The sequence below is a fragment of the Pseudochaenichthys georgianus genome, unplaced genomic scaffold (assembly GCF_902827115.2).
Source record: "Pseudochaenichthys georgianus unplaced genomic scaffold, fPseGeo1.2 scaffold_180_arrow_ctg1, whole genome shotgun sequence".
In the NCBI taxonomy this organism is placed as follows: Eukaryota; Metazoa; Chordata; class Actinopteri; order Perciformes; family Channichthyidae; genus Pseudochaenichthys; species Pseudochaenichthys georgianus.
Window position 1 is genome coordinate 98,882 of NW_027262575.1, and position 72,089 is coordinate 170,970.

Genomic DNA, 72,089 nt, shown 5'->3' on the forward strand with positions numbered 1-72,089 from the left:
CCTCTGCTTAAAAAACTAAAATCACAGCCCATTCATTTCGCCTTTCTTTCATGCTGTGCAAAGAAAAAGCAACCTCTTAATCCATATATTTGACCATGACCCGCGCATGCATGCACCGTGGCATAAGAACCAAAACAGAAGTATATGGACACAAGATGTGTGCAAATGTATTTAGTTTCATATCCATGTGGACATGATTTAAGTGGGGGAGATCTAACCTCATCGAGGGGGGTCCGGGAGGGGCATGCTCCGGGAAGTTAAAAGCATCAATCTGGTGCATTTTGAGAGTAAAATTAATAGATCTATGGAGTATGGACACATCTCTCAACACCCACATGAAACAGAACTGGAAGCAGATTTTTTTCTTTATGGATATTTTACAAATCACTCCCTTTTTAAACTGTATTCTTGTTTATTAATAATAACTTTTTTTTACTATCATATAGTATTTTATTCCTGTTTACTTTATTCTCTTATTTTTGTATAACTATAATGATCATATAAAGATGTGCCTTTACCTCACTGGTTGGAGAAAAGGCTTCTTATACTCGTTAGCATAGCTAGCTAACCAGATGCTAATAACAACAAAGTTATCTGTATGATCAGTGTGACAGATTAACAGATCGCCACTGGGCTTTCAGCTAAAGACACAGCCACGCAGAAACTGCGGCATGTGTACGGCTCCTTGTCGGTATTGCAATTTGTGAAGTCCCGGCCCGGAGCTGTGTTCTGGTGCTCTCCGTCAGAACTGCACCCCTGTCAGACGAGACATATACCACATGATGACACGTTAGGCTCGTGTTGTGTTCAAGGACCCTGACCTTGGCCAGGAAAAACAGACACTCGCTTGTTTAATTATTTTGCGGTCTAGATCATTTGAATTTTTTTCTTTTTTGCATGTGTTTATAAATTACCTCGAGGGCCGTACCAAATGGTCTCGCGGGCCGTATATGGCCCGAGGGCCGGAGATTCCCCACCCCTGGACTACAAGATAGATGCAAGCCTGTACAGGTAGAGTTATTTAAAGCATAAATGAGGCGTGTGGCGCAGTGGATAGAGCGTTGGTGTGCGGATCAAGGGAGCACAGGTTCAAACCCCACTGCAGTCAGCATGTCCTGTGTCCCTGAGACTCTTCACCCCAAAGTGCTCCTGTGGGATTGTCCACAGTATTGAGTATGTGAGTCGCTTTGGATAAAGGCGTCTAACAAGTACCATGTAATATAAAAAATGAGTGGGTTCTGGAGGTGTGGTTAAGGGCTATTGTTTATTGTTATTTACTTTAAGATGTTTATTCTTAACCAATCATTGAATTGAAAAACTCTTATTTAAATGATGTGTGTGTCTGTGTTCCTGATGACACACTGAGGGAATGAGCTCATAGGGCTGCTGGTCAGAAGCTAAACCGTCTGTATATTGCATTACATTTGTATAATGTAGCTTCGTTGATACTCAGTGGCAGTTCTAGACCAATTTGACTGGGGGGGCCAGGCTGGTGCCAGGCTGGGGGCTGGGGCCAGGCTGGTGCCAGGCTGGGGGCTGGGGCCAGTTATTTTCCAATAAATGCAGGACGAAAAAGACAAAGACAGTATGTAAGTAATTGCGTATGTAAGTAAACAATGCAAAACAGTTTTTGGTATTTGTTTCATTTCACATTATTATACGCTTACCTCTGTGCGCTGTGTGGGTCTGTGGGACCATTTTCAGTGTTTACTAAAAGAAAAGGTATGCAATTTAATTATTTGAACCTGCTTTATTCGAGGGGGGTCCTCGCCTCCTCTAGGGGGGTCCTCACCTCCTCTCGGGGGTCCTCACCTCCTCTAGGGGGGTCCTCGCCTCCTCTAGGGGGGTCCTCACCTCCTCTAGGGGGGGTCCTCACCTCCTCTAGGGGGGTCCTCACCTCCTCTAGGGGGCATGCAGCCGGAAGTTAAAAGCATCAATCTGGAGCACTTTGAGCACAACATGAATTTATGGACACAGCTCTCAACACTCAGACGAAAGGGAGCCGTTTACTTTTCAATAATAAAAAAATCTTTAGAATATGATCACAACCAATAGCAAATCATCTAAACTTGTTTATTCTTATCTTATGTTACAGAGTTAGCATTCTTTCTTTTTATTTATGCATATTTTACTAATCAATCCCCTTTCAAACAGTTTGTTGTGTTCCTATAGTACACATTGGAATGATTTCTTTCTTAATGAACAGATTAAATAGATAAAGGTGTGCTCTCTCTCTCTCTGTCTCGCTCACAGAGGCTGTGTGCTCCTCCGTGGCGATGACGGCTTGCGTTAAAAAAAAAACATATTTGTAAAGTGGGGGCTATTGATACCGGTAGCTCGTGATCGACGTGTTGGAGACCCCTGCTCTAATGGGTCCGACTAGAATGACAAATATTGATACTTCCGCCTATTCCGTCAGCCAAGAAATTGTTTAATCATAAACTTGTTTTCATTTTTAGGGGGGCCACAGGGGGGCACTAGTGTGGAACCCCACTGCACCCCCCGGTGGATCAATGATCCATTGCAGCTGGCTTCATAATAATTACATTTATTTATCACGGGGGCGGTCTCAAGTCAAGCTGGAGGTTTTCCCTTGAGCGAGGGCAGACCACGTACCAATCACAGCCCTCGCGTTTCAAACTGTCTGAAATGAAGCGCTACATCTGTACGAGATTCAAAAATTACTAGGGGATAAAGAAATATTCAGGACACAGGAAAACGTATTACAAATCACAAAATTCACTTTAAACACTTGGAACACGGTAATAAAGAGATACAAAATAGGAAAACAGACAAAGATTTTGAGATGGATAACAAATGATAATAAATTCCAGCCGGGAAAAGAAGACGCCGGTTTTAAGCGATGGGCCCGAGGGGGCGTCACAGCAATATGGTGGAAAAAGGGGAAATGCAGAGTTTTCAATATCTAAGAGATAAGTTCGATCTGGAAAGGGGTGACCATTTTAGATACTTGCAGGCAGTGTTCGAATTACCCATTTGCTTTCGGGGGAGCCCTATTTATTTATTTTTTTGGCAATCATACAGGCAGACCTGAAAGATGTGTTTCCTGCATTAGATCAACATTGATTGCCAATAGGCCTACCTTGTTTGGTAGGACATCTTTTTGCTCAACTCCGAAATCTCGATCTCTTTTCCGTGTGCCTGGCTCTCAGAGCTGATAAATCTTTCTCCGCAGGTTATTCTGTTGAACACTGCTGACTTTTCCCTGAATCCGTTCTTGTGAAAGGTGCACAAGGTGGATCTTTCTGCGAGCGGCAGGAAGATCAATATACTTTTTGTCTCTTTGCAAATCTCACATCCACATTTTAGGTGGCGCCGGCGGCTGTGGCCGTTGTTGAAGCCTCTTCAGGCTCCGCATCGGCAGGCCTCTCCCTCGTGTGGAGCTGTCGAACTCGACCCTAACGCCGCTTACAGTCGGCCAACTAAAAGTTATTCCGTTCACGTTGACATTTTTAGACTCCGTCGCTTCTTTGCTTGTGAATCCAAAAGCTGCGAGGCTTGGCTGTTTTCGTTTCGCCATATTTTTTATTACAAAATATCAGCATGAAAATATCAAATACCGCGCCAGCATCGCCTGCCGTAACCAGCAACGTAAGTAGCGTAAAGAATGCAGCGCCGGCAACGCCCAGAAATATTCATAAATATAAAACAAATATTCAGAAACTGTAATGAACTATGACTTATTTATTTCAAGAACTTTTATTTACAGAAACTCAACATTTCTAATCTGTGTGACACAAATATGCACGATTGTTTTGGGCTCCCCCTATTTATCTCTTCCCCCTGGTTCCCCCCCATTTCGAACGGTGAGTACAACACATAGAGAGACCAGTACACCTATTGTGTAAGAACAAGCAGGTCCCACAGTATGATCACAAACACATAAACTCTGTGAAAGGAAATCAGTTGTTATTAAACGTACAGGCTGCATTATGTGTTCTCAGCCTTGGAGAAACTTGTTTTGGAAATCTAGGACCCAACACAGCTGGAGAGTACAAGTCAAAGTGATCAAAACAAATAAATGGTGAATCGAGCAGAGCTGTCTTTTGGGTTATTTATTTGAAGCTTCAAATACATAGGATACAATAATAAAATAGTCACAGGTCTGACAGAGTATAGGATAGTCTGCCCGAGTGTGCGCAGTACAATGAAAAAGCAGAGGTTATATAGGAAATGAGTGGGAACGTGAGAAATCTGTCTTCACACACAGTCACATTGTTATTAGACATCTGGCCTTGAGCGGGAGATAGCATAACGGTTCTCAGAGTAGGGAAGTTCGTGTGTGACTGTGTGAGTCTCCCAGTAGCCAAAGCAGCTCTTTGGCCTTGAAGAAGAAGAAGAAGAAAAAGAAAACAGCACATGACATTTATGAGAAGCATTTGGTTTAAGCATACATAGGATATCAATGAAAATGTCCACTACAACATGTGTTGGGATGTGTCTGAACCTCTCTTCAGTGGTTCATTAATAAAACAGATATTTCAACGTGAGCCTACTTTGTTCATGGACTGTTGAGTTAATGTCAGTAGTTGTGTGCTATCATGTATTTACAAAGTGTGAAGAGGAGGCGACTTTAGAATAGGGAACATGTCCAGGTCAATTAGAGTCAAACTACTAGCTTATTGGTCATGAACAAGACTTCACTTTAACACTTATAGTTTCATGTGTTGTTACATAAGAAGAGATCATATTTGTTAAGTGTTATTAAGGGAGAATTCCTGTTCGTGTGGTACTACTGCCTTAGTAGGCCCGTATTGAGCAGCGCATATTGAGACCAAAACTCATGTACAACAACTTCCTTACAACAAATCAGCACTAATTAGAGGGTTATTGAGGAAAACCTCTCAACTAATGGCTTATTACTTGTAGAATACGGTCATCTAGAATAAGGCATTAATAAGTGTTTTATAATGACTAACAAAGAGCCACCATACTGCTAATATGCATGTTAATAAACTAGTTGATGGTTAATTTGTGTACCTCAATATAAAGTGTTACCAAAGAACAAAATAACTTGTTCTCACACAACAAATGTCAACTGTACACATGTCATTTCCTATACCAAAGTTTGAATGTAGTCCTCCTGCAACCGCCCACATCGTAGCAGAAAACGTTGGGAATTCAGTTCCACAATAATAACGAAGCCTCCAGGAGCAGATGAGCCTGAGGGCTGATCGCTCATCTTCAGTCTGCTGATGTTTCTATTGCCATTTCTGTGGTGGCAAAGTAAAAAAGATAACAATTAAGGACAAGTGTGTGCTTTCTCAGCTGGTGTCCTCGGTCACAGCCTTCTCTCCATCCTTTGAGCGAAGGCCTTCTTCCTGAGTCACTTCTCTCCTCCATCACAGCGGCTGTGCATATCACTTGTGCGTTGCTGGCGGAGCCTGCACTTGTGCTCGGTTGATGACTGGCCTCCTCCTCGTTCACTTGTTCACTTTCTCTGGTAATATTCTCCTCTGTACCTCTCTCAACATCATTCGGCTTTCTTCTTTCTTTAGCTTGAAACGTTCGCTAATCGTTCGCGGGTAGGATGTTCGTCATTAGTAATGCCAGAAATACATCAAAAAATGTTCGTTTCTAAATTGTTTAGAGTATCGGTGAGGTCCTGATAATTTATTCCGGTAAATTACTCTGACCTCACTAATTGACCTGACCGAAGTTACTGAGTCTATGTAAGTTTACTGCTTGGCTCAGATCCACCAACGTCAGCCAGATCTCACCTCTATTAGCTCCCCGAAGAACCAGGTTCAATTAACTGCTGCTTCTATTCAGACAACTCTTTTTAATCTGTTTAAGCGATCCCGAAGGACTTTGGTATCAGTAAATGGGGTGTGTTCCTACCTAAACATGTGTGTGGCAGAGTGCAGTCTTACCTTTGAAGCAGGAGAGGAGAGCACAGGTGTCCTTTAAGTTGTCCCAGTCCAAAAGGTGGGATCAGTTTATTTGAAGAAAAATAGGTCCAAACTAATACAGGGTTTTTACCTTCTCTCTTTACAACATTATAATCATACTAAACAAAAATGATGCTGTGATCATGTTCAAATATGAAACTTTAATTCACAGTCTTACATTTATTATCAAAATGTTTCACTTCAACTGCCCAATTCAGTTGTGACATTTAAAATCTCCCGATAGAATTTAGAGGCATTTCCTCATAAAAAGACCGGTGATGATAAAAAGCACATTCAACTTTTCATTCACGAAATCAATTCACATCGATTCCATACCTTTTTATTTTCCGTCACAGTCGGCGGGTACTAACATTCAAAAACCCAGTCCCACAGTTTTCGGAGGAAGTTCCTCACGGAGGCGGGTACTAATACTCAAACGATACTCACAAACGCTTCTTCCATCAAATCATTCCATTCAGCATTCAAAGAAATTCCCTCATTCAAAGAAATTCACTCAGCATTCCAACCAAGAAATTCAAGAGATATTTACCAAGTTTGAGAGAACCTTACCGAGAGCTATTTACCCAGCTCTGAAGGACAGAGCTTTACCGGGAGAGAGTATACCAGGGGTTTCCCCCTCTCTCCCCCACGAAATCCAAAAAAGCCAGTCTTTTTATGCTCAAAAAACCGGATAGAAAACCCACAAACACCTCCTCTATACCCAACCAACATATTCTATTGGCTCTGGCATAAGACACACCTTCCCAAGTTTGTGTAAAACAAAACATGACGAGACATATTCTATGACTATGACATAACCACCTTTTGAGGCCTCAATGTGTTTCTGCTTAAGTCCGGAGCCCCCTCCCTGCAGTGAGAGGAGAGGGAAGAACCTGCCTACTCTCTTATCCGAGAGCAGGGCATAAATCAGAGGCCTTACACTCAACTAAACAAACCACTTTGTTTTGTTTATGCTGTAAATATAGAAAAACCTAAAATATGAAGCATTTTCATTGTGGGTTATACAAGAATATAATTGATTATAACTAACTTTCGTTTTAAGTATTCAACATACTTATGAAGATCTCAACTAAATCTAAAAACAACAATAGCCTATTAGAACTTATTTAAACCACAGTTTCAATTATCTCAAGCTTATTTTCATTCGTTGCAGTATTTTGATAGAATGATTGACTTTGTAATGAATGTTATTCAGTCAAGCCTCAAACTGAGGGCACTTGTCCCGACAGCCTGTTTTAAATGGAAGTTGTCTGAGGTCCTTACCACCAGCTGCTCTTGCAGTAACAAGTAGTGTACCTTAATGTCCCTAATGTGCTCAATGTAGAGACTGCTTTTCGTCTTGGAGAAGGCGTATGACGAGTTCCCAGGGAGTCACTGTGGGAGTATGGGGTGAGGGGGTCTCTACTCAGGGCCATCCAATCTCTGTACTCCCAAAGCGAGAGCTGTGTCCGGGTCCTCGGCAGGAAGTCGGACCCATTGTCGGTGAGGGTTGGCCTCCGCCAGGGCTGCATTGTGTCTCAATGTTTTCATCTGGTTAAATAAAGGTTAAACAAAATTAAAGAAAAAAAGGATATTGTTTATTTGTCAGATTGCTCCACGTACCACTAGCGGGAGCTGGCGCACCACAGGTTGAGAACCACTGCTCCAACTTATTCTCTATATCTTATTGTGTCTACCATACCCTTTTTAACACCACTGTCACCCCCTCTATCTCCCCCTTTTAACACTGTCACCCCCCCCATCTCCCCCTTTTAACACTGTCACCCCCCCCATCTCCCCCTTTTAACACTGTCACCCCCCCCATCTCCCCCTTTTAACACTGTCACCCCCCCTATCTCCCCCTTTTAACACTGTCATTATCCTTTAAAGTCTAATCTGACCCAAAACAAAAATATTTAAGAAGAAATCACGAAGTCTTTTGATCAGTAAAGCCATCAAAAACTACATTAACATCTATTTAGACAAAGCATTTCATTTTTCTAGTTCTAACTTTTTGCATACATAAACGTGTATCTTACATTTCCTTTGTGAGAGAATTACGCACAAATCTGTCATCTCAAAACATTCTATTGCACTATTTTATTTGTTCTATGATATATATATATTAGGGCTGTCAGTCGATTAAAATATTTAATCGCATGATTGTCCATAGTTAATGGCGATTAATCTCACATTTTGATCCGTTCTAAATGTTCCTTAGAGGAATCTTTTTCAAGTTTTTACTCTTATCAACATATGAGTGGACAAATATGCTTTATGCAAATGTTATTAACATTTGAAAAATGACAAATATTCTCATGAATATTAAACACAACAACCTGGAACCTCTCTCATACAATAGAAAGTGAGTGTGTGTGCAACGACTGGCCATCGGGAGGACCGGGAGGGTGTGTGTGTGTGTGGCCCGAGCGAGCGAGAGAGAGACCTTACGTGCGTTGTTGTTGTTAGCATCTGGTGCTAGCTAGCTGCGCTAACGGATATAAGGAGCTGTTTAAATGAAAACAGAGGAGCGACATTTCGCCACAACTGCGCTGAGCACTTGACTTGATGCAGGAAGCAGACAGCGGGACATTGGAGGAGAAGTGAGCACACTCAGCACGGATAGCGTGCAACATGATTGCAGCGTCCAGGCAGCTCCCATTCGAGCATATGCCTTGAGTTGCACATAGCTCCAACGATCTCACACACACACACACACACACACACACACACACACACACACACACACACACACACACACACACACACACACACACACACACACACACACACACACACACACACACACACACACACACACACACACACACACACACACACACACACACACACACACTATGAGAGAGGTTCCAGGTTGTTGTGTTTAATATTCATGAGAATATTTGTCATTGTTCAAATGATAATAAACATTAGCATAAAGCATATTTGTCCACTCATATGTTGATAAGAGTATTAAAAACTTGAAAAATATTCCTCTAAGGTACATTTAGAACAGATACAAAATGTGCGATTAACTATTTTAATCGACTGACAGCCCCATATATATATATATATATATACACACACACACACACACACACATGTATATAGATATATATATATATATATCTTAGTAACACAAACAAAAGAAAAAAGCATTAATGTTAACACAACTGGATTGTTTTACTCAAATTGCCTTTAAGAGTCACAGTCTCAAAGAAAATCTGTTCAGACAATGTACTTCATTTCTCTAGTTTAAGGTTTTGAATACATCAAAGTGTATCTCACAGTACCTTGGTGAGAGAGAAAAGCAACATCTGTAAAGTTATCAAAAACTGCCTCGTTTCAGTCGAAAAGTGTTCAAATCACAAAACCTCCCATCAGGCGGCACAATCTAGTGTGGGGGGAGGTGTGTGTGTGAGTGTGATTACTTTGAATGTTAAGACTGTTACATGCTCTTTTGGATCTAAAGTTCCCTTAATACCTTAGTGAGAGACAGAAGGGGATGTCCCCAAATCTCTTCTTTTTGATGTTACTTAGATTTTGAAAACACATCTCTTCAACTCCAGGAAGGGGGCACGAGGGATGAGGGGGACTAGGATGTGAGGGGTGAGGAGGGGAATAGGATGTGAGGGAGGGGGACTAGGATGAGGGGTGTGATGTCAATTAATGATACACTTTAAATCAGTCATTTTCTATATTCATAATTTCAATACAACATTCAAACAAAGTGGTCACCTTGAGGATGATCAGTCCCGTTGAGAACAGCAGAGTGCCACTGCCGAACATGTAAAGGCGAAATACTGAAGAAAACCCCCTGAAGATGTCAGTTTGAAGCATACACAAAGAACTTAGTTTGAACTCTAACTTTGGATTTGTAAGTTTTGCCAACTGAATTTATTAAATGACACACTTTAAACAAGCAACATAATAAAGATAGTCTGGAGAACTACTTTAATGTAGTAAGCAACTCAATTCAATATTTTTTGTTCACCTTACAGACAAATTATTTTCAGGCCAACAATTTTAAGTTTGCGTTTTTACAGTGTAGGGATGCTTATCCCCGTGAACACACAACATGTCTGTTTGTCTGCTGTAGTCCATAGCTCCAATTGGCACAAGTCTTTGCTTCACTAGAGACATGAAGCTACCAGTATCCAACAGAGCAGTGACCTGCTGGCCATTAACAGTGACAGCTTAATGACGTTGAACACGTTCCTCTTGATCCCCAATGAGCCCCAACTCTGCCCGGGGTGCATAGCAAGCGCCTGAGACCTTAGCTTTGTGTAGGGGACACACAGAAGCTATGTGGCCTGGCTGCTGGCAGGAATAGAAAATGAAATCCATACCAGCTCCTTGTTGGTTTGGGGCAGTGCGAGGATATCCTGAGAACTCTGGTCGATTCTCTCTCTTTGCAGGCCTGGGCTGGTGTGCTGGTTGGGATGTGAAAGTGGTTGAGCGTGCAGGTGGTCCTCCTCTGCGGGCGTTGATGTACTGGAGCGCCAGCTTGGCAGCCGCAAGACAGTCTGTAGGCTCATGCTCCTTCACCCAGGTCCTCACCTCCGGTGGGAGTATCTGAAGCATCTGCTCCAAGATGATGGCCTCTGCAATGTCCTCCTTGGTGTGCTGCTCTGACCGAATCCACCACCGGTAGAGACCTTTAAGGCGATGGTAGGTCTCGATGGGGCTCTCTTCAGACGGTACCACCATGGACCGGTACTGCTGTCGATACGTCTCTGGGGAGATGTCGAACTTTGTCAGCAATGCTTCTCTCAGGTCTCTATAGCAGTGGGCTCTCTCCTCATCCATTGCAGTATAGGCCTCCAATGCCTTCCCTGACAGCAGTGGAACGAGCCGGCATGCCCATTCCCTTTCTGGCCACCTCCACGTTTTGGCAATGCGCTCAAACTGCAATAAATAGTTCTCAATGTCCTCACCGCACTGGTACTGTGGCATTTGTGGCTCCGCATAGTGCCTCGACTCAGGCGTTGGCTGATCAGGCTGGCTATCGGAGTCTGATTGAGGAAAAGGATTACCAACTGGAACAGAATCCGTAGGTCTCGAAGCTCTGCCAACAGGAACTCCTCTCGCCTTTGCTGCCCTGATAGAAAGTATTTCATCAGTGACAGTAGTTCTCCCCCTGGTTCACTGGTTGACCCTGAGGCCGTAGGAGCTGCTGGGGGAATCCAGGACCTGTCTTAATCATCGTCCTCCGTCTCCCATGCCCGCTCTGATTTGCCAGTTGCGTTCTCCTCCTGCTGCTGACGCTGGGAACGTAGTCCTGTGCGGTGCTTCGTAACGCGGGTTAGCTTTTTCCGACTAGCCATCCCACTTCTGACACCATATGTGACAGGGTTCCATTTGTCCTTTGAAACATAGGCTTAGTCGGTTGATTTAAGCTCCAAAACATTATTTATAACAGCAACAAAAAAAAGATATACTGTTGAAAGTAAACAGATAAAAGTGAACAGGTATAACTTAAATAAACAAAATCAAAGTTACCAAATAGGGTTGTCTATCACGCATGGAGTAAACACGAACACCCAACTCTGCTCATTGCCCAAAGAGTTTAAACCTAACAATAATCACTGTCTTCAGTGTCAGGTTCAGAAGAGTCTCCAAGGTTGTCCTCAGTCTCTGGTTGTAAATGTCTCTCTGAATCTGAGTTCCTCTCACTGTAAAATATTTCTCACAGATGAGAAGATTGATTTCTCTCGTGGGTGGATACTCATGTGGTGTTTTACATTTCCTCTCCGTCTAACTATTTTCTCACACAAAGAGCAGCCAAATGGGTTCTCTCCTACTCTACATCTTGAATCACTGACAGAGTCTTGTTTATTTTTCTGAGAGTTTGAACCTGGTTCTCCGGTCTTCTTCCAATCAGCCCTGTCTCCAGTGTCAGGTTCTGAAGAGCCTGACAGACGACCAACACACGTATGGCTTTTGACCTGATGACCCTGTGTGAATCTTTTTTCACAGACACTGCAGCTGAATGGTTTCTCTCCTGTGTGGATTCTAATGTGGCCCTTCAATGCTGAACTCTGGGCAAAGGTTCTCTTACAGACTGAGCAGCCGAATGGTTTCTCTCCTGTGTGGATTCTCATGTGGGCCATTAAATGTCCTCTCTGTTTAAAATATTTCTTACAGACTGCACAGCCAAATGTTTTCGCTCCTGCACTACGTCCTGAATCACTGAGAGGGTCTTGTTTATTTCTCTGAGAGTTTGAACCTGGTCCTCTGGTCTCCTTCCAATCTCCGCTGTCTTCAGTGTCAGGTTCTGAAGAGTCTCCAGTGTCAGGTTCAGAAGAGCCTCCAGGGTTGTCCTCAGTCTCTGGTTGTAAATGTCTCTCTGGATCTGAGCTCCTGGCTGGTTCTGGTCCTCCACAGTCCTCTCCATCAGCTTCTGTTTCCAGGTGTTCAGTTTGTCTTTGATGAAGCTGAGAGGACTGAGGTTTCTCTTCGTCATCTTCACTCTTCACAGGGACAGGAGTGAATGTGGACTTGATGATATCAGCCTCCTCCAGCTCCGGAAGCTCTCCCTCCTGACTGATCCAGAGTTCCTCCTGTTCCTCTTTAATGTGTGGGGGGGGCTCTGGGTCCTCCTGGTTTGGCATATGCTGGTTTTGATTTCCACCTTCCGTAAACAATTCCTCTCCCTGGTGATTGCTGTTGAATGTTTCACCACTGTGGACAAATGTATGTTTCAAAAAGCTTAAATCATCGTCTTCTCTGTCTTCAGTGTCAGGTTCAGAAGAGTCTCCAGGGTTGTCCTCAGTCTCTGGTTGTAAATGTCTCTCTGGATCTGAGTTCCTGGCTGGTTCTGGTCCTCCACAGTCCCCTCCATCAGCTTCTGTTTCCATGTGTTCAGCTGAGCTGCTGGCCGGAGGCTCTGCCTCCCTGTTCTCCTTAGTTTGAGTTTCATGAAGCTGTGAGGACTTACGACCAACACACTTATGTATTTTGACCCGATTGCTGTGTCTGAATCTTTTGTCACAAACACTGCAGCTGAATGGTTTCTCTCCTGTGTGGATTCTAATGTGGGACATTAAATGTCCTCTCTGTTTAAAAGATTTCTTACAGACTGAGCAGCTGAATGGTCTCTCTCCTGCACTACGTCCTGAATCACTGACAGGGTCTTGTTTATTTCTCTGAGAGTTTGAAACTGGTTCTCTGGTCTCCTTCCAATCTCCAATGTCTTCAGTGTTAGGTTCTGAAGAGTCTCCAGTGTCAGGTTCAGAAGAGCCTCCAGGGTTGTCCTCAGTCTCTGGTTGTAAATGTCTCTCTGGATCTGAGTTCCTGGCTGGTTCTGGTCCTCCACAGTCCTCTCCATCAGCTTCTGTTTCCATGTGTTCAGCTGAGCTGCTGGCCGGAGGGTCTGCCTCCCTGTTCTCCTCACTTTGAGTTTGATGAAGCTGTGAGGACTTACGACCAACACACCTATGTCTTTTGACCTTATGGCTGTGTGTGAATCTTTTGCCACAAACACTGCAGCTAATGGTTTCTCTCCTGTGTGGATTCTAATGTGGCCTTTTAAATCTCCTCTCTGTGCAAAAGATTTCTCACAGACTGAGCAGCTGAATTGTTTCTCTCCTGTGTGGATTCTCATATGGGCCATTAAATGTCCTGTCTGTTTAAAAGATTTCATACAGACTGAGCAGCTGAATGGTTTCTCTCCTGTGTGGATTCTCATATGGGCCATTAAAAGTCCTCTCCGATTAAAAGATTTCTTACAGACTGAGCAGCCAAATGTTTTCTCTCCTGCACTACGTCTTGAATAACTGACAGGGTCTTGTTTATTTCTCTGAGAGTTTGAACCTGGTTCTCTGGTCTCCTTCCAATCAGCACTGTCTCCAGTGTCAGGTTCAGAAGAGTCTCCAGGGTTGTCCACAGTCTCTGGTTGTAAATGTCCCTCTGGATCTGAGTTCCTGGCTGATTCTGGTCCTCCACAGTCCTCTCCATCAGCTTCTGTTTCCAGGTGTTCAGTTTGTCTTTGATGAAGCTGAGAGGACTGAGGTTTCTCGTCATCATCTTCACTCTTCACAGAGACAGGAGTGAATGTGGACTTTATGATATCAGCTTCCTCCAGCTCCTGAAGCTCTCCCTCCTGACTGATCCAGAGTTCCTCCTCTTCCTCTTTCATGTGTGGGGGGGGCTCTGGGTCCTCCTGGTTCGGCATATGCTGGTTTTGATTTCCACCTTCCGTAAACAATTCCTCTCCCTGGTGATTGCTGTTGAATATTTCACCACTGTGGACAAATGTATGTTTCAAAAGCTTAAATCATCGTCTTCTCTGTCTTCAGTGTCAGGTTCAGAAGAGTCTCCAGGGTTAGGTTCAGAAGAGTCTCCAGGGTCGTCCTCAGTCTCTGGTTGTAAATGTCTCTCTGGATCTGAGTTCCTGGCTGGTTCTGGTCCTCCACAGTCCTCTCCATCAGCTTCTGTTTCCATGTGTTCAGCTGAGTTGCTGGCCAGAGGCTCTGCCTCTCTGTTCTCCTCAGTTTGAGTTTGATGAAGCTGTGAGGACTGATGACCAACACACTTATGTATTTTGACCTGATGACTGTGTGTGAATCTTTTGTCACAAACACTGCAGCTGAATGGTTCTCTCCTGTGTGGATTCTCATGTGGCCCCTTTAATGCTGAACTCTGTGCAAAAGATTTCTTACAGACTGAGCAGCTGAATTGTTTCTCTCCTGCACTACGTCTTGAGCCAACACACTTATGGCTTTTGACATGACCACTCCTGGTGAATCTTTTGTCACAAACACTGCAGCTGAATGGTTTCTCTCCTGTGTGGATTCTTATGTGCTCCTTTAAATGACTACTCCGATTAAAAGATTTCTTACAGACTGAGCAGCTGAATGGTTTCTCTCTGCACTTCGTCTTGAATCACTGACAGGGTCTTGTTTATTTCTCTGAGAGTTTGAACCTGGTTCTCTGGTCTCCTTCCAATCAGCACTGTCTTCAGTGTCAGGTTCAGAAGAGTCTCCAGGGTTGTCCTCAGTCTCTGGTTGTAAATGTCTCTCTGGATCTGAGCTCCTGGCTGGTTCTGGTCCTCCACAGTCCTCTCCATCAGCTTCTGTTTCCAGGTGTTCAGTTGGTCTTTGATGAAGCTGTGAGGACTGAGGTTTCTCTTCATCATCTTCACTCTTCACAGGGACAGGAGTGAATGTGGAAGTGGTGATATCAACCTCCTCCAGCCCTTGAAGCTGCTCTCCCTCCTCTTTAATGTGTGGGGGGGGCTCTGGGTGCTCCTGGTCCAGACTGGAGCTCCACTCCTGCTGCTCAGGGGGAACCTCTTCTTTAACCACCACCAGCTGCTGGACGTCTGCAGGAAACACATATTCATCAGAATCGGTTATATTTACCCAGTAGGTTTACACATACGAGACATTGGCTTTAGTATATGTGGTGCATAACAAGACAAAGAAAGAAGCATCTTAGACAAACTAAAAAAATACAAATAGGATTGTTAGGACAGCTATTTAAAAAAAACTATTTTAAAACTACTATAACCAATTAACAATATTTACATGTGACAAATACTATACACTTTATTTAAAGTGGAGAACTGTGCTGATTTAAAAGAGGAAGTGTGCAGAACAGATGTGCAGCATGTGCAGGATTTTACAATTGTCAAAAGAACAAGGTGTTGTTGACATGATGACTAAAGGTCCCATGTCATGGCCATTTCTACTGATCATAGTTCCATTGTTGAGGTCTACTAGGATAGATTTACATTGTTCAATGTTCCAAACTCACATCGGTTCCTCAAACAGCATCTCTGTATAGTCTGTGTATTCACTCTGTCCTAAAGGCCTTGTTGGAGCTCCTGCGGAGTATTGCGGCTGAGAAAAGATAAGGCTGGATGAGTGTGTGTGTGAGGATCAATCCGCGGAGCTGTTACGTCACTATACCCAATGCGTCCGTTACCCAAGAAGAAGAAAAATGGAAAAAAGATAAATCTCAACGAGGCGTTCTGGGGCAGCACAGACAGGTCTTTTCTGTGTTAGAGTTTACTCCCTACAGGGTGTACTTTGAGGGTTTGTGACTCTGCAGACCGTTTACATGCCAGAAAAACCTTCATAACACACAAGGGGACGGGTGAGAACAAGAAGAGCATGACATGGGACCTTTAAAGTAATGTTATTAGGGGCTGGATAAAAGCCACTGGAAGAGGAAAGACTCCACAGCAGTGGCTGGGGAGTCACAGAGTGATGGGGGCGGGTTGGGCTGCGTTCTTCCTGAAGCCCAAAACCAGCTCACTGTCTTGAGAGCGTTGAGCTCCAGGTTACAAGATCATCACGTGCTCAGCAGCTGCAGTGTAGATATGGTCATGAAAAACTGAAGTCCTCCTCCAACAGGGCAACATGAATATATATAGGACATAAACAAATAGAACGGATGAAATAGTGCAAGAGAATGTTTTGAGATGTGCAAGTTAATACAAATGAAATAGAAAATAGTGCAATAATAGCTTGGATTTATATAGCGCCTTTCATGAGACCCAAGGTCGCTTTACAAAGAAGAACAGGGGAAAACAAACAAAAAAAGGCAGTCACAGACAAACAAAAAACAAATAGATTAGGGCCAAGGGCCTTAGCAAACAGACGGGTCTTGAGGGCCCTTTGAAGGCGTCAAGCATGGGGATGTTGCGGATCTCCGCAGGGAGAGCGTTCCAGAGGGGGGGGGGCTGCCACACTGAAGGCTCTGTCTCCGAAGGTTGGCAGTTTGGTGCGGGGGGTGGTAAGCAGGCCGGAGTCTGAAGACCGCAGGTTCCGGGGTGGGGCATGTGGGCGAGGATGTCCGATAGGTACTGGGGGGCATGGGCATGGAGGGACTTGTAGGTGAGGAGGACTTTGTATGTTATGCGGGACTTGACCGGCAGCCAGTGGAAGTGGATGAGGGTGGGAGTGATGTGCTGCTACGGCTTTGTATGTGAGAGTACCCACAGAACAGTTTGGAACATACTGGAACCTGTACTGCAAACAGGACACCATTGTCAAGAAGAGTCTATATAAGTAAATAGAATATGATGTATAGATAAATAAAGGCCGGGCTTGCCACGGAGCCCGGCCGGGCACAGCCCGAAAAGGCAACATGGGCAACACCTCCGCTTCTCCGTCCCACCACCTACGGGAAACAGCGATGGGGTCGGGTGCGCTGCCAGAAGGGTGGCAGTGAAAGCAGAGGGTCTCGACGGACCAGACCCGGGCGACAGAAGCTGGCTTTGGGGACGTGGAGCGCCACCTCTCTGGGGGGGAAGGAGCCGGAGCTTGTGCGGGAGGTGGAGCGTTACCAGTTGGATCTGGTTGGGCTCACCTCTACGCACAGCGTCGGCTCTGGAACCTTACTTCTGGATAGGGGTTGGTCTCTATTCTTCTCCGGAGTTGCTCAAGGTGTGAGGCGCCGGGCGGGTGTGGGGATACTCACAAGTCCCTGGTTGGGTGCTTCGTTGTTGGAGTTTACCAATCATCTCCCCTCCATCAGCTGATGATTTCTATTCGCCTCACTTTATGAGCTTCACTTGCACCGCAGAGTTTGCCACGCCACAAATAAATGGTGCCAATCTTCAGTCAGATGTGACTGTGTACATTTGTAGTAAGAATAACGGACAAAAGATGTGGAAATATCATATGAGGAAATATGAACCAGAAGTTATCAAAGTTGAACCATCAGAAATGTTTTTAATAACATTTGGTAAAAAAGAGAGAGTTCAAAGAGAGAGTTAGTAAAGAGGGAACAGACTGCTCTGTGGATCTGAAGCTGAGGCTGTAAAACAGCGTCCAGTAGTTTCCGGTGTCTCTCGTTCTCCTGTTTTGAACGAGACAGTTCCTCCTCGTACTCTGCTATCGTTCTTTCAAACAGAACAAAGATGTCTTCAGCAGCCTCAGTGAGTCGCTGCTTCACCAACGAGAGCAGCACAACACTCATGTTTACTAAATCAGCACTTCCTGTTTCTTTCACTCTGTGTTGCAAGCGTGTTACCAGCTAGCATGCTAAGCTAGCTTCTAGAGTTGCTAGTTTCTCTGAAGCTTCAGTCTCTGTTCAACACACTGTTTCTCTGAAGCTTCCTGAGCTGCTGTTCAGCTGGACGGCAGGAAGCAGAGGTTTGGGAGGATGATGTCCCTGATGCTGTTTAGATTCCTCCAGCACGGGGGGTCCGTGTGTGGATGGCAGCTCCTTCCTCAGCAGATCCAGTTCTCCAGAAATGTCCTAATCAGAGAAACAAGAGAAAAAGAACAACATGTATTAAGCTCATTCCTCTCTCCTCCGTTGTCACCAACCTCGGTGTGAGGTTTGACCCCACTCTGTCTTTCCAAGCCCACATCAAACACATCACCAAGACCTCCTTCTTTCACCTGGAAGACAGTTCCCGACTGAAGCCCTCACTCTCAACTGATGACATCAAAAAGCTGGTTCATGCACTCGTCTTCTCGAGACTAGACTATTGCAATGCACTCCTCTCCGGTCTCCCAGCCAAATCCATCAACCGCCTGCAACTTGTCCAGAACAGCACAGAGTTCTCACCGGTACAAAAAGGTCAGCACACATAACCCCCATACTTGCACAACTAGACTGGCTCCCAGTCCACTACAGGATCGCCCTCGCGTTTCAAACTGTCTGAAATGAAGCGCTACATCTGTACGAGATTCAAAATTACTAGGGGATAAAGAAATATCAGGACACAGGAAAACGTATTACAAATCACAAAATTCACTTTAAACACTTGGAACACGGTAATAAAGAGATACAAAATAGGAAAACAGACAAAGATTTTGAGATGGATAACAAATGATAATAAATTCCAGCCGGGAAAAGAAGACGCCGGTTTTAAGCGATGGGCCCGAGGGGGCGTCACAGCAATATGGTGGAAAAAGGGGAAATGCAGAGTTTTCAATATCTAAGAGATAAGTTCGATCTGGAAAGGGGTGACCATTTTAGATACTTGCAGGCAGTGTTCGAATTACCCATTTGCTTTCGGGGGAGCCCTATTTATTTATTTTTTTGGCAATCATACAGGCAGACCTGAAAGATGTGTTTCCTGCATTAGATCAACATTGATTGCCAATAGGCCTACCTTGTTTGGTAGGACATCTTTTTGCTCAACTCCGAAATCTCGATCTCTTTTCCGTGTGCCTGGCTCTCAGAGCTGATAAATCTTTCTCCGCAGGTTATTCTGTTGAACACTGCTGACTTTTCCCTGAATCCGTTCTTGTGAAAGGTGCACAAGGTGGATCTTTCTGCGAGCGGCAGGAAGATCAATATACTTTTTGTCTCTTTGCAAATCTCACATCCACATTTTAGGTGGCGCCGGCGGCTGTGGCCGTTGTTGAAGCCTCTTCAGGCTCCGCATCGGCAGGCCTCTCCCTCGTGTGGAGCTGTCGAACTCGACCCTAACGCCGCTTACAGTCGGCCAACTAAAAGTTATTCCGTTCACGTTGACATTTTTAGACTCCGTCGCTTCTTTGCTTGTGAATCCAAAAGCTGCGAGGCTTGGCTGTTTTCGTTTCGCCATATTTTTTATTACAAAATATCAGCATGAAAATATCAAATACCGCGCCAGCATCGCCTGCCGTAACCAGCAACGTAAGTAGCGTAAAGAATGCAGCGCCGGCAACGCCCAGAAATATTCATAAATATAAAACAAATATTCAGAAACTGTAATGAACTATGACTTATTTATTTCAAGAACTTTTATTTACAGAAACTCAACATTTCTAATCTGTGTGACACAAATATGCACGATTGTTTTGGGCTCCCCCTATTTATCTCTTCCCCCTGGTTCCCCCCCATTTCGAACGGTGAGTACAACACATAGAGAGACCAGTACACCTATTGTGTAAGAACAAGCAGGTCCCACAGTATGATCACAAACACATAAACTCTGTGAAAGGAAATCAGTTGTTATTAAACGTACAGGCTGCATTATGTGTTCTCAGCCTTGGAGAAACTTGTTTTGGAAATCTAGGACCCAACACAGCTGGAGAGTACAAGTCAAAGTGATCAAAACAAATAAATGGTGAATCGAGCAGAGCTGTCTTTTGGGTTATTTATTTGAAGCTTCAAATACATAGGATACAATAATAAAATAGTCACAGGTCTGACAGAGTATAGGATAGTCTGCCCGAGTGTGCGCAGTACAATGAAAAAGCAGAGGTTATATAGGAAATGAGTGGGAACGTGAGAAATCTGTCTTCACACACAGTCACATTGTTATTAGACATCTGGCCTTGAGCGGGAGATAGCATAACGGTTCTCAGAGTAGGGAAGTTCGTGTGTGACTGTGTGAGTCTCCCAGTAGCCAAAGCAGCTCTTTGGCCTTGAAGAAGAAGAAGAAAAAGAAAACAGCACATGACATTTATGAGAAGCATTTGGTTTAAGCATACATAGGATATCAATGAAAATGTCCACTACAACATGTGTTGGGATGTGTCTGAACCTCTCTTCAGTGGTTCATTAATAAAACAGATATTTCAACGTGAGCCTACTTTGTTCATGGACTGTTGAGTTAATGTCAGTAGTTGTGTGCTATCATGTATTTACAAAGTGTGAAGAGGAGGCGACTTTAGAATAGGGAACATGTCCAGGTCAATTAGAGTCAAACTACTAGCTTATTGGTCATGAACAAGACTTCACTTTAACACTTATAGTTTCATGTGTGTTACATAAGAAGAGATCATATTTGTTAAGTGTTATTAAGGGAGAATTCCTGTTCGTGTGGTACTACTGCCTTAGTAGGCCCGTATTGAGCAGCGCATATTGAGACCAAAACTCATGTACAACAACTTCCTTACAACAAATCAGCACTAATTAGAGGGTTATTGAGGAAAACCTCTCAACTAATGGCTTATTACTTGTAGAATACGGTCATCTAGAATAAGGCATTAATAAGTGTTTTATAATGACTAACAAAGAGCCACCATACTGCTAATATGCATGTTAATAAACTAGTTGATGGTTAATTTGTGTACCTCAATATAAAGTGTTACCAAAGAACAAAATAACTTGTTCTCACAAACAAATGTCAACTGTACACATGTCATTTCCTATACCAAAGTTTGAATGTAGTCCTCCTGCAACCGCCCACATCGTAGCAGAAAACGTTGGGAATTCAGTTCCACAATAATAACGAAGCCTCCAGGAGCAGATGAGCCTGAGGGCTGATCGCTCATCTTCAGTCTGCTGATGTTTCTATTGCCATTTCTGTGGTGGCAAAGTAAAAAAGATAACAATTAAGGACAAGTGTGTGCTTTCTCAGCTGGTGTCCTCGGTCACAGCCTTCTCTCCATCCTTTGAGCGAAGGCCTTCTTCCTGAGTCACTTCTCTCCTCCATCACAGCGGCTGTGCATATCACTTGTGCGTTGCTGGCGGAGCCTGCACTTGTGCTCGGTTGATGACTGGCCTCCTCCTCGTTCACTTGTTCACTTTCTCTGGTAATATTCTCCTCTGTACCTCTCTCAACATCATTCGGCTTTCTTCTTTCTTTAGCTTGAAACGTTCGCTAATCGTTCGCGGGTAGGATGTTCGTCATTAGTAATGCCAGAAATACATCAAAAAATGTTCGTTTCTAAATTGTTTAGAGTATCGGTGAGGTCCTGATAATTTATTCCGGTAAATTACTCTGACCTCACTAATTGACCTGACCGAAGTTACTGAGTCTATGTAAGTTTACTGCTTGGCTCAGATCCACCAACGTCAGCCAGATCTCACCTCTATTAGCTCCCCGAAGAACCAGGTTCAATTAACTGCTGCTTCTATTCAGACAACTCTTTTTAATCTGTTTAAGCGATCCCGAAGGACTTTGGTATCAGTAAATGGGGTGTGTTCCTACCTAAACATGTGTGGCAGAGTGCAGTCTTACCTTTGAAGCAGGAGAGGAGAGCACAGGTGTCCTTTAAGTTGTCCCAGTCCAAAAGGTGGGATCAGTTTATTTGAAGAAAAATAGGTCCAAACTAATACAGGGTTTTTACCTTCTCTCTTTACAACATTATAATCATACTAAACAAAAAATGATGCTGTGATCATGTTCAAATATGAAACTTTAATTCACAGTCTTACATTTATTATCAAAATGTTTCACTTCAACTGCCCAATTCAGTTGTGACATTTAAAATCTCCCGATAGAATTTAGAGGCATTTCCTCATAAAAAGACCGGTGATGATAAAAAGCACATTCAACTTTTCATTCACGAAATCAATTCACATCGATTCCATACCTTTTTATTTTCCGTCACAGTCGGCGGGTACTAACATTCAAAAACCCAGTCCCACAGTTTTCGGAGGAAAGTTCCTCACGGAGGCGGGTACTAATACTCAAACGATACTCACAAACGCTTCTTCCATCAAATCATTCCATTCAGCATTCAAAGAAATTCCCTCATTCAAAGAAATTCACTCAGCATTCCAACCAAGAAATTCAAGAGATATTTACCAAGTTTGAGAGAACCTTACCGAGAGCTATTTACCCAGCTCTGAAGGACAGAGCTTTACCGGGAGAGAGTTATACCAGGGGTTTCCCCCTCTCTCCCCCCCGAAATCCAAAAAAGCCAGTCTTTTTATGCTCAAAAAAACCAGATAGAAAACCCACTAACACCTCCTCTATCCCCAACCAACATATTCTATTGGCTCTGGCCATAAGACACACCTTCCCAAGTTTGTGTAAAACAAAACATGACGAGACATATTCTATGACTATGACATAACCACCTTTTGAGGCCTCAATGTGTTTCTGCTTAAGTCCGGAGCCCCCTCCCTGCAGTGAGAGGAGAGGGAAGAACCTGCCTACTCTCTTATCCGAGAGCAGGGCATAAATCAGAGGCCCTTACACTCAACTAAACAAACCACTTTGTTTTGTTTATGCTGTTAAATATAGAAAACCTAAAATATGAAGCATTTTCATTGTGGGTTATACAAGAATATAATGATTATAACTAACTTTCGTTTTAAGTATTCAACATACTTATGAAGATCTCAACTAAATCTAAAAACAACAATAGCCTATTAGAACTTATTAAACCACAGTTTCAATTATCTCAAGCTTATTTTCATTCGTGCAGTATTTTGATAGAATGATTGACTTTGTAATGAATGTTATTCAGTCAAGCCCTCAAACTGAGGGCACTTGTCCCGACAGCCTGTTTTTAAATGGAAGTTGTCTGAGGTCCTTACCACCAGCTGCTCTTGCAGTAACAAGTAGTGTACCTTAATGTCCCTAATGTGCTCAATGTAGAGACATGCTTTTCGTCTTGGAGAAGGCGTATGACGAGTTCCCAGGGAGTCATGTGGGAGTATGGGGTGAGGGGGTCTCTACTCAGGGCCATCCAATCTCTGTACTCCCAAAGCGAGAAGCTGTGTCCGGGTCCTCGGCAGGAAGTCGGACCCATTGTCGGTGAGGGTTGGCCTCCGCCAGGGCTGCATTGTGTCTCAATGTTTTCATCTGGTTAATAAAGGTTAAACAAAATTAAAGAAAAAAAGGATATTGTTTATTTGTCAGATTGCTCCACGTAACCACTAGCGGGAGCTGGCGCACCACAGGTTGAGAACCACTGCTCCAACTTATTCTCTATATCTTATTGTGTCTACCATACCCTTTTTAACACCACTGTCACCCCCTCTATCTCCACCCTTTTAACACTGTCACCCCCCCCATCTCCCCCTTTAACACTGTCACCCCCCCCATCTCCCCCTTTTAACACTGTCCCCCCCCCATCTCCCCCTTTTAACACTGTCACCCCCCCTATCTCCCCCTTTTAACACTGTCATTATCCTTTAAAGTCTAATCTGACCCAAAACAAAAATATTTAAGAAGAAATCACGAAGTCTTTTGATCAGTAAAGCCATCAAAAACTACATTAACATCTATTTAGACAAAGCATTTCATTTTTCTAGTTCTAACTTTTTGCATACATAAACGTGTATCTTACATTTCCTTTGTGAGAGAATTACGCACAAATCTGTCATCTCAAAACATTCTATTTGCACTATTTTATTTGTTCTATGATATATATATATTAGGGCTGTCAGTCGATTAAAATATTTAATCGCATGATTGTCCATAGTTAATGGCGATTAATCTCACATTTTGATCCGTTCTAAATGTTCCTTAGAGGAATCTTTTTCAAGTTTTTACTCTTATCAACATATGAGTGGACAATATGCTTTATGCAAATGTTATTAACATTTGAAAAATGACAAATATTCTCATGAATATTAAACCCAACAACCTGGAACCTCTCTCATACAATAGAAAGTGAGTGTGTGTGCAACGACTGGCCATCGGGAGGACCGGGAGGGTGTGTGTGTGTGTGGCCCGAGCGAGCGAAGAGAGAGACCTTAGTGCGTTGTTGTTGTTAGCATCTGGTGCTAGCTAGCTGCGCTAACGGATATAAGGAGCTGTTTAAATGAAAACAGAGGAGCGACATTTCGCCACAACTGCGCTGAGCACTCTGACTTGATGCAGGAAGCAGACAGCGGGACATTGGAGGAGAAGTGAGCACACTCAGCACGGATAGCGTGCAACATGATTGCAGCGTCCAGGCAGCTCCCATTCGAGCATATGCCTTGAGTGCACATAGCTCCAACGATCTCACACACACACACACACACACACACACACACACACACACACACACACACACACACCACACACACACACACACACACACACCACACACACACACCACACACACACACACACACACACACACACACCACACACACACACACACACACACACACACACACACTATGAGAGAGGTTCCAGGTTGTTGTGTTTAAAATATTCAGGAGAATATTTGTGATTGATAATAAATAAACATTAGCATAAAGCATATTTGTCCACTCATATGTTGATAAGAGTATTAAAACTTGAAACATATTCCTCTAAGGTACATTTAGAACGGATACAAAATGTGCCATTAACTATTTTAATCGACGACAGCCCCTATATATATATATATATATACACACACCACACACACACACACATGTATATAGATATATATATATATATATCTTAGTAACACAAACAAAAGAAAAAAGCATTAATGTTAACACAACTGGATTGTTTTACTCAAATTGCCTTAAGAGTCACAGTCTCAAAGAAAATCTGTTCAGACAATGTACTTCATTTCTCTAGTTTAAGGTTTTGAATACATCAAAGTGTATCTCACAGTACCTTGGTGAGAGAGAAAAGCAACATCTGTAAAGTTATCAAAAAACTGCCTCGTTTCAGTCGAAAGTGTTTCAAATCACAAAACCTCCCATCAGGCGGCACAATCTAGTGTGGGGGGAGGTGTGTGTGTGAGTGTGATTACTTTGAATGTTAAGACTGTTACATGCTCTTTTGGATCTAAAGTTCCCTTAATACCTTAGTGAGAGACAGAAGGGGATGTCCCCAAATCTCTTCTTTTTGATGTTACTTAGATTTTGAAAACACATCTCTTCAACTCCAGGAAGGGGGCACGAGGGATGAGGGGGACTAGGATGTGAGGGGTGAGGAGGGGAATAGGATGTGAGGGAGGGGGACTAGGATGAGGGGTGTGATGTCAATTAATGATACACTTTAAATCAGTCATTTTCTATATTCATAATTTCAATACAACATTCAAACAAAGTGGTCACCTTGAGGATGATCAGTCCCGTTGAGAACAGCAGAGTGCCACTGCCGAACATGTAAAGGCGAAATACTGAAGAAAACCCCCTGAAGATGTCAGTTTGAAGCATACACAAAGAACTTAGTTTGAACTCTAACTTTGGATTTGTAAGTTTTGCCAACTGAATTTATTAAATGACACACTTTAAACAAGCAACATAATAAAGATAGTCTGGAGAACTACTTTAATGTAGTAAGCAACTCAATTCAATATTTTTTGTTCACCTTACAGACAAATTATTTTCAGGCCAACAATTTTAAGTTTGCGTTTTTACAGTGTAGGGATGCTTATCCCCGTGAACACACAACATGTCTGTTTGTCTGCTCCAGTTGGCACAAGTCTTTGCTTCACTAGAGACATGAAGCTACCAGTACCCAACAGAGCTGCTGGCCATTAACAGTGACAGCTGTATGACGTTGAACACGTTCCTCTTGAACCCCAATGAGCCCCAACTCTGCCCGGGTGCATAGCAAGCGCCTGAGACCTTAGCTGTGCGTAGGGGACACACAGAAGCTATGTGGCCTGGCTGCTGGCAGGAATAGAAAATGAAATCCATACCAGCTCCTTGTTGGTTTGGGGCAGTGCGAGGATATCCTGAGAACTCTGGTCGATTCTCTCTCTTTGCAGGCCTGGGCTGGTGTGTGCTGGTTGGGATGTGAAAGTGGTTGAGCGTGCAGGTGGTCCTCCTCTGCGGGCGTTGATGTACTGGAGCGCCAGCTTGGCAGCCGCAAGACAGTCTGTAGGCTCATGCTCCTTCACCCAGGTCCTCACCTCCGGTGGGAGTATCTGAAGCATCTGCTCCAAGATGATGGCCTCTGCAATGTCCTCCTTGGTGTGCTGCTCTGACCGAATCCACCACCGGTAGAGACCTTTAAGGCGATGGTAGGTCTCGATGGGGCTCTCTTCAGACGGTACCACCATGGACCGGTACTGCTGTCGATACGTCTCTGGGGAGATGTCGAACTTTGTCAGCAATGCTTCTCTCAGGTCTCTATAGCAGTGGGCTCTCTCCTCATCCATTGCAGTATAGGCCTCCAATGCCTTCCCTGACAGCAGTGGAACGAGCCGGCATGCCCATTCCCTTTCTGGCCACCTCCACGTTTTGGCAATGCGCTCAAACTGCAATAAATAGTTCTCAATGTCCTCACCGCACTGGTACTGTGGCATTTGTGGCTCCGCATAGTGCCTCGACTCAGGCGTTGGCTGATCAGGCTGGCTATCGGAGTCTGATTGAGGAAAGGATTACCAACTGGAACAGAATCCGTAGGTCTCGAAGCTCTGCCAACAGGAACTCCTCTCGCCTTTGCTGCCCTGATAGAAAGTATTTCATCAGTGACAGTAGTTCTCCCCCTGGTTCACTGGTTGACCCTGAGGCCGTAGGAGCTGCTGGGGGAATCCAGGACCTGTCTTAATCATCGTCCTCCGTCTCCCATGCCCGCTCTGATTTGCCAGTTGCGTTCTCCTCCTGCTGCTGACGCTGGGAACGTAGTCCTGTGCGGTGCTTCGTAACGCGGGTTAGCTTTTTCCGACTAGCCATCCCACTTCTGACACCATATGTGACAGGGTTCCATTTGTCCTTTGAAACATAGGCTTAGTCGGTTGATTTAAGCTCCAAAACATTATTTATAACAGCAACAAAAAAAAGATATACTGTTGAAAGTAAACAGATAAAAGTGAACAGGTATAACTTAAATAAACAAAATCAAAGTTACCAAATAGGGTTGTCTATCACGCATGGAGTAAACACGAACACCCAACTCTGCTCATTGCCCAAAGAGTTTAAACCTAACAATAATCACTGTCTTCAGTGTCAGGTTCAGAAGAGTCTCCAAGGTTGTCCTCAGTCTCTGGTTGTAAATGTCTCTCTGAATCTGAGTTCCTCTCACTGTAAAATATTTCTCACAGATGAGAAGATTGATTTCTCTCGTGGGTGGATACTCATGTGGTGTTTTACATTTCCTCTCCGTCTAACTATTTTCTCACACAAAGAGCAGCCAAATGGGTTCTCTCCTACTCTACATCTTGAATCACTGACAGAGTCTTGTTATTTTTCTGAGAGTTTGAACCTGGTTCTCCGGTCTTCTTCCAATCAGCCCTGTCTCCAGTGTCAGGTTCTGAAGAGCCTGACAGACGACCAACACACGTATGGCTTTTGACCTGATGACCCTGTGTGAATCTTTTTTCACAGACACTGCAGCTGAATGGTTCTCTCCTGTGTGGATTCTAATGTGGCCCTTCAATGCTGAACTCTGGGCAAAGGTTCTCTTACAGACTGAGCAGCCGAATGGTTTCTCTCCTGTGTGGATTCTCATGTGGGCCATTAAATGTCCTCTCTGTTTAAAATATTTCTTACAGACTGCACAGCCAAATGTTTTCGCTCCTGCACTACGTCCTGAATCACTGAGAGGGTCTTGTTTATTTCTCTGAGAGTTTGAACCTGGTCCTCTGGTCTCCTTCCAATCTCCGCTGTCTTCAGTGTCAGGTTCTGAAGAGTCTCCAGTGTCAGGTTCAGAAGAGCCTCCAGGGTTGTCCTCAGTCTCTGGTTGTAAATGTCTCTCTGGATCTGAGCTCCTGGCTGGTTCTGGTCCTCCACAGTCCTCTCCATCAGCTTCTGTTTCCATGTGTTCAGTTTGTCTTTGATGAAGCTGAGAGGACTGAGGTTTCTCTTCATCATCTTCACTCTTCACAGGGACAGGAGTGAATGTGGACTTGGTGATATCAGCCTCCTCCAGCTCCTGAAGCTCTCCCTCCTGACTGCTCCAGAGTTCCTCCTGTTCCTCTTTAATGTGTGGGGGGGGCTCTGGGTCCTCCTGGTTTGGCATATGCTGGTTTTGATTTCCACCTTCCGTAAACAATTCCTCTCCCTGGTGATTGCTGTTGAATGTTTCACCACTGTGAAAAAATCTATGTTTCAAAAAGCTTAAATCATCGTCTTCTCTGTCTTCAGTGTCAGGTTCAGAAGAGTCTCCAGGGTTGTCCTCAGTCTCTGGTTGTAAATGTCTCTCTGGATCTGAGTTCCTGGCTGGTTCTGGTCCTCCACAGTCCCCTCCATCAGCTTCTGTTTCCATGTGTTCAGCTGAGCTGCTGGCCGGAGGCTCTGCCTCCCTGTTCTCCTTAGTTTGAGTTTCATGAAGCTGTGAGGACTTACGACCAACACACTTATGTATTTTGACCCGATTGCTGTGTCTGAATCTTTTGTCACAAACACTGCAGCTGAATGGTTTCTCTCCTGTGTGGATTCTAATGTGGGACATTAAATGTCCTCTCTGTTTAAAAGATTTCTTACAGACTGAGCAGCTGAATGGTCTCTCTCCTGCACTACGTCCTGAATCACTGACAGGGTCTTGTTTATTTCTCTGAGAGTTTGAAACTGGTTCTCTGGTCTCCTTCCAATCTCCAATGTCTTCAGTGTTAGGTTCTGAAGAGTCTCCAGTGTCAGGTTCAGAAGAGCCTCCAGGGTTGTCCTCAGTCTCTGGTTGTAAATGTCTCTCTGGATCTGAGTTCCTGGCTGGTTCTGGTCCTCCACAGTCCTCTCCATCAGCTTCTGTTTCCATGTGTTCAGCTGAGCTGCTGGCCGGAGGGTCTGCCTCCCTGTTCTCCTCACTTTGAGTTTGATGAAGCTGTGAGGACTTACGACCAACACACCTATGTCTTTTGACCTTATGGCTGTGTGTGAATCTTTTGCCACAAACACTGCAGCTAAATGGTTTCTCTCCTGTGTGGATTCTAATGTGGCCTTTTAAATCTCCTCTCTGTGCAAAAGATTTCTCACAGACTGAGCAGCTGAATTGTTTCTCTCCTGTGTGGATTCTCATATGGGCCATTAAATGTCCTGTCTGTTTAAAAGATTTCATACAGACTGAGCAGCTGAATGGTTTCTCTCCTGTGTGGATTCTCATATGGGCCATTAAAAGTCCTCTCCGATTAAAAGATTTCTTACAGACTGAGCAGCCAAATGTTTTCTCTCCTGCACTACGTCTTGAATAACTGACAGGGTCTTGTTTATTTCTCTGAGAGTTTGAACCTGGTTCTCTGGTCTCCTTCCAATCAGCACTGTCTCCAGTGTCAGGTTCAGAAGAGTCTCCAGGGTTGTCCACAGTCTCTGGTTGTAAATGTCCCTCTGGATCTGAGTTCCTGGCTGATTCTGGTCCTCCACAGTCCTCTCCATCAGCTTCTGTTTCCAGGTGTTCAGTTTGTCTTTGATGAAGCTGAGAGGACTGAGGTTTCTCGTCATCATCTTCACTCTTCACAGAGACAGGAGTGAATGTGGACTTTATGATATCAGCTTCCTCCAGCTCCTGAAGCTCTCCCTCCTGACTGATCCAGAGTTCCTCCTCTTCCTCTTTCATGTGTGGGGGGGGCTCTGGGTCCTCCTGGTTCGGCATATGCTGGTTTTGATTTCCACCTTCCGTAAACAATTCCTCTCCCTGGTGATTGCTGTTGAATATTTCACCACTGTGGACAAATGTATGTTTCAAAAAGCTTAAATCATCGTCTTCTCTGTCTTCAGTGTCAGGTTCAGAAGAGTCTCCAGGGTTAGGTTCAGAAGAGTCTCCAGGGTCGTCCTCAGTCTCTGGTTGTAAATGTCTCTCTGGATCTGAGTTCCTGGCTGGTTCTGGTCCTCCACAGTCCTCTCCATCAGCTTCTGTTTCCATGTGTTCAGCTGAGTTGCTGGCCAGAGGCTCTGCCTCTCTGTTCTCCTCAGTTTGAGTTTGATGAAGCTGTGAGGACTGATGACCAACACACTTATGTATTTTGACCTGATGACTGTGTGTGAATCGTTTGTCACAAACTCTGCAGCTGAATGGTTTCTCTCCTGTGTGGATTCTCATGTGGCCCTTTAATGCTGAACTCTGTGCAAAAGATTTCTTACAGACTGAGCAGCTGAATTGTTTCTCTCCTGCACTACGTCTTGAGCCAACACACTTATGGCTTTTGACATGACCACTCCTGGTGAATCTTTTGTCACAAACACTGCAGCTGAATGGTTTCTCTCCTGTGTGGATTCTTATGTGCTCCTTTAAATGACTACTCCGATTAAAAGATTTCTTACAGACTGAGCAGCTGAATGGTTTCTCTCCTGCACTTCGTCTTGAATCACTGACAGGGTCTTGTTTATTTCTCTGAGAGTTTGAACCTGGTTCTCTGGTCTTCTTCCAATCAGCACTGTCTTCAGTGTCAGGTTCAGAAGAGTCTCCAGGGTTGTCCTCAGTCTCTGGTTGTAAATGTCTCTCTGGATCTGAGCTCCGGGCTGGTTCTGGTCCTCCACAGTCCTCTCCATCAGCTTCTGTTTCCAGGTGTTCAGTTTGTCTTTGATGAAGCTGAGAGGACTGAGGTTTCTCTTCATCATCTTCACTCTTCACAGGGACAGGAGTGAATGTGGACTTGGTGATATCAACCTCCTCCAGCCCTTTAAACTGCTCTCCCTCCTCTTTAATGTGTGGGGGGGGCTCTGGGTCCTCCTGGTCCAGACTGGAGCTCCACTCCTGCTGCTCAGGGGGAACCTCTTCTTCAACCACCACCAGCTGCTGGACGTCTGCAGGAAACGGGAAACACATATTCATCAGAATCGGTTATATTTACCCAGTAGGTTTACACATACGAGACATTGGCTTTAGTATATGTGGTGCATAACAAGACGGAAAGAAGCATCTTAGACAAACTAAATAAAATACAAATAGGATTGTTAGGACAGCTATTTAAAAAAAACTATTTTAAAACTACTATAACCAATTAACAATATTTACATGTGACAAATACTATACACTTTATTTAAAGTGGAGAACTGTGCTGATTTAAAAGAGGAAGTGTGCAGAACAGATGTGCAGCATGTGCAGGATTTACAATTGTCAAAAGAACAAGGTGTTGTTGACATGATGACTAAAGGTCCCATGTCATGGCCATTTCTACTGATCATAGTTCCATTGTTGAGGTCTACTAGGATAGATTTACATTGTTCAATGTTCCAAACTCACATCGGTTCCTCAAACAGCATCTCTGTATAGTCTGTGTATTCACTCTGTCCTAAAGGCCTTGTTGGAGCTCCTGCGGAGTATTGCGGCTGAGAAAAGATAAGGCTGGATGAGTGTGTGTGTGAGGATCAATCCGCGGAGCTGTTACGTCACTATACCCAATGCGTCCGTTACCCAAGAAGAAGAAAAATGGAAAAAGATAAATCTCCAACGAGGCGTTCTGGGGCAGCACAGACAGGTCTTTTCTGTGTTAGAGTTTTACTCCCTACAGGGTGTACTTTGAGGGTTTGTGACTCTGCAGACCGTTTACATGCAGAAAAACCTTCATAACACACAAGGGGACGGGTGAGAACAAGAAGAGCATGACATGGGACCTTTAAAGTAATGTTATTAGGGGCTGGATAAAAGCCACTGGAAGAGGAAAGACTCCACAGCAGTGGCTGGGGAGTCACAGAGTGATGGGGGCGGGTTGGGCTGCGTTCTTCCTGAAGCCCAAAACCAGCTCACTGTCTTGAGAGCGTTGAGCTCCAGGTTACAAGATCATCACGTGCTCAGCAGCTGCAGTGTAGATATGGTCATGAAAAACTGAAGTCCTCCTCCAACAGGGCAACATGAATATATATAGGACATAAACAAATAGAACGGATGAAATAGTGCAAGAGAATGTTTTGAGATGTGCAAGTTAATACAAATGAAATAGAAAATAGTGCAATAATAGCTTGGATTTATATAGCGCCTTTCATGAGACCCAAGGTCGCTTTACAAAGAAGAACAGGGGAAAACAAACAAACAAACGGCAGTCAGACAGACAAACAAAACAACAAATAGATTAGGGCCAAGGGCCTTAGCAAACAGACGGGTCTTGAGGGCCCTTTGAAGGCGTCAAGCATGGGGATGTTGCGGATCTCCGCAGGGAGAGCGTTCCAGAGGGGGGGGGGGCTGCCACACTGAAGGCTCTGTCTCCGAAGGTTGGCAGTTTGGTGCGGGGGGTGGTAAGCAGGCCGGAGTCTGAAGACCGCAGGTTCCGGGGTGGGGCATGTGGGCGGAGGATGTCCGATAGGTACTGGGGGGCATGGGCATGGAGGGACTTGTAGGTGAGGAGGACTTTGTATGTTATGCGGGACTTGACCGGCAGCCAGTGGAAGTGGATGAGGGTCGGAGTGATGTGCTGCTACGGCTTTGTATGTGAGAGTACCCAACAGAACAGTTTGGAACATACTGGAACCTGTACTGCAAACAGGACACCATTGTCAAGAAGAGTCTATATAAGTAAATAGAATATGATGTATAGATAAATAAAGGCCGGGCTTGCCACGGAGCCCGGCCGGGCACAGCCCGAAAAGGCAACATGGGCAACACCTCCGCTTCTCCGTCCCACCACCTACGGGAAACAGCGATGGGGTCGGGTGCGCTGCCAGAAGGGTGGCAGTGAAAGCAGAGGGTCTCGACGGACCAGACCCGGGCGACAGAAGCTGGCTTTGGGGACGTGGAGCGCCACCTCTCTGGGGGGGAAGGAGCCGGAGCTTGTGCGGGAGGTGGAGCGTTACCAGTTGGATCTGGTTGGGCTCACCTCTACGCACAGCGTCGGCTCTGGAACCTTACTTCTGGATAGGGGTTGGTCTCTATTCTTCTCCGGAGTTGCTCAAGGTGTGAGGCGCCGGGCGGGTGTGGGGATACTCACAAGTCCCTGGTTGGGTGCTTCGTTGTTGGAGTTTACCAATCATCTCCCCTCCATCAGCTGATGATTTCTATTCGCCTCACTTTATGAGCTTCACTTGCACCGCAGAGTTTGCCACGCCACAAATAAATGGTGCCAATCTTCAGTCAGATGTGACTGTGTACATTTGTAGTAAGAATAACGGACAAAAGATGTGGAAATATCATATGAGGAAATATGAACCAGAAGTTATCAAAGTTGAACCATCAGAAATGTTTTTAATAACATTTGGTAAAAAAGAGAGAGTTCAAAGAGAGAGTTAGTAAAGAGGGAACAGACCTGCTCTGTGGATCTGAAGCTGAGGCTGTAAAACAGCGTCCAGTAGTTTCCGGTGTCTCTCGTTCTCCTGTTTTGAACGAGACAGTTCCTCCTCGTACTCTGCTATCGTTCTTTCAAACAGAACAAAGATGTCTTCAGCAGCCTCAGTGAGTCGCTGCTTCACCAACGAGAGCAGCACAACACTCATGTTTACTAAATCAGCACTTCCTGTTTCTTTCACTCTGTGTTGCAAGCGTGTTACCAGCTAGCATGCTAAGCTAGCTTCTAGAGTTGCTAGTTTCTCTGAAGCTTCAGTCTCTGTTCAACACACTGTTTCTCTGAAGCTTCCTGAGCTGCTGTTCAGCTGGACGGCAGGAAGCAGAGGTTTGGGAGGATGATGTCCCTGATGCTGTTTAGATTCCTCCAGCACCACGGGGGGTCCTGTGTGGATGGCAGCTCCTTCCTCAGCAGATCCAGTTCTCCAGAAATGTCCTAATCAGAGAAACAAGAGAAAAAGAACAACATGTATTAAGCTCATTCCTCTCTCCTCCGTTGTCACCAACCTCGGTGTGAGGTTTGACCCCACTCTGTCTTTCCAAGCCCACATCAAACACATCACCAAGACCTCCTTCTTTCACCTGGAAGACAGTTCCCGACTGAAGCCCTCACTCTCAACTGATGACATCAAAAAACTGGTTCATGCACTCGTCTTCTCGAGACTAGACTATTGCAATGCACTCCTCTCCGGTCTCCCAGCCAAATCCATCAACCGCCTGCAACTTGTCCAGAACAGCACAGAGTTCTCACCGGTACAAAAAGGTCAGCACACATAACCCCCATACTTGCACAACTAGACTGGCTCCCAGTCCACTACAGGATCCAGTTCAAGGTTCTGCTCCTCACGTACAGAGCCCTGAATGGACAAAGCCCAAAATACCTCTGTGACCTCATCCGTACCCAGACATCTACCCGCTCTCTCCGCTCCAGCCACGCTCCTCTTCTCTACATCCCCCGCACACGTCTCCGAACAATGGGAGACCGAGCCTTCCGCTCATTCGCCCCGCGCCTCTGGACCTCCCTCCCAGATCAGCTGAGATCTGCCCCTTCCACCGAGGTCTTCAAAACCGGCCTTAAGACCCTCTTCTTTCGGCAGGCCTTCCAATAAACTGTGAGCACGGTACACCTGGAGTACTGCCATTTTTATCGCTATCTCCGACTTTTATTTTTGTACTCCATTTTATATTTTGATTTCTTATTAATATTATTACAATTATTTGTTTAATCTCTCAAAGCGTATCAGTATCCCTTGTTGTGAAGCACTTCGAGATTTGTCTTGGCAGATGAGAAGCGCTATATAAATTAAATATATTATTATTATTATCTTATTAACAAATGATGATTGCAAAAGGATGATCATGAAAATGTCTAAATAGATAGACATTTTTAAAAACAATTCAGAGACATGTTTTGGATAGATCTATACAAATCATGTCTCTGAAGTGTTTTGCTCAAAATACCAAACAGACCCTTTGTAGCCAAAATACATTCGACTGCAAAAGAAATGTTTTTTACCGTTTTCCCCCAAAAAGAATTACATTTGTCTTTTTTTTTTATTGTATTTCACAATGACAGGAAATCATATTAAAATTACAAGAATAAACGGTTCATTGAAATGTGTCATGTATTTTAAGAAAATAAAAACGGTATAAATGGAATACATTAAATATCTGTTTTTAGCAGCTTTTAAAGTGCACCTACCTATTTTAGACAACTCACTCTTAACCCTAGATTCCGCCGCGTTACGGCTGTGCCGCGGCCACTCATTAGCCGCGTTCACACCGCGTACTCTGCAGTACTTAGTGCCCCGGCACTTATTACCCCAGGGCACTAAGTACCAATCGCGTTCACACCGGAGTACTTTTCCCTGAGGGAAGATTACGCATATGAGCCGCTGACGTCACTTCGTCTTCATCTGCTTTGGGTTTACTGGCAGGCTGCAAACAACTTCACGGCGTATACTGCCGCCCGGAGTCCCAGAACTGGGGCACTTTTTCCCCCCAGGAGAGTACCACCTCTCTAGCAGGCACTAAAGATGGGGGTAAAAGTTCCCAGCACTAAGTACTCTTTTTGGTGTGAACGCAGTTTTGTACCTGCTGTGCCCAGAGTAAAATGCTTTTGTGAGCACACACTAAAGGCGATCAGGCAACATCAGTGTGATTTTGGTGACGGTGTGACTCTCCTGGACAAAGTTGTAGGGGGGGTGCCATATCTGGCAGGAGAAATACCTGCTCTGCTGAACATGTTATGGAGAGAACAGTGCACATCTTCCCTATTGACACCAGGAAAAACCTAGTCTAAAATAAGGCACATTGATAGTGTGATATAGGCACAGATATAAGATCAATAATACACTATTTTAGGGCACCTTTCAAAACATCCAATGTCACTTTAAAATAAAAAATAAAACATGAGTGGCATTACAATACAAACATGTGTTGAGTAGGAAACCACAGAGGAACATTACATTCAAAGGAGCAATTCAAGCGAGTGAAGCCAGTTTGAACAAATGATCTTTTAGGCTTGATTGAAAATAACAGTGTCTGACATTATCATATATGTTGTATCATTACTTATCATTGCTTACTATTCATGGTTATCAAGTATCAGACACTTAAACAACAGAGAAGGTTTTAAGAAATAGGACTATACTGACAAATGACATCTTATCCTGTCATTGTCTGTTCTGTGGGAAGGAGGAACATAGCAGAGTGGGACTGCACTCAAAAACGGAAGTTTGTTCCAATACGAAGATTGTGTCCTTAAAACGAGCTTTTATTCAGCCGTTTAATCTGATGGGAAATATATCATTCAAAAGAGAGAAAAAAGATTATTAAACTAGACCAGAGGTCTGCAACCCTTTTGACCAAAAGAGCCATTTTGCTCCTTTTTCCAAAAAATGTTTTGGTCTGGAGCCGCAAAACATATTTCATAGTTTTTTATCGTTATATCAGACAAAAAATACAGTTTATTTGCATTTATTAGGCTATTTATTACATGATATAAAACTCTTAACCTCTAATAAGAAACCAAGAACTCTTATAAGGAATATTACAAATAATACACAGGCCTACTTTAAAATAAATTAAACACAGCACTTGGAGAGTCCTCTGCATTTAAATATTATTAAAATGGGCCCACTTTGAAATAAATAAAACATATAGCTGCACCCTAAAAAGAGTTAAAGGTAGGGAGGTAAGAACGGAGAAACCAGCTCGAGTGCGCTGGAATTTGAAAATACACAACTGGAAACAATCTGCCTCTTCCTTCAGACTTCCTCACAGAGTCCCTCCTCCAACACACACGAACGTGCACATGACCAATGAGGGCACGAGATCAGTCTGTGCACGGATGGAAGGCTGACAGGCAGGTAGGCCATCCAGTTACTTTAGCCGGGCCGGCTCAGATGATAGGTCGTGCTTTTTACAGTACTACGGCTTCCACTGATGACATTTTTGTATGTATTTATTGTCAAAGCATTTAATGTATTCATTGCTATCGGGACGTTAAGAGCATTCCATGGAATATAACAAAGTGTTTCTGAAATAAATGACATACCCCATTGAATTATGACTGACGATCGTCAGCTGTCTTCCTCTCCCTCGTAAAGGCTGCACCACCGTTGACAACGTCTCTCCACATATCAGACATACCGGTAAACCAGCATCGTTTGCTGTGAAAGCAGATAACTCTGTCCACGCAGAATTAAATCCTGTGTTCCTCCGGTACTTTTCTTTGATGTATCCATAGTTCGCTCATCGAGCCGGGGGTCAGGTTATTCGCCTCCAAGAAAAGGCGCTAGCGCGGGACCGGAGCAGGATGCGACGCATATTTTAGTTGATCTAATTAAAACCGTTTTGTTTTTTATTTATGTGTCACAGTATCACCTCAAAATACAACATACGAAACATTTTCAACCGTGCAACAAAATATAAATAGTCCTACAAATACTCGTAGCCCGTGAACTAGACGAACGCTCATTACACCTTTGCAAGTCCCCGCGAACAGGGCTTCAATAGGCGCGTTCACACCGCAGTACTTTTCCCACTTTAGTTCCGAAATGTTGCGTTCACACCAAAAAGAGCCGGAACTCAAATTAGTTCATGAGAACCTTTTCACCCCCTTTTCCGTCCCTGCTAGAGAGCAGGGACTTTCGTGGGAGAAAAAGGTTCCTATGTCTGATTGGCTGGGCGGATTGCAAACCACGCGCCCCGTAAAACTCTCAAAAATTGTTTTGAAGCCGCCATTTTATTATCCTCGCATTAGCATTAGCCCAGCGCAGAAACGCAGAGAGACTAACTTATGGCAACACAAAATAAAACATGGGAGCATGGAGATGAGGAGGTGTTGGCGTTCTGGCGATTTACTCTGAAGGCTTCAGTAGAAGCTGCTGGGACTCCCAGCAGCTTCTACTGAAGCCTTCCCCAACTCCGGGGACTTCCGGCCGGGGACTTTGGGCGGCAGTTTACGCCGTGAAGTGGTTTGCAGCCTGCCAGTAAACCCAAAGCAGAAGAAGAAGAAGTGACGTCAGCGGCTTCATTAGGCTAATCCTCCCCCAGGGACTTTTTCTAGTGTGAACGCGATCTGTACTTAGTCATGAACCTTTGTGGGAAAAGTACTGCGGTGTGAATGCGCCTAATCTACGGCAAGCCTTCAACCTAGGCAAGGCAAGTTTATTTATATAGCACTTTTCAACACAAGGCAATTCAAAGTGCTTTAGAAAAAATGAAAGACATTAAGAAATGGCATTTAAAACCAGTCATTAAAAAGAAAAGCTAATAAAATAAACATTAAAAGAAAAAGTACATGGATAAAAGTTACAGTGCAGTTTAAGATGTGAATGGTTCAATTAAAAGCAGCGACAAAAAGAAAAGTCTTCCTGCTGGATTTAAAAGTAGTCGGAGTTGCAGCGGACCTGCAGGTTTCTGGGAGTTTGTTCCAGATATTTGGAGCATAATAACTGAACGCTGCTTCTCCATGTTTAGTTCTGACTCTGGGGACAGGAAGCTGACCAGTCCCTGAAGACCTGAGAGATGTCTCTGGGGACAGGAAGCTGACCAGTCCCTGAAGACCTGAGAGATCTGGATGGTTCATAGTTTAGCAGGAGGTCAGAGATGTATTTTGGGCCTAAACCATTCAGTGCTTTATAAACCAGCAGCAGTGTTTAGAAATCTATTCTTTGACACACAGGAAGCCAGTGTGAAGACTTCAGAACAGGAGTGATGTGATCCTCTTTCTTAGTGTCAGTGAGGACTCGAGCAGCGGCGTTCTGAATCAGCTGCAGCTTTCTACGGAACAACACCGGCAATAGGTATGTATTGTTATATCAAAACTGTCTCTCCTGATTGAAAGTTAAACCCTCACATGTATCAGTTATTAAAGTAAGTTCTTCTTCTTTAGTGTGTATTGGCGGTTGGCAAACCAACTTGTAGGTGCATTACGGCCACCAACTGGACTGGAGTGTGGACAAGAGACTATGCAGACAACAATAAACAAAACAAAGAACCAAAATTCTAGATTATTTTAAATGTATCAATTTCTCTTAGAAACGTAATAACCTCACAATACATACTGCCTGCTGTTTCCCCTAACAGCCCTGATAGCGACAAGTCATGGAATGTTGCTTTCTCCAGTGTCTGGAAAAGCACATTTCTCCGAGTACTATATTTCCTGCAAAGCAGTAAAACATGCTCAGCAGTTTCTGGCTGGCTGCAGTGTACACACTTTCCGGTTGGATGCTTTCCTGTTATACTTAAAGTATGATTGAGACCTGTATGACCTATTCTCATCCCAGAAATAACATTTATTTTCCTCCCTTCTTTAAACCCTACCTTCCTTCCATCCCCCACATACCTTTGCATTTTATTAAAGTAAGTTAAACCCGATACTCACATTTATCAGTTACTCCTCACGTGCTGCTTTCTCTCTGAGACAGGACCGACATTTTGTTTGTTTCCTCGTCACCAGCGCGCATTGCATCCTGGGATACGGTGGGCTGCGAGGAAGAGGACTCTTCAAAAGAAGAAAGCCGCTCTCCAACCCGCCCCTCCCCCCTCTCTTCTGTCTGTCCCAGAATCAGAAGTCCTTTATTGGTCCCACAGAGGGACATTACCATGGTTACAGCAACAGTGGAGATAGATGCTGCTCCCAGACCGTAGTGGAGGAATACAGGGGAGGACTCTCTGCAGTCTTCCCGGACTGAAGCACCAGGCTTCGGCTTCAATAACCCACTCTGAAATGAGGCAGACAGGCAGGCGGTTCCTTGGGAGGCCGCTGTGTTTCCTCAGGACTTTGTTATACAGCTAACTGGAGACAGACTGATCACTGCTGCTCCTCCCGCTCTCTTCCGGACACACTCTACGCTCGCTCACTCTCGCTCTACACATGCACGCGCAACACCTCCCTCTCTCTCTTAAAGGGATAGGCGACCCCACTCTGCATCACCCTGCTATTATAAGATAGAGAGATAGATAGAGAGATATTAGTGTTAGAAATGAAAATCAATGTTGATATGGCGTAATTTGAATTCAATTTAACTATTTCATTAAAATCAGTTTTATTCTGAAAAACTGGAAGTTAACTATTAACCGGAAGTTAACTATTAACTTAATACTTTTATTCTGAAAATTCTTCACTTTCGGTTAGCATTAGCATGTGGCAAAATGCTACGTTTTCAAACCGTGAATCGAAGGTGAAATGACATGTGATGTTGTACACTGAGCACACTGGGATTAGCACTCATTTATTTCCGCTGAATAACGTTTATCAGGGAATGTTTAAATAACCACAGACACCAGAATGATGTAATTTAGCAACAGCATGGGGGGGGGGGGAGCAGCCACTCGCACATTTCATTTGTACACCACTGCATCTTTTGCTTAATTAAATGCTGTTAACTTTTATAAGCTTCCCTTGACTCTTTTCAGTCTCACCTGCCTTTCAGTCTCACCTGCCTTCAGGGTTCTAGAATACGCATTCTTCTTCTCGCCTACAAAGCCCTTAATGGGCAGGCGCCATCTTACCTTGAATAACTCATTACCCTACTGTCCTGCATTGCGTTCCAAGAATGCATTCTTGGGTTGTTGGTTGTTCCTAGAGTCTTGTTAGAAATTAAAATCAATGTTTTTAATGGCATAAAGTACCTTAAACATACCGTCAGTTTAAATGCAGTGTTATACTGAAAAACCAGAAGTTATTGTGCACAACCTGAAGTTGTTAAGCTTTTATTCTGAAAATCTTTCATCTCCGGTTAGCATTTAGCATGAGGCTAATATACCATTTACTATATATAGAGGTGAATTTAGCAGCGAGATGATATGATGTTGCACACCGAAACCTACTGATTTAAACACTACAACTATAGACGTCGAGATATTATTATTGTTGAATATTAAATGAAGGTACAGTTTATTTGAGTACGTTATTGTTTACAAATGTGGGTAGCATGTGACAACATCCGGAACGAACGGGAGCCAATTGCCGTGAAGTATTTCCTGTATTTTTTGGAGTATTGATTACAGCGTTTAGAATGTGTTAAATGAAAAGTCATGAAAGAGTTAAGGAGGAAAAAAGGCGTGTTTAGTTATATATTGAATGTACAATGTCTGTATCGCCATATTTTTAATTAAAGTACCAATTTGAACTTTCACAGAGACTCAATTAGTCTCCTTTTTTAAAGCTTCTCTCCTGGACGCAAGAATAACCAACACAGATAACAGTCTCTAAAGTACAATGGGAGCCAGAGCCTTTTCTTATCAAGCTCCACTTTGTGGAATCAGCTTCCAGTTTGTGTTCGGGCGGCAGACACCCTATCCGTTTTCAAGAGTGCGCTTAAGACCTTCCTTTTTGATAAAGCTTATAGTTAGGGCCAGTGTTGGGTGTAACGCGTTACAAAAGTAACGGAGTTACAGTAATATATTACTTTTTGCTGTAACGAAGTAATGTAACGCATTACTAATGAAATTTGGGTAATATATTACCCGTTACAATTCTCAGTAACGCAGTTACAACACATTTTAACCCGAAATTCACAAATATCGCGAGACATTCCGACATCAGAGAAAAAATGTGCGGGTAGATTAATAAACCTGATGCATTGTTTACTATTGGGTTAAGATGGCGGGAGGAACTTTTGAGCGATGGGTGTTCTCACATTATTATCAGTTCATTAGAGAAAAAGAGAAAAACATAATAGTCAAGTGCAATCTATGTTCGTCGGCAGCAAAGGAATTGTCTACATCAAGAAATAGCACTAGCAACTTAAAGAAACACCTGGACCGGTGCCACGCTAACACTAAGTTAGTCGAGAGATCTGCCGGCTCGGAGAAAAGAAAACATACAGAAGACGTGAGTGTGGGCACGCTGAAGCAACACAAGTTAACATTCTCTCGGCCTTCTATGATTCTGGAACCCCGAGAAGTTAAGAGACTGGTGGCAGAGTATGTTGTGGAAGACATGCAATCTCTGTCATCTGTGGAGTCGCCGGCATTTAGAAAACTTGTCAGCAAAATCCCTGTCAACACCACCAATGACAAGGTAAGCTAACGTTGCAATAGAGACTTTTTAATACAGTAGGTTACTGGGCCATGCCGAGGCTGTACTACCATGTTAGCGACCAGCGACGTAATTGTAATGTTGTTCTTTTGTGTGTGTGTGTGTGTGTGTGTGCGCGCGCATGCGTGTGTCTTGACTCGCATTTTATTCCACTCGCTTTGTACATGGTTAGCTTGAGTGTGAGGACCCCAGGAAGAATAGCCAATGCTCATGCTAGTGCTAATGGGGATCCTAATAAAGACATAAATACATTAGCTTAAATGTTATACTGCTGCCTGGTGGTAAAAAGATGTATTGCCTATACATAAGCACCTATCATTACAGTAATGTTACCGGTATCCAAATATTATTTAGCCCAGTTATAAATGGAGCATTAGTTTATTATCTAGCATGACTTTAATATCTCTATCTTCTTAATTTTCAGCAAGTGTTGCCAGATAGAAAGACATTTGCCAAAGAGTTGGATAAAGAATATGTTATCATGGAAAAGGAGCTGAGGAAAACTATCGATGCCCAGGATTATGTGTCAACAACAGCAGACATATGGAGTGCTAACAACAAAAGTTTCTTGGGGGTGACTGTGCATTGGATCGATGCAGATACCTTGAAACGAAAGAAGGCTGCGATCGCTTGTAGAAGATTTAGGGGTCGACACACGTACGACGCAATAGCAACAGAGCTGGAAGACATTTTCTCTCAATATGGACTTACCAACGATAAAGTGACTGCATGTGTGACGGACAACGGGAGTAACTTTGTGAAGGCGTTCAAGGAGCATCAGCAGCGGCAAGTGGAGTCCGATGAGGAGGAGGAGGAGGATGAGGTGGATGGCGATGGAGAGGCAGACTTTACAGACCTTCACAGTGTGCTTGCCGCCGCCAAAGATGATAATGCCCGGGACGGGCTATGTATACTGCCTCCCCATCATAGATGCGCAGCCCATACACTTAATCTAATTGCGAACAATGAGGTTGATAAATGGCTGTCATCTAACGTAGAATCTAGGGCTGTGTATCGTAGTGCTACAGCCAAATGTTCAGCGTTGTGGACGAAGGCCAGCCGCTCCACAGTCGCATCAGAGTTCCTGGAAGAGGTCAGTGGTAGAAAGTTGATTGTCCCCACAGTAACAAGGTGGAACTCATACTTTGACGCCTATTCTCGGATCACAGAAATGCCCCTCACTGACATCAATAATATCTGCACACAATTTCAAATGAAATGTATGAACGACAGGGAATACCAGTTTCTCAAGGAATACTGTTCCATTATGAAGCCTTTCACAGTTGCACTGGACATCTTACAGGGTGAGGACACTTGTTTTTATGGAACGCTTCAACCAACACTAGAAGTTCTCATGGGAAAAATATTAGCAATGAAAACTGGCCTATCAGCAATGACCACTGGGCTGCCTGAAGTTATTGTGGGAGCAATCAAAACCCGATTTGCCGCAATAATTGACTCCAAGGAAGCGCTGCTTGCTGCTGTCTCACTGCCCAAGTTTAAGCTGCGTTGGGTAAAAGAAGAAGCCAGAAGAGACCATATCAAGATACTCCTCATGTCAGAGTGTCGTTCCCTAACAACACAAGAGCCTGCAGCCCTCATGCCCGATGTCCCTCAACCTGCTGCTGTTGCCTCCAGCGAGGAGGATTGTTTTGCCTTTGACTTACAGCCCGTTACCACAGCTGATGCGCCCATGTCTGTGGAAACAGAGGTAATGTCTTATTTCAATTCTGCCCCTACGATGGAAAGTCTGCACCAGTTTCCAAGAATTAAAAAAATTGCACTCCGCTGTAATGCCCCAACGCCATCCAGTGCACCAGTAGAAAGACTTTTCAGTCTTGGAAATCTTGTGCTTACCCCAAAACGCAACCGTCTCGGTGATGGACGCTTTCAACGCCTTCTCCTGATGCGCTTCAACCGTCATTTCAGTCAAGGCGGTAGTGGAATAGGCCAGCCCCCCACCATAGAACAATAAGTAGGCTGTAGGTCAAGGCTTTAAGGGCTTTCATACTTAAATGTATTTTACGAGCCTTAATTGGCTGTATTCTACCTCTGTTTTGGCAGTAACAGGTTTCCTGTTTATTTTTTTATTTTCAATATTCCAATGTGTGTGTTAAATATAGTGGAGCTTCATTTGTGTTGTGAAGTATTTCCTACGAGGCCTTTTTATGTATTTAGATTTGACCAGACTTTGTTTGGGAGCCTAGGCGTTGTTTGGCAAATAGCAGGGCTCCTATGTTTGGCCTACGTTGCATTTAGTAGCAATCTTAAGCAATGTTTGGCTTACATGTTAATAGTGTTGGACTGAAAATGGCTGAGCCGTAAGCTATTCCTTGAGGCCTAATCCTTTTCATATTTTTGATAAAGCTTCTTCTTTGTCCACTCAATACATTCAAACTTCTTGTGCTTGGAACTTGAATTAAATAAAAGAAAGTAACAAAAAGAAAAATATATTGCACACCTTGTCATTTCATAATGTTATAGATTTCATTATAGTGAGCTCTAGCTCTATTGTATTTAATATATATAGGCCTAGACTTATAAATATTTACAGTATCTCTACCATAACTGACCGGACTTTGATCCTTTGTCTGCTTTAAATAGGTTTATAAGTTGTTAGTAGCCTTAAGGGCCTACACAGTTGTTATGCTGCTAAACCACATTGCCCTTCACTGGATGTATAATGAGCTGCACTAAACTACATTTTAGCATTTAAAATACCTAGCCATTCTTTTGCGGTTATTTTGGTGAAAGTAACTAAAAAAGTAACTAAAGTAGTGTAACTCATTACATTTCAGAGACAGTAATTTTGTAATGTAACTTATTACTTTCAAAAGAGAGTAATAAGTAATATGTAATATATTACATTTTGGAAGTAACTTGCCCAACACTGGTTAGGGCTGATTAGATTCAGCCCCTAGTTTTGCTGATATAGGCTTAGTTTGTCGGGGGACATCTTGCTTCTTCCTTCTCTCTGTCTGTACCTGTGTCCTCTCATGTTCCATTAACCCAGCTTCCCCACATGTCTTTCTTTTTGGTGTCTATATACGCTGGGATCCGGAGTCATGGATGATCCTGCGGTCCTGAGTCCTGGATCGCGAGCGCTGGATCTTGAGTCGTGGCTGTGGTCCTGGATCATCGGTCCTGGATGGATATCCTCGTGGATTCATCTTCCTATTATACACACATGCATTTCCAAACATCTGGACTACCTATGTTGCAAATGTATTATCTTTTCAATTTACACACGGCATCTATTGCACGTCTGTCCGTCCTGGGAGAGGGATCCCTCCTCTGTTGCTCTCCCTGAGGTTTCTCCATGTTCCCTTTAAACTGTGGGTTTTCTCCGGAAGTTTTTCCTTGTACGATGTGAGGGTCTAAGGACAGAGGGTCTAAGGACAGAGGGTCTAAGGACAGAGGGTCGAAGGACAGAGGGTCTGAGGACAGAGGTTCTAAGGACAGAGGGTCTGAGGACAGAGGGTCTGAGGACAGAGGGTCTAAGGACAGAGGGTCTGAGGACAGAGGGTCTAAGGAAAGAGGGTCTGAGGACAGAGGGTCTGAGGACAGAGGGTCTAAGGACAGAGGGTCTGAGGACAGAGGGTCTAAGGCAGGCCCGGACTGGCCATCGGGAGGACCGGGAGGTTTCCCGATGGCCTGGCCTGTTAAGTGGCCTGCTGGCCTGGCGATTTTCCTTTTTTTTAATGTATTGTGAACGCAACGCTGCGCAAATGTGGGTCTGCCTCACACAGGGTGCTGTCTGTCCACACATGATGTGGCCTGCCGACAGGGCTGTCCCTCCCTACAGGCTGATCACACACACTGCGTGGGGCCTCACCTCGCGGAGGGGGTCTCACCTCGCGGAGGGGGCCTCACCTCGCGGAGGGAGCCTCATCTCGCGGAGGGAGTCTCATCTTGCGGAGGGAGCCGCAAATACGGCGCACCTATGCGCTTATGCGGCGCATAGTGTGGCGCGGCACGGTTGCGAGGCTCAAACTGTTTGGTCACCATTTATGTAAACCCATATTTCCATTTGAGGGGGGAGTGATTAGTAAAATACGCATGAATAAAAAGAAAGAAGGTAAGATACACTTGTAAAACTTGTTGAGAGCTAAAACTAGTCTTTGCTGCTGCCTCAAAGAGGAGCAGGGAGGAGAGGAGGGAGACAGGGGAGGCTGATTCAGGAGTACAGACACACTCACAACTATAAATGAACCAAAAATAAATAAATAAACAACTTTCAGTGTTTTTCATATGTTATTGGTTATGGCCATGATTTTATGATTATTGAAATGTATACAGTTCTGTTTCATATGGGTGTTCCAGGTGTAGTCTCTTTATTTTCCCCTCAAAATACACCAGGTTGATGCATTAAACTCCAGCATTTTAAAATAAATCTTACTGGGGGGCATGCCCCCAGACCCCCCTAGAGGATTTGAGGTCCACCCCCACTTAAAATATGTTCACATGGATAGGTTCCCAAATACATTTGCATATTTTTTTAAATAGTAACCCCTGTCCATATGTTTATTATTGGGTAGATTTAAACTATAGAGCTATCACTATGGGCAGCTACACTGTAAATATTTACAAATAAATCCAGCAGAATGGCAACTGGTAGTGGCCTGGCTGGGTGTATAATTCCCGGCCTGACTTATTGTCCCAGTCCGGCCCTGGTCTAAGGACAGAGGGTGTCGTATTGTCATACTGATATTCTGTACACACTGTGAAGACCACTGAGACAAATGTAACATTTGTGATATTGGGCTATAAATAAACATTGATCCTCTTTCTTAGTGTCAGTGAGGAACCAGTGTAAAGACCTCAGAACTGGACTGATCCTCTTTCTTAGTGTCAGAGAGGAACCAGTGTAAAGACCTCAGAACTGGACTGATCCTCTTTCTTAGTGTCAGTGAGGAACCAGTGTAAAGACCTCAGAACTGGACTGATCCTCTTTCTTAGTGTCAGTGAGGAACCAGTGTAAAGACCTCAGAACTGGACTGATCCTCTTTCTTAGTGTCAGTGAGGAACCAGTGTAAAGACTTCAGAACTGGACTGATCCACTTTCTTAGTGTCAGAGAGGAACCAGTGTAAAGACTTCAGAACTGGACTGATCCTCTTTCTTAGTGTCAGAGAGGAACCAGTGTAAAGACTTCAGAACTGGACTGATCCTCTTTCTTAGTGTCAGAGAGGAACCAGTGTAAAGACCTCAGAACTGGACTGATCCTCTTTCTTAGTGTCAGTGAGGAACCAGTGTAAAGACCTCAGAACTGGACTGATCCTCTTTCTTAGTGTCAGTGAGGAACCAGTGTAAAGACCTCAGAACTGGACTGATCCTCTTTCTTAGTGTCAGTGAGGAACCAGTGTAAAGACTTCAGAACTGGACTGATCCACTTTCTTAGTGTCAGTGAGGAACCAGTGTAAAGACCTCAGAACTGGACTGATCCTCTTTCTTAGTGTCAGTGAGGAACCAGTGTAAAGACTTCAGAACTGGACTGATCCTCTTTCTTAGTGTCAGTGAGGAACCAGTGTAAAGACCTCAGAACTGGCCTATTCCTCTTTCTTAGTGTCAGAGAGGAACCAGTGTAAAGACCTCAGAACTGGCCTATTCCTCTTTCTTAGTGTCAGTGAGGAACCAGTGTAAAGACCTCAGAACTGGCCTATTCCTCTTTCTTAGTGTCAGAGAGGAACCAGTGTAAAGACCTCAGAACTGGCCTATTCCTCTTTCTTAGTGTCAGTGAGGAACCAGTGTAAAGACTTCAGAACTGGACTGATCCACTTTCTTAGTGTCAGTGAGGAACCAGTGTAAAGACTTCAGAACTGGACTGATCCTCTTTCTTAGTGTCAGTGAGGAACCAGTGTAAAGACTTCAGAACTGGACTGATCCTCTTTCTTAGTGTCAGTGAGGAACCAGTGTAAAGACCTCAGAACTGGACTGATCCTCTTTCTTAGTGTCAGTGAGGAACCAGTGTAAAGACCTCAGAACTGGACTGATCCTCTTTCTTAGTGTCAGTGAGGAACCAGTGTAAAGACTTCAGAACTGGACTGATCCTCTTTCTTAGTGTCAGTGAGGAACCAGTGTAAAGACCTCAGAACTGGACTGATCCACTTTCTTAGTGTCAGTGAGGAACCAGTGTAAAGACCTCAGAACTGGACTGATCCTCTTTCTTAGTGTCAGTGAGGAACCAGTGTAAAGACTTCAGAACTGGACTGATCCTCTTTCTTAGTGTCAGTGAGGAACCAGTGTAAAGACCTCAGAACTGGACTGATCCTCTTTCTTAGTGTCAGAGAGGAAGCAGTGTAAAGACCTCAGAACTGGACTGATCCTATTTCTTAGTGTTAGTGAGGAACCAGTGTAAAGACCTCAGAACTGGACTGATCCTCTTTCTTAGTGTTAGTGAGGAACCAGTGTAAAGACCTCAGAACTGGACTGATCCACTTTCTTAGTGTCAGTGAGGAACCAGTGTAAAGACCTCAGAACTGGACTGATCCTCTTTCTTAGTGTTAGTGAGGAACCAGTGTAAAGACCTCAGAACTGGACTGATCCTCTTTCTTAGTGTCAGTGAGGAACCAGTGTAAAGACTTCAGAACTGGACTGATCCTCTTTCTTAGTGTCAGTGAGGAACCAGTGTAAAGACCTCAGAACTGGACTGATCCACTTTCTTAGTGTCAGTGAGGAACCAGTGTAAAGACTTCAGAACTGGACTGATCCTCTTTCTTAGTGTTAGTGAGGAACCAGTGTAAAGACCTCAGAACTGGACTGATCCTCTTTCTTAGTGTTAGTGAGGAACCAGTGTAAAGACCTCAGAACTGGACTGATCCTCTTTCTTAGTGTCAGTGAGGAACCAGTGTAAAGACCTCAGAACTGGACTGATCCTCTTTCTTAGTGTCAGTGAGGAACCAGTGTAAAGACCTCAGAACTGGACTGATCCTCTTTCTTAGTGTTAGTGAGGAACCAGTGTAAAGACCTCAGAACTGGACTGATCCTCTTTCTTAGTGTCAGTGAGGAACCAGTGTAAAGACCTCAGAACTGGACTGATCCTCTTTCTTAGTGTCAGAGAGGAACCAGTGTAAAGACCTCAGAACTGGACTGATCCACTTTCTTAGTGTCAGTGAGGAACCAGTGTAAAGACCTCAGAACTGGACTGATCCACTTTCTTAGTGTCAGTGAGGAACCAGTGTAAAGACCTCAGAACTGGACTGATCCACTTTCTTAGTGTCAGTGAGGAACCAGTGTAAAGACCTCAGAACTGGACTGATCCTCTGAGTGTTAGTGAGGACTCGAGTATAGTTGTAGTTATGTATTTATATTAATAATTTATTTAGTTGTAGTGTTCATTAATTGATTCATTTTTCCTTTTTTAATCAGCCGTTTCTTTTTCTTGTTCAAAGTGATATTCACTTAAAGTTAAAGCCTTTTATTGTCATTATACTAAAAGAACAACGAGATTCAGAGTGCATCTCTGTCCCAGTGTGCCAACAAAGGTCACAAACTGAGCGACCAAATGGTTTCTCCCATGTGAATTCTCTCGTCTCTTCAGACATATTTCTCCCCACTCAGATCACTGAACTGGTAGCTTGCTAGTATTATATAGCATCTTCTTTCACTCATACGCACTTTGTTATTGTTTAAGTGTTTAACCCGGACTAACAGATCTTTCCAATCACCACTGATTTCAGGGTCCGGAGAAGCTAAAGTCCTGTTCTTGGCTGGCTCTGGTTCTCCGTCTGGTTCTCCGTCAGCGTCACCATAAGTGTTGGTTGCGTTTGTGTCATTATTGCACGATGCTCTTGTTTCTGTGGTAAATATCTGTTTTAATGCACATTCAGACTTGACTTAGAGCAAAGATGTTCTATCACACTCAGAGCAGGTATCACCTTATACACATTTACTGGGACTAACTCAAAGAGTTTAAACCTCACAATAATCACTGTCTTCAGCTTTGAAGCCAATTGGTTCTCAACAGGGTTCATCTCATGAGGCTTCATTTGAACACAATCCCCCTGCTGGTCAAACAGTGTACAGCAGGCAGATATGAAATCAGATATGAAATCAGATATGAAATCTCAACTACCTATGTTGCAAATGTATTATCTTTTCAATTTACACACGGCATCTATTGCAGTCTGTCCGTCCTGGGAGAGGGATCCCTCCTCTGTTGCTCTCCCTGAGGTTTCTCCATGTTCCCTTTAAACTGTGGGTTTTCTCCGGAAGTTTTTCCTTGTACGATGTGAGGGTCTAAGGACAGAGGGTCTAAGGACAGAGGGTGTGAGGACAGAGGGTCTGAGGACAGAGGGTCTGAGGACAGAGGGTCTAAGGACAGAGGGTGTCGTATTGTCATACTGATATTCTGTACACACTGTGAAGACACTGAGACAAATGTAACATTTGTGATATTGGGCTATAAATAAACATTGATTGATTGAACAGTGTGATCTTTCTCATACCGAGTTCCCAAAGAGTAAAGCCTTAGAATAACTCATTTTCATGTAATCAATATCGTATATATCCCAGTTTAATGATCGTGATTGAGAAGCCTAAGGAGGATGGTAAACAAAGAGCGATTTGTATTCCTAAATGTTACTCGTAAACTTAACCATGTTATAGACACACAATGGCTAAACAACAACAACATAATATACATTAACTAACTTAATCAAATGTATATTTCCAGCAGTACATTTCAAAAATAGCTCCAAATGTCATTTGTTTCTCTCCCACTCTATTCCTGGATTTACAAATAAATACTTCTTCTACGGTCACCTTGGCAAAAGGTAACTTTACACCTTGTTCAAGCTTTAAAAGCAGAATATCCTTCATATGTCAAACTAGCCAAAGATTTAAGTGCTAGTTAATTTTACAAAAACATGGCCGACAGATTCTTCTTGACTCGAGCCTCATCCCAGTTCCCCTCCTCGACTCCTCCTTTCCGTCACTCGCGTCCCTTCCTTGCGTCCCTTCCTTGCGTCTCAGCTCTCTTAGAAGCGAGCGAGAGACACGAGGAGGTGACAGAGGAGTCCTCACGTATTAATTAGGATGTCCTCGTTCACTCAAACGTCACTCTTAAACGACGTCTGTTAATGCTGACGTGCACAGCTGATCCCCTCTCATCGGGCTGAACTGAAGAACCTTTAGAACCGGCCCATTTGTTGTTAAATATTTATTTAAATGAATGAATCTTTCTCTTGTTAGTCAAGGAACTCAATGTGTGATGGTTGGTCCTGCCTCTGTGTTCCGTGTTGGTGTAAAATGTAGCTTACATTTAAATACAAATATAATTATAGTAATGTGAAAGCCTTACTCTGAACATGTGTGTCCTGTAGGTCCCCACATTCAGGACTGTGGATTTTAATCAGTTTAATGGAGAAATATGGACTCTTTGTTTGTAGATATCTAAACTACAGCATAAATACAGAGAGTAGGCCTGTTCTACTGAGTGATATATATTATACACACTGCTCTGCTTTCTGCACGGACCTCACAGCTGTTCTCACTGTAAACATCGCGTCGAGATGAGAGCAGTTACTAAAATAATATCCAGGGGATGCATGCAGAGCTGTGATTGGCTGAGATCGGCCGTGCGTCACGCCTCCACCGTTCCCGGAAATGCATCCGCGGAGGCTGACAATAAATAATGTTATTATGAATACATTTGCCTCCGAGTCCTGCATGAACTGTGCAAAGACTGTATTTTAACATTGGTCATATGGAACTATTTTCTCAGGTGGTACTTGGTGTAAAAAGGTTGAGAACCACTGAGTTAGAGTACCCTGTAATCAAAATAAGGTAACATATGATGATCAATACAAATTGTTCCGGGTTACTGTGACGAAGATGGCTTCGTCACTGCGGACTGACGGCTTCGGGCTTTGTATATTGCACATGTGTTTTGAAAAGTGTTCCCTTTCCCCATGTCTGTTGCTGTTGACTGTGTGCACCTGGTGCCCTGTGTTGTCTCCTCCCCCTCACCTGTGTCTTGTTGGGTTCATTAGTGTGGGTATTTAGGCTCTGTGTTTCCTGTTTTGTGGGGGGGGGGTGAGATCCTTGTGGCCGTGCAGTCACGTGAACCGCGAGATTGGGGCTGTGTCATGTGCCCGTGAGTAATAAATGCCCACACCGCGGGTTGTATTTGGAACGTTTTTCCTCTGCCTCCTTGCTTGGTCGGGCCGCTCAACAGTCAGCCCCACATTTGGTGTCAGAAGTGGGATTGACCAAGTGAGGAACTGAGGGAGATGATGAAGTCATTCCTGCAGTATGAGACAGCCAGATTCAAGTGGGAGGAGTGCCGTGTTCACGGATACAGGAACAGGTTTCCCCGATGGAAGAGAAAGAGGAGCAGCCCGGGTTGCAGAGGGACGAAGAGGAGAAGCTTAGCGGAGGAGGCTCGTCTGATATGCCTGCAGGAGGAGAAGAAACTTAAAGACCAGGAAGATGCCTTTCTGGAGGAGGAGGAGGAGGAGGAGGAGGAGGAGGAGGAGGAGGAGGAGGAGGAGGAGGAGGAGGAGCAGCAGCAGCAGCAGCGGGTGAAAATGGCCGAGGGGATCCGTCGCGAGAGAGAGCGCGTCACGCAGCGACAGCTGGAGGAGATCAGGGCTCAGCCCAGTCTCACAAAAAAACGTGTAATAACTACGTTGGTCCACAACTTGGGACGTAGTGTTTCTACAACAAACGCCTCTGAAATTGTAAGATCCCTACGTTTCTTTTCACCATTCATTTCCAATGGCGTCTAGAGGTTTCTCAATACTCACTTTCCCTCTTTCTCCATGTCTCAGTGTCTCCATGTCTCAGTGTCTCCATGTCTCGGTGTCTCCATGTCTCGGTGTCTCAGTGGCTCCATGTCTCAGAGTCTCCATGTCTCAGTGTCTCCATGTCTCAGTGGCTCCATGTCTCAGTGGCTCCATGTCTCAGTGTCTCGGTGTCTCAGTGGCTCCATGTCTCAGAGTCTCCATGTCTCAGTGTCTCCATGTCTCAGTGTCTCCATGTCTCGGTGTCTCAGTGTCTCCATGTCTCAGTGTCTCCATGTCTCAGTGGCTCCATGTCTCGGTGTCTCAGTGGCTCCATGTCTCAGTGTCTCCATGTCTCAGTGTCTCCATGTCTCAGTGTCTCAGTGGCTCCATGTCTCAGAGTCTCCATGTCTCAGTGTCTCCATGTCTCAGTGTCTCCATGTCTCAGTGGCTCCATGTCTCAGAGTCTCCATGTCTCAGTGTCTCCATGTCTCAGTGTCTCCATGTCTCAGTGTCTCAGTGGCTCCATGTCTCGGTGTCTCCATGTCTCGGTGTCTCAGTGGCTCCATGTCTCAGTGTCTCCATGTCTCAGTGTCTCCATGTCTCAGTGTCTCCGTGTCTCAGTGGCTCCGTGTCTCAGTGGCTCCGTGTCTCAGTGTCTCCATGTCTCAGTGTCTCCATGTCTCAGTGTCTCCATGTCTCGGTGTCTCAGTGGCTCCATGTCTCAATGTCTCCATGTCTCAGTGTCTCCATGTCTCCGTGTCTCAGTGTCTCCGTGTCTCCGTGTCTCCATGTCTCAGTGTCTCAGTGTCTCAGTGGCTCCGTGTCTCAGTGGCTCCGTGTCTCAGTGGCTCCGTGTCTCAGTGTCTCCGTGTCTCAGTGTCTCGGTGGCTCCGTGTCTCGGTGTCTCCGTGTCTCGGTGTCTCCGTGTCTCGGTGTCTCAGTGGCTCCATGTCTCAGTGTCTCCATGTCTCAGTGTCTCCATGTCTCAGTGGCTCCATGTCTCAGTGTCTCCATGTCTCAGTGTCTCCATGTCTCAGTGTCTCGGTGTCTCCATGTCTCGGTGTCTCCATGTCTCGGTGTCTCAGTGTCTCCGTGTCTCGGTGTCTCCGTGTCTCCATGTCTCAGTGTCTCCGTGTCTCAGTGTCTCCGTGTCTCAGTGTCTCCGTGTCTCAGTGTCTCAGTGTCTCCATGTCTCAGTGTCTCCATGTCTCAGTGGCTCCGTGTCTCCATGTCTCGGTGTCTCAGTGGCTCCGTGTCTCAGTGTCTCCGTGTCTCAGTGGCTCCATGTCTCCGTGTCTCAGTGTCTCAGTGTCTCAAAGTCTCCATGTCTCAGTGTCTCCATGTCTCAGTGGCTCCATGTCTCAGTGGCTCCATGTCTCAGTGTCTCCATGTCTCAGTGGCTCCATGTCTCCATGTCTCGGTGTCTCCATGTCTCAGTGTCTCCATGTCTCAGTGTCTCCATGTCTCAGTGTCTCCATGTCTCCGTGTCTCCATGTCTCGGTGTCTCAGTGGCTCCGTGTCTCAGTGTCTCCGTGTCTCCGTGTCTCAGTGTCTCCGTGTCTCAATGTCTCAGTGTCTCCATGTCTCAGTGTCTCCATGTCTCAGTGTCTCCATGTCTCAGTGTCTCCATGTCTCCATGTCTCGGTGTCTCAGTGGCTCCGTGTCTCAGTGTCTCCGTGTCTCAGTGGCTCCGTGTCTCCGTGTCTCAGTGTCTCCGTGTCTCAGTGGCTCCATGTCTCAGTGTCTCCGTGTCTCAGTGGCTCCGTGGCTCCGTGTCTCAGTGTCTCCATGTCTCAATGTCTCCGTGTCTCAGTGTCTCAGTGGCTCCATGTCTCAGTGGCTCCATGTCTCCGTGTCTCCATGTCTCGGTGTCTCAGTGGCTCCATGTCTCAGTGTCTCCATGTCTCAGTGGCTCCATGTCTCAGTGGCTCCATGTCTCAGTGTCTCCATGTCTCAGTGGCTCCATGTCTCCGTGTCTCCATGTCTCGGTGTCTCAGTGTCTCCATGTCTCAGTGTCTCCATGTCTCAGTGTCTCCATGTCTCAGTGGCTCCTTGTCTCCGTGTCTCAGTGGCTCCATGTCTCAGTGGCTCCATGTCTCCGTGTCTCTGATTGTGTTACGTTACTATGAGAGTGCTCTCATACTTGTTTGATTCTGAAATTGTATTGTGTGGGGGAACATTATGGGACATGTATATAAATATATGTCCCATCTGTAGCCTGTTATCGTCTCATGACACCGCCCTGAGAATGAATCAAAGTAGATATAAAGTGGTCTTGAACACATCTGTCCATCAGACAGAGGCTGCTGCCTCCTGTCATCATTAATGGACGTCTCTTTAAAATGACCGCTCAGAGGAGAGGAGTTCTCCTTTCTCTCACCGCCTGCTGCTTCCCCTCCTCTCTCCTCGGCTCCCCTCCTCTCTCCTCGGCTCCCCTCCTCGACTCCTCTCTCCTCAGTTCCCCTCCTCTCTCCTCAGCTCCCCTCCTCGACTCCTCTCTCCTCGGCTCCCCTCCTCTCTCCTCGGCTCCCCTCCTCGGCTCCCCTCCTCTCTCCTCGGCTCCCCTCCTCCCTCCTCGGTTCCCCTCCTCTCTCCTCGGTTCATCTCCTCTCTCCTCGGCTCCGCTCCTCTCTCCTCGGCTCCCCTCCTCGACTCCTCTCTCCTCGGCTCCCCTCCTCCCTCCTCGGCTCCCCTCCTCCCTCCTTGGTTCCCCTCCTCTCTCCTCGGTTCCCCTCCTCTCTCCTCGGCTCCCCTCCTCGGCTCCCCTCCTCGGCTCCCCTCCTCGACTCCTCTCTCCTCGGCTCCCCTCCCCGACTCCTCTCTCCTCGGTTCCCCTCCTCTCTCCTCGCCTCCCCTCCTCGACTCCTCTCTCCTCGGTTCCCCTCCTCTCTCCTCGGTTCCCCTCCTCTCTCCTCGGTTCCCCCCCTCTCTCCTCGGCTCCTCTGCTCGGATCTCCTGTGAGCGGCACTAAGTCTCGACGATAGGAGTCGAGGAGGGGAAATTTGAGTATTGAGAAACCTCCTATGTCACGTGATCTTCAAATTTCTCCCCGCAGAAAAAAACAAACATGGTCGACCTTCGTTTTATTCTCGGTGGAAAATGCCTATTTTAAGGTTACTTTGGCCATTAAAATGCGTTTTGATGTCATTTGATGCGAGAAATATGAGTTGTTATTTCAGATTATGTGTGCAGTGGATGTACATGATCTTTAGTTTGCTCGTTATTACGAAGATTACTTCAGGAAATGGTGTCTATACAACGTTTTCATTGTTACCAAGGTGGTTGCTAGGGACGCTGCTATCGATATTATTTCTGTTATGTTGTGTAAAATGGTGTTATCTTTATTGCTACCCCCTTCCCGTCAATGTATAGTGTTGGTCCACAGCGCAAACGTATTAGTTTAACAAAATCTGCATCTAAAATTGTGGCATAGAAACGTTATTTTCGCCGTTATTTAACCCTTCCCCGTAGATTCTCCATTTCCTCAACAATAACACATCATTATCCTTGTGTTTATTTGATTGTTTGATTAATAAACAAAAGTTGGAGTCCGTCAGGACCAAGGGTCGGAGCAGCTCATTTGCTTTACAGAATAGGCTTGTTTGAGACGAGCTGTGGCTCGCCTCGAAAGTAGACGAGACTAGCCGATCGCAGCTGGGGGAGGTCTCAAAAAGCTCGCTTTTAAGTTCACATTATATATCAGTGCTCGGACCTATTTTGTTCACATTATATATGCTTCCGTTAGGCAATATTATAAGGAATCATTCTGTAAACTTTCATTGTTATGCGGATGATACTCAACTATATTTATCAATCAAGCCTGATGAAATTAATCATCTAAATAAAATTCAAGACTGCCTCAAGGACTTAAAAACGTGGATGACCTTAAACTTTTTGACCTTAAACACGACCAAAACTGAAGTTATTGTACTTGGCCCGAAGAATCTACGAAACAAATTATCTAAAGACATACTAACTATGGATGGCATTAATTTGGCCTCCAGTGAGACTGTAAGGAATCTTGGTGTTATATTTGATCAGGATTTATCCTTTAACGCCCACATAAAATCAATTTCAAGGACCGCCTACTTCCATCTACGTAACATTGCAAAGATCAGGCATATCTTGCCTCAAAGCGATGCAGAGAAACTAGTCCATGCATTTGTTACTTCTAGGCTGGATTATTGTAACTCTTTATTATCAGGGAGTACCAAGAAGTCAGTCAAGTGGCTTCAGCTGATTCAAAATGCTGCGGCTCGTGTACTAACCAGAGTTAGGAAAAGGGACCACATTACTCCTGTTCTGGCTGCCTTACACTGGCTCCCTATAGAACACAGGATAGAATTTAAAACTCTTCTTCTCGCCTACAAAGCCCTTAATGGGCAGGCGCCATCTTACCTTAAATAACTCATTACACCCTACTGGCCTACTAGGGCATTGCGTTCCAAGAATGCAGGGTTGTTGGTTGTTCCTAGAGTCTCTAAAAGTACAATGGGAGCCAGAGCCTTTTCTTATCAAGCTCCACATTTGTGGAATCAGCTTCCAGTTTGTGTTCGGGCGGCAGACACCCTATCCGTTTTTAAGAGTGCGCTGAAGACCTTCCTTTTTGATAAAGCTTATAGTTAGGGCTGATTAGATTCAGCCCCTAGTTTTGCTGATATAGGCTTAGTCTGTCGGGGGACATCTTCCTTCTTCCTTCTCTCTGTCTGTACCTGTGTCCTCTCATGTTCCATTAACCCAGCTTCCCCACATCTCTTTCTTTTGGTGTCTATATACGCCGGGATCCGGAGTCATGGATGATCCTGCGGTCCTGTGTCCTGGATCGCGAGCCCTGGATCTTGAGTCGTGGCTGTGGTCCTGGATCATCGGTCCTGATGGATATCCTCGTGGATTCATCTTCCTATTATACACACATGCATTTCCAAACATCTGGACTACCTATGTTGCAAATGTATTATCTTTTCAATTTACACACGGCATCTATTGCAGTCTGTCCGTCCTGGGAGAGGGATCCCTCCTCTGCTGCTCTCCCTGAGGTTTCTCCATGTTCCCTTTAAACTGTGGGTTTTCTCCGGAAGTGATTAATACATTAATTATTATTATTAATACACTAGATACACACAGCAGCCTGTGAGCAGTATGAACAGTGTGTATTAATACACTAGATACACACAGCAGCCTGTGAGCAGTATCAACAGTGTGTATTAATACACTAGATACACACAGCAGCCTGTGAGCAGTATCAACAGTGTGTATTAATACACTAGATACACACAGCAGCCTGTGAGCAGTATCAACAGTGTGTATTAATACACTAGATATACACAGCAGCCTGAGAGCAGTATCAACAGTGTGTATTAATACACTATATATATAAAGTATGAAAACGGTAAGCAGTGCAAGTATAGTATAAAATATATAGATATTAATTTCATGATGATAAACATTGTGGAACAATGATGAAAAATGGGAATGGATGTGGATCTGCCTCCTTGCTTGAGAGGTTTCTCAATACTCTAATTCCCCCTCCTCGACTCCTCGGTCCTCCGGTAGTGACCCGGAAATGGATTTCAGCGCGCCATGTTGAAGGACATCTCATTTCTCTAAATGCACATCGAGGACCGAGCATCGAGCAGGCTCTCTGGAGGAGCTCTAACCGAGGAGAGAGGAGAGAGGAGAGAGGGGGGAGGAGAGAGGAGAGAGGAGAGAGGAGAGAGGAGAGAGGAGAGAGGAGAGAGGGGGGAGGAGAGAGGAGAGAGGAGAGAGGGGGGAGGAGAGAGGAGAGAGGAGAGAGGAGGCTCTCTGGAGGAGCTCTAACCGAGGAGAGAGGAGAGAGGAGGGAGGAGAGAGGAGAGAGGAGAGAGGAGGCTCTCTGGAGGAGCTCTAACCGAGGAGAGAGGAGAGAGGAGAGAGGAGGCTCTCCGGAGGAGCTCTAACCAAGGAGACAATGATGGTTCCTCCACGGCTCCTCCGCGCCAGGCGCCTTGCCAGTCAAGTATGCGTAGTAGTAACCCTAACAACAAATACACAGCCAGCGAGTCGCTTTGAGCTTCCAACGCTCATACTGCAGCCCCTCCCTCTCCCTCTGCTACCATGGTAACACTCTGATACTCGCGCGCACCACTCTGAGATTCGCACAGACAGCAGCAGGTTGCAGCAAAACGTTTCTTTCTACTGACTGGACTGGAGTTGACAAAAATCCACCAGACTTCTAGAAGGTAAGTCGTATACGTTAGTTGCCTGTTAAGCCCCACAACACGTTAGGCTTTAGTGTGTTAGCTTTAGGTAGCAGAACACGGAGCTATGCTTACCTTTAGCTGTTATTCCAACCCAGTCTCACAAAAAAACGTGTAATAACTACGTTGGTCCACAACGTAGGACGTAGTATTTCTATGATAACGCCTCTGAAATTGTAAGATCCCTACGTTTTACCATTCATTCCAATGGCTGGCGTCTAGTCACGTGATCTTCACATTTCTCCCTGTAGAAAAAAAAAACATGGCTGAACTTCATTTTATTCTGGGTGGAAAATGCCTATTTTAAGGTTAGTTTGGCCATTAAAATGCGTTTTGATGTCATTTGATGCGAGAAATATGAGTTGTTATTTCAGATGATGTGTGCAGTGGATGCACATGATCTTTAGTTTGCTAGTTATTACGAAGATTACTTCAGGAAATGGTGTCTATACAACGTTTTCATTGTTACCAAGGTGGTTGCTAGGGACGCTGCTATCGATATTATTTCTGTTATGTTGTGTAACTGTTTAATGGTGTTATCTTTATTGCTACCCCCTTCCCCGTCAAAGTATAGTGTTGGTCCACAGTGCAAACTTATTAGTTTAACAAAATCCGCATCTAAAGATAGCCTACGTTATTTTCCCCCTGTGCAATTCCAGTCTCACATCTCAGAGCACACCGTCATTAACAAATACCGGAAACAGACCGAAAACACTTTATTCCGAGTGTGCTTGCTTTTCTCTTTGAAAGTCATCACATAACGGCATTGTAAAACACGGTTCGGCTGCATTAAATATTACATATCTGCCATAGTTCTGTATTTATAGAGCCCTGATGAGAAGACAAACATGAGGAACTGAAAACGTGACGTGGATCATAAATATATCAGCCATTAAACAACATCTTACATTTCTTTTCACACAATGCGTCTCCTTGCAGTATCAACACTAATTCGGCTGACTTTTATATTTGATCCAATTGGTAGATAGGCTGTATTTACACCATAAAGGTGCACAGCTGATATAAAGGGACACCTGGTGGTTAAAGCATGTTATTGAATTTCATTATTGTTATTATTAGATATTAATAGAATCCCTATAAAGTATAATCATTACTCGTTATTCTCTACTAATAGTTAAGTAAAGACTGTATATAATGACTATTTTGCACATCCCTTTCAAGATTTCAAGATGTTCTAAGGTTTATTGACATATCATATAGGCCTACACAACTGTGGTGTAGTTCTGCAATGAATGAAAAACTTGGGTCGCAGGTTCCTCAATAGTGCATTACAAGACATCTATCAATATGTGTGCATACCTCCTGCAATGTTAACTATGTTGAAGCACTTATTTTAACTGATATTATACATATGTATTATACTCTTATAAGATGTATGTAGATAGTATAAGAAATGTGCAGAATATGAAAGATGTCTTGTGATGCACTGTTGAGGAACCTGTGACCAAAGTTTTTCATCTCCGGCCTTGTCAGGTATTGAACAATCAATAAATAAAGAACACAGAATTATTAAATATAAAACACAGAATTTGTGTGATTATACTAAATGATTTACAAATAAACATCAATAAAAAATTGGCCCAAGTTTCTTCTGGTCTCTTCTGTAGAGGTTCCATGCATTGATAACTGCCACTGTGACAGCGTGCCACCAAATGTACATGTACCATCTCCGGGATTAGAAGCTGAATTTGTAGAGTGCAGACAGCATATCAAGGAGGTCAACACCTCCCATGAACTTGTTGTATGCTTCAACAATGCCTGGTCTGGGAACCATAATGTGTGTCTTGGTTTTTCGATCCCACCGTTTCACACTTCCAGTTGGTTCGATGCCAACATAAGAGGAGAGTAGGTTCACAGCTTTGTTGTCGAACCATCTAACGACGATGATGTTTTCCTGGTTTACTCTGAAGTCCATTGACCCTCTTCCCTTTCTCTTGAGCTCTTTTTCATCCATCATGTTGCAGTCTTTGACCCTGTTCATCCGGACAGGGCCTATGTAGTGGATTCCTCTCTCTCAGGTGGTCGACCAGTAGAACTGATGTGAAATAGTTGTCTGCAAAGACTTTGTGATTTCTTCCTGCTGGAAGGGTTGACGTCATTTTCAGGACAACCTCTCCAGTAACACCAACATCAGATCTCTCCTTGTCTGGATTTTCTGGACCTTGACAAACATCAAAGTCATAAAGGTAGCCACTTTGTCCAGCACGTCTCCACATCTTGAACCCCCATTTGTGAGGCTTTGCTGGCATATAAACACGAAGATGAGACTTTCCCTTGAACGGCACCATCATTTCTGCTTGACATTCTTCAGGAGGTATGCATAGGAATTGTTCACGTAGTTTTTTTAACCATGGCCTGACTTTCCAGAGTTTGTCTTTCTTTGCATCATCAGACACATTAAAGTTGTCCTGGAAGTGAATCAGTGTCAGACATTTCAGAAATCACATCACAAACGGCATGGTACTTTGTTTCCATCTCCCAATAGGCTCGTACATTGGGCATCTGTACGAACCCCATGTGCATGCACATACCCAGAACCTGCTCCATTTCTTTGGCAGTTGTGTTGACTGACTTACCCTGCTTCTGTACACTATACAAGTTTGTTTGTTCTACTATTTCCTGTAGCATTTCACCTGTAACAAACAGTTTGAAATACATGTATGGTGTCCAGTCACACCTGTCTTCTGAGGCTTCCTCAACACATTCATCAAATTCAACAGCTGGAGGATCATATTGTACATTTCTCCACCTGTATTCTTTCCTTTTCCCTTTGCCTTGTGCTGACTGTTGTTGTTGTTGTTGTTGGGCCCTCTACTTCTTTCTCAACTCTGTGCTCATCTGGTCAACAATTTCCTCCTCTTCACTATCACTATCGGAGCTTCCCTCAGTAAGCTTTGCGTTAGGAGTCCAGTCCTCCTCATCATCATCATCATCATCATCATCATCATCATCATCATCATCATCATCATCATCATCATCATCATCATCATCATCATCATCATCATCATCATCATGCTCATCTTCTCCTAACTGCTCCATCCATAATCATGCTGATGGCATCAGCAACAGAGTATTTCTTTGCCATTTAAAAGTAAATGCAAACACAAATTATGACATCTCTTTTTAAGCGCTAGAGCCAATGGAATCAAGGGGAAGTTCCACATATACACACGTTACTAAATAAGGAGTGAGAGTGACGCGTAGCCAAAACCGGAAGCTGCATACACACAAAAAGTGACAGACACTGACACACACATTGGATTAACCTATGGATTAACTTTCAGCCGCGTTTTTATCGACTTTTGATCAGAATAACAGCTAAGGTGAGACGATGCTCCGTAATGCTACGTGTTGTGATGTCTGTGTTTGAAAGAACACCCCGCAGCCCCCGACTGAGGGGGCTCTCGGCTTAACAGGTTAATTAAATAACAGTGTTTTTGGCATTCTGGTAAGCATAATGCAGATTGCATCATGAAATGTACTACAACGACACGTATTTTCCAACGTCACATATTTTCCGGAGAAATGTACTCAAAAACCTGCTGTATGCTATTTGATACATACATTTAACTCGATTTCTCTATGAAATAAGATACAAAATATAAACTGATTATAAGTTGCTTCAATACAGTAAATATTCATAGTGAAATATCAGTAACAATATAAAAGTAATTCTTACCGTAATTTATTCAATATTGGCAAAGATGACGCTTCCAAAAGCGTCTGAACCGTTACATGACGGTAGCCATTTGGATTTGGTCATTAAAAGCGCTCTACAGCCTGCAGTGCCCACATGATCCACCAGATGGCAGAAGACATGTATCACATTGCATACAACAGGTCTTTTAGGAATGTACTAGTCATTTGGATGACGTAGAGGTCTCAGAAACTCATGTATCAAATATGATACACTTGGCGTTATAGGGTTTTAAGAAGAAGATGAGTAAAGGAGAGACAGAGCTGGCGGGGGTCCGTTGTTACTTTTTGAACCATAGACTGTATGGTTTGAACCTGCTCTCTAGCAGGGACTAAAAAGGGGGTGGAAAGGTTCTCATGAACTAAGTTCTAGTTCCGAATTTCTTTGATGTGAACGCACATTTTCGGAACTGTATCGGAACTATACTGGGAAAAGTACTCCGGTGTGAAAGCGCCTAATAAATACCTACATTTGATATATTTTTCTGACTTGTAACTTATGAGGCAATATACTCTGCTCTGCTGTGCTGCTGTAGCTGAGGCCTGGTTCCACCTGCTCTGCTGTGCTGCTGTAGCTGAGGCCTGGTTCCACCTGCTCTGCTGTGCTGCTGTAGCTGAGGCCTGGTTCCACCTGCTCTGCTCTGCTGTGCTGCTGTAGCTGAGGCCTGGTTCCACCTGCTCTGCTCTGTTGTGCTGCTGTAGCTGAGGCCTGGTTCCACCTGCTCTGCTCTGCTGTGCTGCTGTAGCTGAGGCCTGGTTCCACCTGCTCTGCTCTGCTGCTGTAGCTGAGGCCTGGTTCCACCTGCTCTGCTGTGCTGCTGTAGCTGAGGCCTGGTTCCACCTTCTCTGCTCTGTAGTGCTGCTGTAGCTGAGGCTTGGTTCCACCTGCTCTGCTCTGCTGTGCTGCTGTAGCTGAGGCCTGGTTCCACCTGCTCTGCTCTGTTGTGCTGCGGTAGCTGAGGCCTGGTTCCACCTGCTGTGCTGCTGTAGCTGAGGCCTGGTTCCACCTTCTCTGCTCTGTAGTGCTGCTGTAGCTGAGGCTTGGTTCCACCTGCTCTGCTCTGCTGTGCTGCTGTAGCTGAGGCCTGGTTCCACCTGCTCTGCTCTGCTGTGCTGCTGTAGCTGAGGCCTGGTTCCACCTGCTCTGCTGTGCTGCTGTAGCTGAGGCCTGGTTCCACCTTCTCTGCTCTGCTGTGCTGCTGTAGCTGAGGCCTGGTTCCACCTGCTCTGCTGTGCTGCTGTAGCTGAGGCCTGGTTCCACCTGCTCTGCTCTGCTGTGCTGCTGTAGCTGAGGCCTGGTTCCACCTTCTCTGCTCTGTAGTGCTGCTGTAGCTGAGGCTTGGTTCCACCTGCTCTGCTCTGCTGTGCTGCCGTAGCTGAGGCCTGGTTCCACCTGCTCTGCTCTGCTGTGCTGCTGTAGCTGAGGCCTGGTTCCACCTGCTCTGCTCTGCTGCTGTAGCTGAGGCCTGGTTCCACCTTCTCTGCTCTGCTGTGCTGCTGTAGCTGAGGCCTGGTTCCACCTGCTCTGCTGTGCTGCTGTAGCTGAGGCCTGGTTCCACCTGCTCTGCTCTGCTGTGCTGCTGTAGCTGAGGCCTGGTTCCACCTGCTCTGCTGTGCTGTGCTGCTGTAGCTGAGGCCTGGTTCCACCTTGCTCCGGGAACAGCGTGGATACTGTTGTGCTGGACTGGGAGAATGACGGGTGTCGTGTTTCTGCTGTGCCTTTTCTTGGCTGTGCTGGACAAGGAGAAGATCGCTAGTCGTCCTGAACAATCTACTGGATTCGGGTATGTTCTGCCGCCCGCAGTGGACATCCCCTGTACAGTTTCGGAGGTGTTGCACAAACAATTGCTGGTTGCACTGTCGCGGACATTCATTTCGGAAAATGTTTGTCTTTCTCACATGCCTGCCACGATGGTCCTTCAGAATTGTTTTTTAAACTCTAATCTCACTTTCGTGAAGTTTGCTGGTGACTCTAGAACAGCTGACAATGTATGTGTGTTGATTAAGAGGAAAAGGTGCTTGGTATTTTTATTGTTGTTACTATCAGGAAATGTACAGCCAGGTCCACCGAGCAGTATTAGTCAACTAGCTACTCCTGCTGGTCTTATATCTAGATCTGGGCTAGGTTTAATTCATTTAAATGTGCGTAGTCTGTTACCTAAATTAGATTTTGTCCGTACTTGGGCGAGTTCGACTGATGCTGATGTCATTGTCTTATCAGAAACGTGGCTAGATAAATCCATTTTGGCCTCTGACATATACATAAATGGTTACAGTGTATATCGTACTGACCGGCCTAAAAAAGGTGGTGGCGTTGCCATTTATGTGAAAAATAAGTTTTGTGTAACTAATATGGTTTCCAAATCTGTTAGTAAACAGCTAGAATGTGTAGCCGTGAATATTGAGGTAACAAAGGGTCAACAGCTCATGGTGGTGGGCCGCTACAGGGCCCCCTCGGCTGTCAAGGACTCTTTATCGTCATTGGCAAAACAGTTGTCACAACTTTCCTACAAGGAAATAGTGCTGCTTGGTGATTTTAATTGGGACTGGTTAACTTCTGTGTCAGAGGATTTTAAAAACCTGTGTACCTCTTTGAATTTGACCCAGATTATAGACAGTCCTACTCGCCCAAATATTAAGACCCCAAATAAATCCTCCTTAATTGATCTAATTTTAACAAATGTTCCACATAAATACTCATCTGTGGGAGTATTTGCTAATGATGTGAGTGACCACTGTGTTGTAGCCACAATTAGGGACACTAAGGTCCAAAAGGTTAAACCACGTGTCATCACAAAGAGAGACAAAAAACACTTTGTGGAGCAGGGTTTTTTACATGATCTGTTTGATTTTGATTGGGGTAAAATCAATCTGTGTGCTGATGTAGAAACTGCATGGTCTTATTTTTATCTTGATTTTATGAAAATTATAGATAGACATGCACCTCTGCGTAAATTTAGAGTGAAGGGACGAAACAATCCCTGGTTTTCTGCTGAGCTGTCCAGTCTCCTTCATGAGAGAAATAATGCTTGGGCTAAGGCTAGGAAATCAGGCTCAGAGGTAGAATGGCTACGTTTTAGGCAGCTAAGAAATAGCTTCACATCTCAAATAAAAAGTGCTAAATCAAAGTACTATTTGTCGGTTACCACAGAAAACCTGAATAACCCTAGGAAATTTTGGAAAGCCATAAAATCCATTTTCACCGGTGATATCCCAAATGAGCTACCTCCGTGCCTTACCACAGCATCTGGCACTATATCAGACAGGGCTACTATGCTAAATTGCTTTAATGAGCACTTTGTGTCTTGTGGCTCTCTGTTTGGCTGTGTGGCTCCTGTGAACGCTCCAATCCTTGACTCTGAACAATGTGGTCTGAAAAACCCTTTCAGTTTTACTCCTTTAACTATTGGTATTGTTCATGAAGCATTATCCAAGCTAGATCCTAGGAAACCGGCTGGCCCGGACAATGTAGAACCTTTCTTTTTAAAGATAGCTGCAGATTTTATTGCTCCACCTCTTACTTCTCTTTTTAACCTCTCCCTCAGCACTGATGCAATTCCAAAAGTATGGGAGTCAGCTTATGTCTTGCCTTTACTGAAAGGAGGGGAGGCAACTATTTTAAATAACTATAGGCCAATCTCTAAATTGTCAGTTCTGGCTAAGGTGCTCGAACGCCTAGTGAGTGAACAGGTAAAGGAGTTTTTATGTATAAATGATATCCTGTCTAAACATCAGTCAGGCTTCAGAAAGAAACACAGCACCGTCACTGCCACGATGAAAGTGTGAATGACATTACTACTATTTTAGATAATAAGCAGAGTTGTGCAGCTCTGTTTGTTGACCTTTCCAAAGCGTTTGACACCGTCGATCATCTCATTTTAAAGCAGAGGCTGCTCAGTGTCGGCATATCCAGCCATGCAGTGGGTGGTTTGTGAACTACCTCTCTGAAAGGTCCCATGTGTTCACTTTGATGGACTGTCTTCTGAATGGTTAAACATTTCTAATGGTGTACCACAAGGTTCTGTTTTAGGACCACTTTTATTCTCCATATATATTAATAGTGTAGGTGATAATGTGGATGAAGCTACTTTACATTTTTATGCGGACGATACTGTGATGTATTGTGCAGGTCCCTCCATTAAAGAGGCTGGTGTTACATTACAGGCTGTTTTTAACACTATTCAGACTCAGCTCTCTGAATTAAAGCTTCTTTTAAATGTGGATCAAACCAAGGTAACGCTCTTTCTAAAGCTAAAAAGACACCAGAGCCTGTTTTAGATATTGTAACTACGCAAGGAACAAAACTTGAAGTTGTTGCCTGTTACAAATACCTTGGTATCTGGCTTGATGATTGTCTCTCTTTTAAACTTCATGTCAATAACCTGCTTAAAAAACTGAGGGTTAGGCTAGGTTTCTTCTCCAGGAACAAGTCCTGTTTCTCCTTGAGGCCAGGAAGAGGCTCTGTGACCTTTGACCTGTGCTGGACTATGGGGATCTGGTCTATATGAATGCACCTGCCCATTGCCTGGTCCAGTCAGATGCTGCGTATCACAGCGCTCTGAGATTTGTGACTAACTGTAAAGCATTAACCCATCACTGCACCCTGTATGCAAAGGCTGGTTTGCTTTCACTAACTGTACGGAGGCTCAGTCACTGGTACATTTTTATATACAAAGCCATGTTAGGGAAACTTCCATCTTATATCTGCTCCCTGATCTCACGGAGAAGTGTAAGTGGCTACTGCCTGAGATCGAATGCTGAGGTTTTATTAAATGTGCCAACTGCTAGGACTGTCTTAGGGAAGACAGCTTTTAGATGCGCAGCTCCTCTGTCTTGGAATAGTCTGCCAATTAAATGGAAACTGAACAATCTGGTGCCACTAAATGTTTTTAAAGCTCGGTTGGATGCTACTCAATCGGAAGCTGTTGGTACCTGTTTATGTGGATGATTATGTAAATGATGCTGGATGATGTCCTTTTGTTGTTCTGTTTATGCTTTTATGTTTCATGTGGAACTACTTGAGCAGGTCTCCCTTGGAAAAGAGATCAATGATCTCAATGGGATTTTATCTGTATAAATAAAGGTTTGAAATGAAATGAAATGAGGGGAGCCGCAGCATAGGGCTAGTGAGGAGATGGCCATACATGCTAGAAAGTACACGTGGAACTCTGTTTTGTAAAAGTGAAACTAAAACCTAAGTACAGTTTTATTAATGTGATTGTGACCTTTTTAATCATTTAAGTCTTCTACACGCTTTAGGTCTGCAGCTGCTTCAATGAAACCAGAATCTATGCAGTTTTTCCTCTTCTGTGTTCTGAGCCGACCATTAGTCCAGTTTGTTTTCATAATGTTCTGCCTGCTAATTAAAAAAAGGGTAACCAGTTTATAAAGTATAAATATACATATACAAAACAAATGGAATACAAGCTATATGTATTCCTCTCACCACAGTGGCCTCATCTAAAAAAATAGAAATATGTCTCGTCACCTATTTTGTGTCTAATACTAAAAGGTGGTGTTTTGTATCATTTATAATGTTTTGAGTTTGCCATTTTACACCCCTTGTGTTTTTGGGTCCTGTTGAAATAAAATAGTCATGTTTTAAAACTTGATTTAATAAAGTCATGTCAATCATCTTTGATCCCAGCGGGACACCAACAGCTTTCAGTCTGAAACTATGTATGACCTGGAGACAGAATGTAACTGAAGAACGTGTTGCTTTGTGTGTTGCATGTGTTGAGAATGCTGAACATGTTGTGCCTTACAATAAAGAAACTTATTTCAATTAAGCTGTATTTGTCTTTTTAAAAGGAAAGAACAACTAGCATATATAAAAAACAAAACAATAAATCACCAACACATGTATACATAACACAAAACAAGGTTCTTTTAAATGTTGTTTGAAGTCAAATGTGAACTATCCGTATTATCTTCACTTCAGATGAATAGGATCAGAACATGTAAAATAAGAAACCAAAGTATATCAGTAGGTGATTCTCTCTGCCATTGTTTTCATCTAGTCTATACTTTTACAACAATTAAATGCTTGGTTTTGGTGGGCCACCCCAAGAGGCCCCATTTGGCCACCCCTATGAAAGGTTTCTGGAGGCGCCACTGCGAAGTTCCTCCATCACAATACATCACAGTGGCTGTGCATATCACTTTTGTGTTGCTGGCGGAGCTCGGTTGATGACTGTCCTCCTCCTCATTCACTGGTAATATTCTCCTCTGTACCTCTCATTACATTACATTACATTTAGCTGACGCTTTTATCCAAAGCGACTTACAATAAGTACATTCGACCAGGAAGACACAACCTTGAGGAAAACAGAATCATAAAGTACATCAGGTTTCAAAGAGCCAATCGTTTCAAGTGCTGCTCAACTGGCTTTAGAGGAGCCAGTCCTTTATTAGTATATAAGTGCTCTGTTAGCAGTTCTTTGTTAGTCATTCTATCGCTCGAAGTGGAGTCGAAAGAGATGAGTTTTCAGTCTGCGCCGGAAGGTGTGTGAGCTTTCTGCTGTCCTGATGTCAATGGGGAGCTCATTCCACCATTTTGGAGCCAGGATAGCAAACCCACGTGTTTTTGCTGATGGAACTTGGGTCCCCCTCGCAGCGAGGGTGCAGCGAGTCGTTTGGTTGATGCAGAGCGTAGTGCACGTGCTGGGGTGTACGGTTTAACCATGTCCTGGATGTAGGAAGGGCCAGATCCATTCGCAGCATGGTATGCAAGTACCAGTGTCTTGAAGTGGATTCTAGCAGTTACCGGAAGCCAGTGGAGGGAGCGGAGGAGCGGCGTGGTGTGGAACATTCAGGAAGGTTGAAGACCAGACGAGCCGCTGCATTCTGAATGAGCTGCAGAGGTGGGATGGCACATGCAGGCAGACCAGCCAGGAGGGAGTTGCAGTAGTCTAGGCGTGAGGTGACGAGAGCCTGGACCAGAACCTGCGTCGATTTCTGGGTCAGCTGGGGACGCGTCCTCCTGATGTTGTAAAGCGTGTATCTGCAGCAGCGGGTTGTAGCAGCGATGTTTGCAGTGAAGGACAGGTTGTTATCTAGGGTAACACCCAGAGTCCTTGCAGTCTGAGTCGGGGAAACAGCAGAGGGGCCGATGTTGATGGTCAGGTCAAGAGTGGGACAATCTTTTCCCGGAAGGAAAAGCACTTCAGTTTTGTCAAGGTTGAGCTTGAGATGATGAGCGGACATCCACTGAGAGATGTCAGCTAAACAAGCAGAGATGCGTGCGACGACCTGGGTCTCTGAGCGGGGGAAGGGCAGGATTAATCTCACAACATCATTCGGCTTTCTTCTTTCTTTAGCTTGCTTGCAACTTTCGCTAATCGTTCGTGGGTAGTATGGTCGTCATCCTCAAACAGTGCAACATATATATATATATGAATACATGTATATATATATATGTATACATGTATATATATACACATATATCTATATATGTATACATATATACACATATATAGATACGTATATATATATATACGTATATATATAGATATACACATATATAGATACGTATATATATACACATATCAGGGTTTCCGTTAGCCGGTAATTACCGGTTTTTAGCTGGTAACATTTATAAAAAACCGGTAAATTCAAAACCTGACGGTCAAAATGTCTGGTAATAATTAGGGAGGCTCCGATCGATCGGCCGCCGGTCATTATCGGCCGATATCCACTCTTAATAGTTTGATCGGTGCTCTCTATAAAGGCCGATCAGGAGAGCTGGATCTGATCGATATGGACATGAACGCGAGTGAAGTGTAACCGGAGCGAGAGAGAGATCAGATCAGCTGCTGAGTCTGACCGAGACACGCAGCTCTGCAGGATCACCTGAAGCTCCGCCCTCTGTTTAGCGAGCTGCAGGAGCTGCATGAGAAACTGACGTGCTGTCAGGAGAGAGAGGGAGGGAGAGGGGAAAAGAGAGGATCAGTTTCTCCCGTGTTATTATTCAAAGTTGATGTAAACTTCTGAATAATGTACGTTATCTACTACAAGTAGTTTGTTTGAATATAATAATTATGTTGTTTGTTGTTTGTGGAATCATTTATTGAAAAATGAATCAGAATTTTTCGATCTGTTACGATTATAAACTGAAGCAATATAAAAATGAGCCCCGTGAACTGAGTTTTAAACTGAAGCATATCTGCTCATAGTCCGGTAATTACCTGCTAACGGAAACTCTGCTACACAACTATTATTATTATTATTGAAATATGACACATGGTAAGTTTCAAATTAGTCCGGTAAAATAAATTCTGCCCGGACATTTGACCGGCGAGAAAAAATCCTAGCGGAAACCCTGACACATATATAGATATATATATACACATATACAGTGGCGGCTGGTGGAACATATTTTTGGTGGGGCTATTAATAGAGTGAGTAAAAAAATGTTTTTGGGAGAAATGACCCCTTAAATTAGGACTTCTGGTGATGTAATGGCGCGTTTCCAGTGCAGCGTAACTTGGCTAAGCTAACGCTATATATGCTCCGACCGTCCACACTCACAACAACGGCCTACAGACATAAATAAACCAGCGACTGTGTTCTCCATGACACAGACAGTCTGTGGTTTGTACTTGTTTCACTTCTGTCTAGTTTCTGAACAGATCGTATCTGTCCCCGGCTGTTTGAAGAGCAAGCATGTGAAACAAAAGATAGCATCTACCTGTTTGCATCCAGCTAGCCATGTGAGAAGCCTTGTTGATACGTTTTGTCTTTTTCACGAGCCTGCTGTGATATATACAAATCGGGTTGGTCCGGTCCAAGGTCTTTAAGTATCAATTTATCTCCCAAACTTCTCCTTTCAAAAGGATTGGAGAGTAGCTCTTGGGTGGACCGAGGCTCCGGCGACTCCACCTGCACACCATTCTCATCCAAATACTGCGTCACCTTGGTCACTCACGAGTCTAAAAAACAAATCACGTCCACGCACGTAAGCAACATGGGCGCCAACGTGAGCGCCCACGTGACCAAAATATTTCACGGCGCTGATTGGCTGAAATTATATTTCGGCGGCACAGTTTACTATTGAGACTTTTGCAACGTGCTGGTTGCTGCTGTTTCGCTCGGGGGCTCTGCCCCGTAATGATAAACTAATGCCATGGGCAAGGCCAGGCAGGAAACAGGTGACTTATCAGTAACTTTAGACATCGTAACACCATTTTAAACGAGATTGTATTGTAGATTATATATTGTTGTGATACTAATTGTATGATATTTACCTTGTTCATTAAAAATTTAAATATAAAATATATATTTTTTTT

The 72,089-nt window shown here is 44.3% G+C and overlaps 2 protein-coding genes across 2 annotated transcripts; both read right to left on the reverse strand.

Moving 5' to 3' along the window:
• Positions 1 to 10,621: 10,621 nt before the first annotated feature.
• Positions 10,622 to 13,375, reverse strand: LOC117441595 (zinc finger protein 184-like). Its single transcript, XM_034077660.2, has one exon. The coding sequence runs from the start codon at positions 13,256 to 13,258 to the stop codon at positions 11,585 to 11,587; it is 1,674 nt and encodes a 557-aa protein (XP_033933551.2). The 5' UTR covers positions 13,259 to 13,375; the 3' UTR covers positions 10,622 to 11,584.
• Positions 13,376 to 17,957: 4,582 nt separating this feature from the next.
• Positions 17,958 to 39,925, reverse strand: LOC139433298 (zinc finger protein Xfin-like). Its single transcript, XM_071202233.1, has 5 exons — positions 39,464 to 39,925; positions 33,536 to 34,006; positions 27,603 to 31,103; positions 26,126 to 26,793; positions 17,958 to 18,125 (listed from the first exon to the last, which is right to left on the reverse strand). Exons 2-5 carry the CDS (start codon positions 33,720 to 33,722, stop codon positions 17,958 to 17,960), a joined length of 4,524 nt encoding a protein of 1,507 aa, XP_071058334.1. The 5' UTR covers positions 33,723 to 34,006; positions 39,464 to 39,925.
• Positions 39,926 to 72,089: the final 32,164 nt, after the last annotated feature.

Excerpts from the sequence above, each read along its gene's own strand:
- LOC117441595 (XM_034077660.2), bottom strand. The coding sequence starts at position 13,258 with ATGGAAACAGAAGCTGATGGAGAGGACTGTGGAGGACCAGAACCAGCC.
- LOC139433298 (XM_071202233.1), bottom strand. The coding sequence starts at position 33,722 with ATGAGTGTTGTGCTGCTCTCGTTGGTGAAGCAGCGACTCACTGAGGCT. Across the intron at positions 26,794-27,602 it reads CAGAAAAATAACAAGACTCT|ACTCCGATAGCCAGCCTGAT; the intron begins GTCAGTGATTCA and ends TTCCTCAATCAG. Across the intron at positions 18,126-26,125 it reads CCCAAACCAACAAGGAGCTG|GACATTTCTGGAGAACTGGA; the intron begins GTATGGATTTCA and ends TTCTCTGATTAG.